Source organism: Thalassophryne amazonica, chromosome 15, assembly GCF_902500255.1.
Source record: "Thalassophryne amazonica chromosome 15, fThaAma1.1, whole genome shotgun sequence".
Classification (NCBI taxonomy): Eukaryota; Metazoa; Chordata; class Actinopteri; order Batrachoidiformes; family Batrachoididae; genus Thalassophryne; species Thalassophryne amazonica.
Window position 1 is genome coordinate 58,548,513 of NC_047117.1, and position 72,089 is coordinate 58,620,601.

At 43.0% G+C, this 72,089-nt stretch overlaps 1 protein-coding gene across 1 annotated transcript; it reads left to right on the forward strand.

Annotated features, from left to right (window-relative positions):
• The first annotated feature begins 14,446 nt into the window (after positions 1-14,446).
• On the forward strand, positions 14,447-53,999 carry LOC117526891 (hepatic lectin-like). Its single transcript, XM_034188972.1, has 6 exons — positions 14,447-14,662; positions 14,966-15,073; positions 18,248-18,475; positions 18,657-18,805; positions 38,015-38,118; positions 53,659-53,999. Exons 1-6 carry the CDS (start codon positions 14,530-14,532, stop codon positions 53,792-53,794), a joined length of 858 nt encoding a protein of 285 aa, XP_034044863.1. The 5' UTR covers positions 14,447-14,529; the 3' UTR covers positions 53,795-53,999.
• The last annotated feature ends 18,090 nt before the right edge of the window (positions 54,000-72,089 follow it).

A 72,089-nucleotide genomic window follows, 5' to 3' on the forward strand; every position in this document is an offset into this window, starting at 1 on the left:
TTAAAATATGATGTTTCTCAATGAATTTGTCCAACCTTGTCACAAAAACCTTTTCCATAATTTTAGAAAACTGTGGAAGCAATGACACTGGCCTGTAATTTGAAAAATTGTGTCTGTCTCCATTTTTATGTAATGGGACTACCTTGGCAATTTTCATTTCGTCTGGGAAAATTCCTGTTGACAGAGACAGATTACAAATGTAAGTGAATGGTTCAATAACAGTTTCTATTATACTTTTTACAGTCATCATGTCTAAATCTTCATAGTCAGTTGATCTTTTGCTTACACAGTTTTTTACAATATTTCTTATTTCATCTTTTTCCACATTGTCAAGGAAAATACTATTGACCGTATTTACAAGTGTATTTAATTTATCTTCTACTATTAGTTTATTTCCCACCAGACTTGATCCCACATTTGAAAAATAATCATTAAACTCATTTGCAACTTCTTTTATGTCATATATCTCTTTATTTTCCTTGACAAAGTAATTTGGAAAAGTTGATTTCACTCCATCACTTTTAATCACATTATTTATAATTCCCCATGTTGCCTTTATATTATCTTTACTCTTATTTAATTGTTCACTATAATAATCTTTTTTTGTTTCCTAATTATTGTCAATAGTTTATTTTTATATTTTCTGTTTCCTTTGTTAGCATTTTTAAAAAGCACCTATATAAATAGTTTTTCTTTACACAAGCATTTTTTATTCCCTTATTCAGCCATGGTTTATTTACTCTTTTCTTACTAATTTTTATTAATTTACAGTTTTATTATATGATTTCATCAGTATTTTCATAAATGAATTATATGTTACGTTAATGTCGCCGACATAAACTTCTTCCCAATTTTGATTTTTAAGGTCATAATTTAATGCCTCTAAGGCTTTTACTGACTTATCTCTTTTAAAATTTACAACAGTTTTTTTCTTGTACCAATTTTTGTATTTAAATATTGAAAAAAACTGGTAAATGATCACTAAGATCTGTTATCAAGATCCCATTCTTAATAATTTCATCTGTTCTATTTGTGAATATATTGTCAATTATAGTTACACTTTGCGATGTAATTCTGGTTGGTTTTGTTATCAAGGGGAATAAACCCAAACTATACATTGAATTCACAAAATCACTTGTTCTTTGGCAACTGGAGCTTTCTATATTAATGTTAAAGTCTCCACACATAAAAAGTGTTTTGCTTTTGATTTGATGGAATAATTCTATTATTTTATCTGTAAATTTCACAACGCAAGAGTCAGGTGCTCTGTATACACAGCTGATTAGAATATTCTTAGATGTTTCATGTACAATTTCCACTGTTACAATTTCTATGACATCACCTATAATTGTCATTTCTTCTGCAATTGTACGTCAGATCTGTTTTTGTGTACAAAGCAATACCTCCGCCTTTTTCATCTCTTCTGTTAACAAAATACAGCTCATATCCCTCCATTTGAACATCAGCCATGAGGTCATCTTTAAGCCAAGATTCTGTGATTGCAATAATGCTGAATCTATTTTTAAACTGATTTAAATAATCTTTTATTTTTGACATTTTACAATACAAGCTTCGGCTGTTTATATGTATAAGTGACAGGGTATCTTCTGTATTTTTCACTATTTAACTGTTCTTCCATATAATACTCACAACCAATTGTTTTTAAGTCAAATATACTTTCATCAATGTAGGTGTCTATGTCATATATTTTATCATCTGTTTCCATTTTTGATCTGATTTTTGTTGGTCAAATTACCAAATGGCGTCATACTTAATTGTCTATTCAGGTCTGTATTTTGTAAGGTCATCCATGTTTTTGATATGTATACCATTTGTTCCTTCTTTCACTCTAATCCACACCCTACAGTTCCAGACCCATGTAGCAACAATGTGTTTCTGTTTTTTTAGTAGTCTTGCTTCCCTAGCAATATCTGCATTTTTTTTTTCGTTAGATGCTCATTTATAGACACTTGTTCCTTTCAGATTCTTTGCCTGTCTTAATAATTCATTTTTGTATTTTCTGCTTGTAAATCGTATAATAATGGTAGATAGTTTATTTTTACTATCTTTGGATGGAATAGTATGACAGTCTGATATAGTGTCTTGATGGATGACAATACCTTTCTGATATAAAAAATTTGTGACTTGTTTCAATGTTTGAAGTTCTTCAGGTGGTGCATCCTCCCCATTGGCTCCACTAGAATCCACTACCCTTGCATAAGACAGATGTTTTGTTTCTAAACGAGATATTATAACATTGTCTTTTCTAGAGTATTGTTCAAGTTCATCCACACGTTGTTCAAGCTTCTTAATAATCTTGTCTTTCTCTTTAACAAGATTTTTGAGCTCTTTAATCTCCTCCGTCAACTTGTCTAGATTAGACATGTCTTTTGATATATGGTTTAATAAGGTCTTTATCTCCTCTATATCTTCCTCAAGTTTATCCATTTTCTTAGGTGGTGCCACGTTGACTATTGTGATTTAATACTGGCCACTATTAATTGTGAAACAATTCTTACTTATAGTCTCTATCACCACAGGTTCGGTCGCCGCACACCGACCCACCCCGATGTTAACCTCGGATATAGCCGCCACCAGCCTCGGTCGTAGCCGCCGTTAGCCTCGGATGTAGCTGCCACCAGCCTCGGATGTAGCCGCCGCCAACCTCGGATATAGCCGCCGCCAACCTCGGATGCAGCCGCCGCCAGCCTCGGATGTAGCCGCTGCCAGCCTTGGTTGTAGCGGCCGTTAGCCTCGGATGTAGCCACTACTAGCCTCGGATGTAGCCACCGCCAGCCTCGGTTGTAGCGGACGCCAGCCTCGGATGTAGCCGCCGCTAGCCTTCGATGTAGCCGCCGCCAGCTTCGGATGTAGCTGCGGTTAGCCTTGGATGTAGCCGCCGCTAGCCTCGGTTGTAGCGGCCGTCGCTAGCCTTGGATATAGCCACCGTTAGCCTCTGTCAGCTTCTTCGGTATGACTGCTTGGATTTTTTTTTTGAATCATCGAATGTTCAGAATCTAGTCTGTCCCTCAAAACACATTGAGGTGATCACCAGATTCAAATTAATAACCGCAATCTAGACTATCTGAACCTAAAGAGGTGCTGTTTTTAGATTTCACTGATTTTGATTTTGATTTCACTGGCATGGGAACGCTAGTAACATTTCAGTTTTAGAACTTAAATTCAGTGACTGCGAAAAAGCCCTACTTGCAACAGTCTGGGCCGTGAAACATTTCGCCAACTATCTGGGTGGACAAAAAGTCATTGTAGAAGCCAATCATCAACCAGTGACATTCCTTAACAGTCAAAGAGTGTGAGAAGATGTAGTAAAAAACTCACGAGTTGCCTCTTGGTTGTTGGCACTGCAAAGTTTTGACATGGAGGTGCGGTATGCACAAGGCCGCAAAACTACCCTAGTCACAGGGTTAGCTGCTTGCCAGCACTGCACTGAAGACACACCGGCTGAAACCCATTTGAACGAAAACGTGTCACCACCTGACTCCCCTAATCACCATTTCTTTGACCACAATGCCTGCTGAGGCATGATTACTGCATACGTGGACGGCTGTTCATTTCACCATAAAACAGTCGTCCAGGCAGGAGTGGGGGTCACGTGGACTGACAACGCACCATATGAGCCACAAAAGTTTCAACTGGGACCACAGTCCTCTCAGTATGCAGAAATTGCTGGCATATTCATAGCATGCCAGTTTGCTGTGGCGCAAAATGTCAGAACATTTGTGCTATGCGCAGACTCGAACTATGCACGCCTTAGCTTTTTGTGCCATCTACCTGGCTGGAAATGCAATGGTTTTGTGACCTCCAACAGGAAATCGGTCAAACACAAAGAACTGTGCGGCTTGTGACCACCTCATAACTACACACGACCTCTGGAAATATACTGGAAAAAGGTCAGAGGTCACTCCGGTACACCAGGCTAGACAAAGAATTTAATGATTTGGTTGATACACTAGCCAAGCAAGGCACTCTGGATGGCATGCCGTGGGCCTTCGATGAGGCATTTTTGGATGTGAGGATGTGAGCGATTACATCAAAGGCTGCTTGGTCTGCTGCCAATTTCAACCTGTGAACCCGATTCACAGAGCTCCCTTACAGAAAAGACGTATTTCCTTCCTGTGGTCAGATCTACAAATTGAGTGGGTAGGACCCCTCACGAGTCTGCAAGAGGAAACAAATATTTCTTCACTGTCACATGTGACTTCACCAAATGGCTGGAATGTCTACCGGCTCCGAATGATACAGCCTTGATGACAGCCTATTTGTTGATGAATCACATCTTTTCACGATTTGGACTACCTATCCGCATAAACTCAGATAGAGGCACCCACTTCACCAGTGAAGTCATGCAACAACTCTGGCAAGTGCTGGGGTAAAGGTGAACTTCCACATCAGCCACCACCCTCAGTTGTCAGGACAGGTGGAAAGGGCCAACCAAACTGTGGTGACCATCCTGCGCAAGTACGTGGCAGACAACCACAGAGGCTGGGATGTGAAACTTCCCTTGGTCCTCATGACCATCCAGGCGACCCCTCACGAATTGAGGGGGTTCTCCCCTTTTCAAATGATGATAGGCTGCCGGATGATGCTTCCCCTCCACCTACTGTACCAGCCAGGGGAGGCAAACATTGCGACAGCGTACACGGCTCAACAATACATGATCGACCTGACTGACCATCTGAAAGCCACTTTTTCCTTTGCTCAAAAACACTTGAACAAAAGCGTAGAAGGTTGAAAAGCCTACTACGATCAGAAGGCGTCCCACCATGAGATACAAGTTTGGGACAAGGTGTGGTACTTCTCATTTGGACAACCCGGCCAGAAATCAACCAGGTTGACTCACAAGTTGCTACCCCATTGGACCGGACCGTATTTGGTGACTGACAAACTCTCCGCCATGGAATACCAAATCAAGGTCAGTGGGTACACCACAACCAAAGAAAACAGCACAAAAACGCCATGAGACTCGCCGGGTATGCCACAGTCGCCGATAGAACCTAAAACCACTCATTAGGTCAAGAGGATGCAAAGAAGGAATATCGACACCTGCCGCATCCCAAACAATTGAGTTGCACCAATCGAGACAAATTAAGAGAATAATTTTACCCTTCCAACACGACCGTAGTGGGGGGTGAGCCACCACGTAACCTCAAAAGCTCTGTCCTTAACAACAAGAAAAGAAAAGAGGCGACAGCCTAACGCTCTAATTGAGAATCAATTCAGATAACTTAAACTCTGTGCTACAGTGAACCTGTACTCCTGGGCAGTTAGCCGGTGGACCAAGTCTGTCCTGAAGCATGCTGAGGCAGACATAGTCCACATGCTATGCCAGATGGAGAAGGTCATGGTAACCCAAGCAGAACTGATTGGACTTAACAAAAGAGAGAAGAGGTTCATTGGAGGTCTGCTAATGGCAGCCTCAGCTGTAGGATCCCTCTTCAGTTTTGGCTTATCTGCAGTTAATACCATCACAATAACAGCAGTAAAGAGACACGTTAGTGAGCTTCAAGAGGTAATCCCTGAAATACAGGCTCAGCTTAACTCACAGAGAGAAGGTCTCGAGACCATTGGACAAACCGTACGAGACACCGTGGTAATCCTTAACGCCCATACCAACGTGCTCAAAAGGACCATGGGCATACTTGACCAACTAACAACAGTGTTGCAGGAAGACTATGCACACTCACAGATGTTTAGTATGCTCATGGCGGACATGAAAAGGGACGTCGGATCTTCAATTGACAGCCTCGCCGTTGGTAGGATTCCACCCTACATTATCCCTTTAACCCTGGCCCACCAACTTCTAGAGTCCGCAATCCATAGCATAGTCACGCTGCTACAAGCTCACCTCGCGTACGCGTTGGGAAGCTCAATTCCAATCTATGTACATCCAGAGGATCTGGAAATGGCATTTCTAATTAACTTGCCTATTGTCACTACCGAAAACATCTACAGACTTAAGAGTGTCGTGAACGTAGGTCTCCAGCAAGGAGACAATCACCTCAAAATCCACACACCACCCGTGGTGGCTTTCAACGACGCTAATCCTGATCTGTACTTAGTGCCGAATCTCAACATGTGCACCGTCACTAAGGATATCCATTATCTGTGTCTCAGCAAACATTCAAGACAACACAGCCGGCATCTGCAGCCTCAAAACCCTCACATTCCGCCAGGTCACGGACACTCAGGTAGAGATAGTGGGACAACGCTGGCTAGTTAAAACCCCTGAGAAATCAGCCCTATTAGTGTACGACTGTCATGACACATCAACTCGTATCGCGCTCCCTCGCAAGACCTTGTGGGTCACAGTACCCGAAAATGCCCTGCTCCGCATTGGTGAGGTATCCCTCTACCACCTGCATCTTGACCAATACGAAGGAGCCACTGAAGGTTCTGACTTTTATAACCAAACCGCTATCAAACTAGACCAACAAACACTACAGAAAATCCCGTATGAAGGCTCCCAGGTCATCGATGTGGCCCCAATAGATAAAGTTTGAAAGAGATTCAAAATCAAGATTTCAGACCATACCAAGCCCTATCATATGCTTGGTCCACCCCTGACACCCTGCTGTTCGTAGCCACAATCGCCGGTTACCTAACTACTCTCGGCTTAGGTCTGTGGGCACGCAGATATGCCAATATCCTTCAAGACGGTATAACCAGGTGTTCGCAAGCCCTCGCCAGGCTAGCCTGAAGAAAAAGACGCGTGGCCGAACAGTCCGAAGATATAGAAGTAACCCAAATTCAAACCGAGAGCTCGAACCTGACAAGACATCCGAGTTACTGGATTTGGCTTAGCCAAACCGGCAACAAGTCAATGTAAATAAACAGGCAAATACGTGTTGTGGTATCATAGTCGAACCACTTTAGTTATGTAGTAATCTTGCCAAGCCGCTCTGCTAGTCTGACACTAACCCTCCACAGCCTTCCTGCCAGTAGAAGACATCACCCATCAGCCTTCGCAGCCTTCCTCGTCTTAGCGATTCAACATTGGAAACCCAAAGTCAAATCGAGTGAGGGAATGTAGCGAGAAGCCTGCATCCACCATTCAACCTCCTAAGTTTGCATTAAGCAGAAGTCATAAAAAGCATTCTTCAAAGAGAAACCCATTCCACCCAAGACATGGGAAATATCAAGTTGTCAAAAGGCATTCCTGACCATAGCACAGGATGGTCAACTGTCATCAACCCCCACCATTAACAGGATTTAAGATTCTCTAAAGTGCATTCCTCACGAAGCTGTGAATCCCCTTATGAGCCCCGAAACCAGATGTTGCCAACTTCCTTCTCATCTAAAAAACACAGACCCCAGAAAGACCTACTAAAAACTATGTCTTTACAACAAGATTCCAGTAAAATCATACCACAGATGAACTGCTATCAACTTGGGAATTACACTGTAGTTTGTATGGTTCAAATCGATGCAGGATTAACGGACTTAATGCTTTAGGATGAAATCCAAAACCCAGTCCCTTCCAGTCCGTGAACCAAGAGTGACCCCTGTTGGACAAATTGGGGAAGGGCATGTAACTAACTTGTACAGTATTATAAAGTTTAACTACCTTTAAAAAGTTTTACTTTGCTGTTGTAACCAGAAAAAAAAGAGGAAAAGGAAAGAAAAAGAAACAAACGTGATTGTTTAACGTCACACATGAAATTGATATATCTGGTATTTTGTGCTCTGATCATAGATTGGAGAAAGTTTATCCAATGTGCTTTTTCATATATAATCGTGTGTGTGATAGTTCTAAGGAAATGGTGTTTACTAGAGTTTTGCAATACAGTACTTGCTTGGGTTTTGAGCGGTAAGTTAAGAAAGCAGATACTGATTTATTATAAAACTAGACAAAGAAACGCAGAGAAAAACTACAGTATCCAGAATTCTTGGGGGTGGAGCTTTTAATCCTTTAAAAAGCATGCGCCCCCAGGGAACGCTCTCTTTCTCTTCTCTCTTCTTCTCATCCGCCGACTCTTCGATTTCCTCTTGGGTCTCGAGACGCTGCCTAGCCGTCTAAATTTTTATGATCCTTTGTCTGCAACCATGTGTTGTGTAAACTTATTTCTTGTTTCTGCGCGCCAACAAGAAAATTATTTTTTAATTTTTTCTACAGATAACTTGCTCAACTTTTGTAAAGTTAAACGTGTAGGTGCATTTAACTTCGTTTTGCGATTTTTCAAATTAAAACCTTTTTCTTCTTGAAATCCAAATTCATCTCATGAACATTTTTGTTACAAAGTCAACTATTTTTGTATTGAGTTTTGATTTTATCCGGCTTCCAAAGATGACAACGAAAAACCAATTTTTGATTTTTGGTGAATAGAGAATAAAGACACTCAAACCTTTATTCTGACAATCCCAGACTACAAGCGCTGCAGAGATAAAAACATCCAGGTCAGCCAAGCTGCGACAGCAATCCGAAGCACTGCCACAAGTCGCAGCCTAACAACTGAAACAGCCCCTGGTACCTAACAAAACCGGGTGCAGTGACTGGCAGAGTCTCTCTGCCAAGGAACAGGAGACAGCTGTGCAGACGGATGGTTCATCAACTGAAAGCGAGACAGCTCCCTGCCTCTGACCTCACGGAAGACCATCTGCACAGCGCCTCCAAAGTAAGACCGGGCTATGGTGTCAGATAAAAACAGAGTGGCTTTATTAACTGTTCAACGTCACTAACCATCTCTCACGTTAAAAATACCAAAGTAAATTCCCTGATGATTAGGACAAAATTCATTCTTGAATTCCCACAACTAAACCAAATTATCTGAACGTCATATAATCATTGCTCATTGAACTTCGTCATCATCAAATTGCTTACTGTGATTTATCCTGTTATTTAACTCCTGACTGAGTAAAATAAATGTTTTAAACATGTGAAGTTGTCTGTGATTTTGTATGGTTTTACAGAGGGGGTCAGACTTGACCTGTGGAACTTACTACTGAAAATTAGAGACTGATTTTAATATTTGCTATTGACTGACCCTAAAATCAGCGATATTGTAACCTTGTTATAATATCATTCAGTCATAGGTGGTGCCCCCAGTATTCAAGGTAAAATTATCCACAAGTGATAATTTCAAATATCCTAAAACACATATTATATTCTTCCCACTACAGCAGCAACAGTGAAAATTGTTTTGTTGAATTCTTAAACAAAACGGGAATAATACCACACTCATTTTGCACTCATCATAAGGTTAGGATACTGTGCCTTCCAAAAGTATTGGAACACTTGGAATTTCACACATTTTAATTTGTTTATGCCATTTTGAATTCAAGAAATACAAAAAAAATAAAGAATAAAAATTTCTAAAATTATCTTCCTCAAACTATCTTCCTCAAGCCTTCAGCTTTCAGGCTCCTCTCCTGTGGAACCAGCTCCCAATTCAGATCAGGGAGACAGACACCCTCTCTACTTTTAAGATTAGGCTTAAAACTTTCCTTTTTGCTAAAGCTTATAGTTAGGGCTGGATCAGGTGACCCTGAACCATCCCTTAGTTATGCTGCTATAGACTTAGACTGCTGGGGGGTTCCCATAATGCACTGAGTGTTTCTTTCTCTTTTTGCTCTGTATGCACCACTCTGCATTTACAGAAACAGCATTAGTGAAGGTTACAAATGATCTTCTTATGGCCTCAGACAGTGGACTCATCTCTGTGCTTGTTCTGTTAGACCTCAGTGCTGCTTTTGATACTGTTGACCATAAAATTTTATTACAGAGATTAGAGCATGCCATAGGTATTAAAGGCACTGCGCTGCGGTGGTTTGAATCATATTTATCTAATAGATTACAATTTGTTCATGTAAATGGGGAATCTTCTTCACAGACTAAGGTTAATTATGGAGTTCCACAAGGTTCTGTGCTAGGACCAATTTTATTCACTTTATACATGCTTCCCTTAGGCAGTATTATTAGACGGCATTGCTTAAATTTTCATTGTTACGCAGATGATACCCAGCTTTATCTATCCATGAAGCCTGAGTACACACACCAATTAGCTAAACTGCAGGATTGTCTTACAGACATAAAGACATGGATGACCTCTAATTTCCTGCTTTTAAACTCAGATAAAACTGAAGTTATTGTACTTGGCCCCACAAATCTTAGAAACATGGTGTCTAACCAGATCCTTACTCTGGATGGCATTACCCTGACCTCTAGTAATACTGTGAGAAATCTTGGAGTCATTTTTGATCAGCATATGTCATTCAAAGCGCATATTAACCAAATATGTAGGACTACTTTTTTGCATTTACACAATATCTCTAAAATTAGAAAGGTCTTGTCTCAGAGTGATGCTGAAAAACTAATTCATGCATTTATTTCCTCTAGGCTGGACTATTGTAATTCATTATTATCAGGTTGTCCTAAAAGTTCCCTGAAAAGCCGTCAGTTAATTCAAAATGCTGCAGCTAGAGTACTAACGGGGACTAGAAGGAGAGAGCATATCTCACCCATATTGGCCTCTCTTCATTGGCTTCCTGTTAATTATAGAATAGAATTTAAAATTCTTCTTCTTACTTATAAGGTTTTGAATAATCAGGTCCCATCTTATCTTAGGGACCTCATAGTACCATATCACCCCAATAGAGCCCTTCGCTCTCAGACTGCAGGCTTACTTGTAGTTCCTAGGGTTTGTAAGAGTAGAATGGGAGGCAGAGCCTTCAGCTTTCAGGCTCCTCTCCTGTGGAACCAGCTCCCAATTCAGATCAGGGAGACAGACACCCTCTCTACTTTTAAGATTAGGCTTAAAACTTTCCTTTTTGCTAAAGCTTATAGTTAGGGCTGGATCAGGTGACCCTGAACCATCCCTTAGTTATGCTGCTTAGATTTAGACTGCTGGGGGGTTCCCATGATGCACTGAGTGTTTCTTTCTCTTTTTGCTCTGTATGCACCACTCTGCATTTAATCATTAGTGATTGATCTCTGCTCCCCTCCACAGCATGTCTTTTTCCTGGTTCTCTCCCTCAGCTCCAACCAGTCCCAGCAGAAGACTGCCCCTCCCTGAGCCTGGTTCTGCTGGAGGTTTCTTCCTATTAAAAGGGAGTTTTTCCTTCCCACTGTCGCCAAGTGCTTGCTCACAGGGGGTCGTTTTGACCGTTGTGGTTTTTACGTAATTATTGTATGGCCTTGCCTTACAATATAAAGCGCCTTGGGGCAACTGTTTGTTGTGATTTGGCGATATATAAATAAAATTGATTGATTGATTGATTGAAAACAGCACCTCTGCATGCACAAACATGCACGGATTGAAAAATGTGCTCAAAAATGTTTCCGCTGTGTAGGGAGTTTGTGTCGATCTGTGTTAATCTTCTGGGTTGAATTACATTAAACAACGTGTCACAGTACAGTAGTTACACACTGTGGTAACTAGTTTCTGTGGCACATAGTTTTTGTGTCTCGAGTGCTGTTTTATGAAAATGAACATTCAGGACGTATCTGACTTTACAAATGACAAAATTCTCCTGTCTTTTAAAATTTTGACCTTTTTTATTAGAGTCATGTTGAATGTCACTGTTACATCCTATAAAGTACAATGAAGTCAAATTTGATTTCTGCTGTTTTCAGTGTGATGATTTTAAAGACTGACCAAGGAATTGTTTCTCTGTAGGTACTGGAGGACAAAACAACCGGATAACTATGACAACAATGAAGACTGTGCTACTGTATCATCTAACTATCTGAAAAACTGGAATGATCTTAATTGTCAAGAATCCAGTAGATGGATCTGTGAAAAGGAAATAAATAAATAAATAAAATTAATATATTAAATCAGAGTTCCACATGGGTTCGGGTGAGATGAAGATGGATGATGAACTGCAGCAGCCCCCAAACAGGAGCAGCCAAAAGAAAAAAAAAGGGAGACTTTTGACTGTTTTTTGATTTTTCTTTCTCTGAAACTCTTACTACAAAATCCCGATATTTGTTCTCCAAAACTCCCCCCACCCCCCGACTGTATTCACACTGATAATAACACCTTCAGTCTGATGTGTTGGCAGTTAACCACCTCCTCTAGTGAGGAGCCTGTAAGAGCTTTGCTCAATGGCTCCTCAGTACCAGTAGAGTAAATGCTGTTTTCTCACCTTCACCTTTCCCCTGCTGGTGTGGGGACGATGCTGCATTTATTTATAGAGACATCAGTGGGATAACAGTGAGATGTAATATGCTGTTTGAGATCTTTAGAATTTTATTTTTATATTTTCTGAACCAGTGGAAACATTACAACAACATCAAAATTTGTAAAACTTCAACAGAGTAACAGTACGAGAAATCTAGAAGGGAACACTGAAAAATAAACAAACTTTAATCAACTCTTTTTTAATGGCTCTAATTTCTTGCATCTACATTTATCAGTCCATTTGTAGTTTGGATGAAACATCAAATTATAAATCTACATTGAGAGAAACTACTAAATTAGGGTGTGACAAATTAGAGTATATCTTTGTTCATTTGTTTTTATGTTGGTCCAAATTGAATTTGTTATTTTCTGTATTGATTATTGATCATTATTTCTTCCACTAAAGGAGGTAATGTGATCATGTGATGCCTCTGTTTGTGAGCACATTTTGAAATGTAATGAATTTTTTGAAAACTGTTTCTTTTGAGAAAAATATGACACTTGTTTATAAAAGTATTTCCATTTTTATTTAATAAGCATTATACTTATTCTTTTGTCTCTGATGTGACAAATATGCAATGACTTTTTTTTTTCCATTAGATCTGTCAGTTACTTTATTAAATATGGCATTTTGCTCCATTTGTAAAAGAACTTTTTCAGAACATACCATATCTCCATGATCAGTTTGCAAACTATGCTCAGACCTGGCACCAAAACATGTCAGGCCTTTATGCAAGGCCAGCAATTTTTTAACAAAATGCTGCTTGCTGCCTGCAGTGTAATATAATGTTAAGTTTCACACATACAATGCATCCAGAATGTATTCACGGTGCTTCACTTTTTCCACTTTTTCTTGTGTTACATCCTTATTCCAGAATGGAGTAAATTTTTTTTTCCCCCTTAAAATTCTACTCACAACACCCCATAAGGACAACATGAAAAGGTGCTTTTAATTTTTGCAAATTTATTTAAAATAATCACATGTACAAAGAATTCACATCCTTTGCGCAATACTTTCCTGATGCACTGTTGGCAGCAATTACAGCCTTAAATCTTCTTGAATATGATGTCACAAGCTTGGTGCACCTATCTTTGAGCCATTTTGCCCATTGCAGCACCTCTCAAGCTCCATCAGGTTGGATGGGGAGTGTCGGTGCACAGCCATTTTCAGGTCTCTGCAGAGATGTTCAGATTGATTTAAGTCTGGGTTCTGACTGGGCCACTCAAGAACATTCACAGAATTCTCCTGAAGCCGTCCCTTTGATATCTTGGCTGTGGCTATGTGTTGTTGTCTTTCTGAAAGATGAACGGTCGACCTAGTCTGATGTCAAGAGCCATCTGGAGCAGGTTTTCATCCTGGATGTCTCTGTACATTGCTGCATTTATCTTTCCCTCAATCCTGACTAGTCTCCCAGTTCCTGCTGCTGAAAAACATCCCCACTGCATGATGCTGCCACCACCATGCTTCTGTTTAGTGATGGTACCTGGTTTCCTCTAATCATGACACCACATATCCATACCAAAGAGTTCAATGTTTGTGTCAGACCAGAGAATTTTGTTTCTAATAGTCTGAGAGTCCTTCAAGTCCCTTTTGGTAAACACCAGGTGGACTGGAGCCAATCGGGTGGCAAATACGAGATAAAATGTTAAGCAGAACAGGAAAGTAACACCAGAAATAAACAAGAACATTCAGAGATTTCTGACATCTGCCAGTTGGGATCTGGATCATCCCCAAAATGCAGTGGAGTGTTCCATGTCCTAATATCTATCTGTGGTGCAAATTTGGTGAGAATCTGTGAAGTCATTTTTAAGTAATCCTTCAAAGCCTATATAAAGGGAAATCTTGATCTCTCGCATCATGCCTCTATGTAAACGCACCATAACTTCTGGCAAAGGAACATCACCAAGAAACATGTTGCACTGAAACAAATCCTTTGAACCTTCATTCCATCAGACATGGAGGAAAAGCTCACAGTGAGAGGACGTTCTTCGTTTGATGTTTGTGCAATGTGATATGAATGAATGAATGAATGAATGAATGAATGAATGAATGAGGAAACGAATAAGACATGGAGACCTTATTTAGCCATCAAGGTCTCCTTTTGTGAGTCAAATAGGGACCCCTGCCTGCGGCACCACCACCACTGGCCACCATCTCTCCATCTAATCCAATTTATTAACTGCTCTCTAAATTCAGATTCCCATAACAATTGTTTGCCTGTGACTTCCTCTCTTTGTGTCATTATTTCCCTATAACTCTGATAAGTCATACAGTGAACAGTTGTCTGCTTGTACAAACCAGATAAGAGAACATATGAGTTAAGTAGACTGACATAAGTAGATCAAACTTTACTGTAGGTTCATTAGTAATCTGTGCTGTTATACAGAAATGTGTGAGGAGTTCTATGCCAACACAAAAGATTGCTACATGGATGGATCTAATACGATGGATGGAGTGATGATTTATGAAAATTATAGGGTGCCAAAATTAGAAGACAAATCGACTGAGGACCAACAGGAAGGTACTGAACCCCTTTGTTTCATACGTCAGATATAAACTGTCTGTAGAGTTTAGCTGTTTCATTCCAGCGTAAAAGGGATTACATCTTTTTTGCCATAACAATATCAAATTATAACATTTTTAATATGTGCTACCTTTAAAATGTTTTACAGTTATTATTTCAAATAACAGTCAAGTATAATAACTGAGCATGTCTGATTTCAAAATACTCTGTAATTGTCTTGTATATGCCAACTCTAAGGACAAAGTGACAAATTTAATTACTCTAAAAGTAATTCTAATCACTGCTTATGTTTGCTTATAGCTGCTTCGGTAACTGTAGATTCACGAAAGAAGAATCTTTTCATTGCTGCTGGAGTGTTTCTGGGTGTGCTGTGTCTTCTCACTGCAATCGCTGTCCTGGTGATCCAGTGTGAGTTTTCTAACACTGAACGACTAAAACATTTTGCTCCCTGTGAAAACTGAAGTTACAACAATGTCAAGCTGAACACAAAATCATTTCAGAACTGCTGTATGATATAGGTCAGTTGTGTCCAAACTATTCCAGAAAGGGCCAAGAGGGTGCAGGTTTTCTTTGGACCACATCATGCACTGCTATTGAGAAACAAAAAATAGTCCAAACAAATGGACTATTATGTGTGAAAACACCCTCAGACAATGCTTGCTCAACAACTGAGGGCAGTGAGGGTTGCCACGTGATTGACATTTTATTTGTAGACTTAAGGTTATGTCGATAATCTGAGTCATTGTAACTTTTATACCCTGTCATACATAGCCAGAATCATGCAGAATGACATCAGAATGACGAATGAGAGCACATCCAAAACTTGTCGGGTTTCAGTTCCAAAACATTCTGACAGCCATCTGCGGGAGCCACTACAGTTTGATGTACAGTGTGATGCACATGTTCAAAACCCTCCGTGCAGCGTCGAGATGAGACACCTATTGGACCGTGGTCCATGTGCAGTCTGAGGACCATCTGACCACAATTTACATATTCTGATGCCCGCAAAACAGGATACGAAATGATTTGTGTGCATATGAGGGAACCTCAAGATAGATCTGGCACGGCAAAGCCTGCCAGTATGACCCGCACGTACTACATATAATAATGTCTGCTCCCCCCCTCCCCCCCCCACACACACACCACCCCAGAGCACGGAACTGTTGTAAAGTATGTGGCACATTTCATCATGATAATAATTCAGAAATATTATCATGTACAGTGAATATAAACAGCGGCTATCAAACTGAAAGCTCCATGCGCTACTGAGCGCATACCGCCACAAATCTGAACAGGCTGTTATATCCACAATAGACCTTACAGTACAGATATTTGTCCATTCCTTCCCATGGGAGACTTAAATAATGTGCACTATTGTCTCCATCATATCTCTATATACCACAGGCTGCTGTGCCTCTCTGTGGTGTACAGTAATGCATCATTGCACACGTCAGGCTCAGAGCTGAACGGATCTCACCGCTGTAATATATGATCACCTTCTAACTCTGTAGGAGATATGACATGGAACTGTTGTGCCAGGCCATGACAGCATTAATAAACATAAATCTCACCTCCAAACAACGGCCCATGAGTGTTTCACAGCGCAGGGTGGACATAGAGCCGACACCGCAGCCTGTGGTTAAAATCCTCTCACCCGGCTGCTGTGTGCTGGAATCAACCATGCAAAAATCAATCCCATGTGATAATCCAACCATCGTAGTGTTCAGAGTTGCGTTGAGTTGCTGAAATGAGCCAAAGCGCGCACACACACACAAAAAAAAGAAATTAAAGTTCCCTGGAAAGGCTACATCTGACCCATGGGACAGCATGGCCTACTGCTAGCAGTGTCCAGCAGCTTTCAACAGCATGCACACACGCTCCCCATGCACAAGTGCGCACACATAGCTGAGCATTAAGCCATTGTGAACACACACACACACACACACACACACACACACACACACACACACACACACACACACACACACACACACACACACACACACACACACACACACACAGTGATCACGTCATCAGTCCAGCACCTCTGCTCTTCGCACACACAAGTGGGGCCAGTAGTGCTGTGAAGGGAAGGACGAACGCAGATGTGATTAAATGAGTGAGTGAGTGACCACACCATGCAGGCTTTGACACATATGGTGTGAATCCGGTTCATATGTTGGTTGTACTTCGATGTTCAGTACCGGCAGGGACTGTGCAAAGGGAGGAAAACAGCGCTGCCTCCCACTCCGGTCCTGTGTTTGCCATCCAAACGTTTGGACAATCCAAACTTTGGACATCAGGCAGTCTTCAGCACCTTTTATGGCCATCTGACAGCAGACTGTGTCATCTACCTGTTGTCTACATACGCTTTGGATGTCAGCGTGCAGGTATGGATGAGGTAATCTGGATGCGTTCTGACACAGCTGACCACGCCTCTTTTCCTCCCGATTTATGGCAATATTGGCCATGTTGGGCTGGTTTCTGCACATTCTCGCAATGTGTGATGGGGGCTTTAATGGGGATTTTCTGATTGAACAACCCAAAATCAATAAAGTACAGTGGCCGTGCAAAGGGGGGGCTTGAGGGGGCTTAAGCCCCCCAATAATTCTGCCAATAATGTGAATAGCGACTGACATATTTGTGGATCTCAACTGCAGTTTTGCGCTGAGAATGTCTCAATATTGCGTAACTGAGCAAAGTGATTAATGTGTGTTCGGTGATCCGCCAATGCTGAATCACCGTTCACAAACAGAACATTCAGTTTTGCAAATGAACATTTATTTGTAAAAACCCACACAAAAGTTACAAATCAGAAATTTGTGATGTGGATCACAAAGCACGTGTACAAATCAAAGGATATTTGTAAATCACCCTCTGTGCATTTGCAAGTATTAATGAGACAAATTTAACTCCATACTCCAAAAATTTAGTTTTCCTAAAAATGTATTATGGCCACTCTTAAACTTCACTTATCTTTATAATTTTACTACTGGTAAATTTTAGAAGAATTTATTTAGATGAGATATACTTATTGTCTCACAGGAATATATCACAATTATCTGGGAACTACTTTTTGTGCAGGAATTCATCAAGCACGTCGGCCACAGTTGCGCACTAACACAGAATATACAGAATATATCGTTGTTCGGCCAAAACCTCAGTGTTAAATTAGCAATAAATCTTTGATATAGCCAATTTGTGTAAGGTTGATTCCATGCATTGTCTTGAGCAACATTTCAATTAATTCAGTTTGTATACCTATGTGCAAGTTTACTGAACTTGCAATCATTCTAAGTGATGTGTGTGCATTGATACTACATTTTAGAGGAGCACGGGTGACTAAAATATATACCTTGGTATTTATAAAGGAATTTACTATATATTGTTCATTTCAACGGCATTTTGTGGAGCCCCTCCAACTTTTACTCCCCAGCTCCCCCAACAAAAATTTCCTGGCGCCGCCACTGATAAAGTACACCCATAACCATTCAGGAAGCAAAATCTTTTTTGTCCATTTCTATTTACTGCCCCAAGCTGTAATTAATGCTTCATCCATCCACATTCTTTCTTGGTTGACAGTCAATGAAGACAAAAGAAACTGGAACATAGAGAGGAGTCAGTTTGAGATGAACAACTACAACCTGACCAAGGAAAGAGACAACCTTCAGACCAATAACAACAGACTAGAAAGACTCAGCTTCAACCTGACCCAAAACATGAGCCAGTTAAATATTGAGAAAGACAACTTGAAGGCCATTAACAGGAACCTCAGCCAAGAAAAAAAGCAACTACACTCACAGCTTTCAAGTAAGTGAAATAGTTTGATTTGAACACAAGCACAAGAGGACAAACTTTAATGTATATTCTTTGAAAGTTGACCATCAGTATTTATTTATTTATTTATTGTTCTTTGATAAGCTTCATCATTATTTTGCTGTGGTTTTTTTTGCGAGTTAAGATTCACTGGTGTTTTTTTTCCCGCGAACAGAGGCATTGGCAGAGGCGTGTGCTTATGGGAACAGTTTTGGTGGCAGCTGTTATTTGTTCTCCATCACACAAAAAACCTGGGCCGACAGCAAAGCAGAATGTGAAAAACTTGCTGCACACCTGGTGACTATATCTAGTGAAGATGAACAGGTGAGTCAGATGTTGAATTGAACAATTAGAAAGTTTGATTTAATCATATTTCATGCCCTTAGAATCATGTTTATACAGCTCAGGCAGGTGCAGGTTCTTACAACCCCAATTCCAATGAAGTTGGGACGTTGTGTAAAATGTAAAATTTGTGCAAATATTTGCTCATTTTGAAATGGATGCCTGCAACACATTTCAAAAATGCTGGGACAGTGGTATGTTGTCCACTGTGTTACATCACCTTTGTTTCTCTCTACACTCAATAAGCATTTGGGAACTGAGGGCACTAATTGTGAGCGTCATGGTTGGGTATAAAAGGAGCATCCCCAAAAGGCTCAGCCGTTCACAAGCAAAGATGGGGCGAGGATCACCACTTTGTGAACAACCGTGTAAAAAAAATAGTCAAACAGTTTAAGAATAAAGTTTCTGAACGTTCAATTGCAAGGAATTTAGTGATTCCATCATCGACAGTCCATAATATAATCAGAAGATTCAGAGAATCTGGAGAACTTTCTACACGTAAGCGGCAAGGATGAAAACCAACATTGAATGCCCGTGACATTCGATCCCTCATGCGGCACTGCATTAAAACCAACATCATTGTGTAAAGGATCTTATCGCATGGGCTGAGGAACACTTCAGAAAACCATTGTCAGTCAACACAGTTCATCGCTGCATCTACAAGTGCAAGTTAAAACTCTACCATGCAAAGCGAAAGCCATACAGCAACAACATCCAGAAACACCTTTTCTGGGCCTGAGCTCATTTGAAATGGACAGATGCAAAGTGGAAAAGTGTGCTGTGGTCTGATGAGTCCACATTTCAAATTGTTTTTGGAAATCATGTATGTCGTGTCCTCTGGACAAAAGAAGAAAAAGACCATCCAGATTGTTACCAGCGCAAAGTTCAAAAGCCAGCATCTGTGATGGTATGGGGGTGTGTTAGTGCCCATGGCATGGGCAACTTACACATCTGTGATGGCACCATCAATGATAAAAGGTACATTCAGGTTTTGGAGCAACACATGCTGCCATCCAAGAAACATCTTTTTCAGGGACGTCCCTGCTTATTTCAGCAAGACAATGCTAAGCCACATTCTGCACGTGTTACAACAGTGTGGCTTCGTAGTAAAAGAGTGCGGGTACTAGACTGGCCTGCCTGCTTTCCAGACCTGTTGCCCATTGAAAATGTGTTGTGCATTATGAAGTGGAAAATACGACAACGGAGACCCCGGACTGTTGAACAACTGAAGTTGTACATCTAGCAAGAATGGGAAAGAAGGAAACGTGATGTAACAGTGATAAACATACCACTGTCCCAACTTTTTTGAAACGTGTTGCAGGAATGCATTTCAAAATGGGCAAATATTTGCACAAAAACAATAAAGTTTATCAGTTTGAACATTAAATATCTTGTCTTTGTGGTGTATTCAATTGAATGTAGGTTGAAGGGCATTTGAAAATCATTGTATTCTGTTCTTATTTCCATTTTATACAATGTCCCAACTTCATTGGAATTGGGGATGCATTTATTTAAACAACTGTTGCTGTTTGTTAACCCTTTTTTCCCCACAACAAAAGTTTGAGGTTCGACTTCATCATCCATGGTTTGGTGGCAATTATGGGCTGTTCAGGGATATTAGAAAGAGGACTTTTACCTGACCTGACCTGACCATATTATTGATTATCAGGTTCAATTCAAGGACTGTAGAATTATTTGGACTAAAAAGTTGATGTGTCATGAAAAATACTGAAGTCCAGCTGTCTTTGACTAAATTTCTAGATACTGTTGAAAACAATTCATGAGGTGACTTTAGTTGAGGTGGTCATTAGGGTGTCTATTAAATGATGGACTGTTGGGTTAAATCCATGATTGCTGCTGAGTGTCTGTGTGTTCTTGTTCAAAACATTGGTCACTAAAACTGCTGAACTTTGGGATGGTGCCCCTCCACAGATGGACCCCCAATAATGTGGGGAAAAGTTTTTGAGAGCATAAAACACGAGACACATCATGTGCTTGTCGCTGTGCTCTGCCAAGTTAATAAGTTAGCAATAGATGAGAGAAACATGATGCCAACAGGGTTGGAAAATATGTTAACATCGAGCAGAACAGGAAAGAAAACCACAGTTGAATGTGGATGGGGATGGTGGTCATTTTTAACCCTCAAGTGACCAAACTATTTAATAACAGAGTGGAGTCATTTATGACCCGGTTATATTTTATTCTTTTTTTAATGGCTTTATTTGTGTTTATCATGCTATAGCATATTTAAATAAACAGAATACTTCATCCATCAAATCCATTTTCTTCCGCTTCATCCGAGGTCGGGTCATGGGGGCAGCAGCTCAAGCAAACCCGCCCAGACCTCCTGATCCACACACACCTCCCCCAGCTCCTCCGGTGGAATCCCGAGGCATTCCCAATCCAGCCACAAGACCCTCCAGCGTGTCCTGGGTCTTCCCCGGGGCCTCCTCCCAATGGAACGTGCCCAGAACACCTCTCCAGCGAGGCGTCCAGGGGCACCCAAGAAAGATCTCGAGCCACCTCAGCTGGCTCCTTGCGACATAGAGGAGCAGCGGCTCAACTCCGAGCTCCTCCCGAGTGACCGAGCTCCTCACCCTATCTCTAAGGGAGCGCCGAGCCACCCTGCTGAGGAAACTCATCTCAGCCGCTTGTACTCGCGATCTTGTTCTTTCGGTCATGAGCCAAATCTCATGACCATAGGTGAGGGTCAGAACGTAGATCGATCGGTAAATCGAGAGCTTTGCTCCCCTGCTCAGCTCTCTCTTCACCATGACGGTCCGATACAGCGACCGCATCACTGCAGATGCTGCACCGATCTGTCTGTCGACCTCACGCTCCATCCGTCTTTCTCTCGTGAACAAGACCCCGAGATACTTAAACTCCTCCACTTGAGGCAAGGACACTCCACTGACCTGAAGAGGGCAAAGCACCTTTTTCCGGTCGAGAACCATGGCCTCGGATTTGGAGGTGCTGATTTTCATCCCGGACGCTTCACACTTGGCTGCAAACCACTCCAGTGCATGCTGAAGATCCTGATTTGAGGAAGCCAACAGAACCACATCATCTGCAAACAGCAGAGATGAGATTCTGTGGTTCCCAAAATGGACCCCCCTACACCCTGACTGCACCTAGAAATTCTGTCCATAAAGGTAATGAACACAACCGCTGACAAAGGGCAGCCCTGGTGGAGGCCAACGTGCACTGGAAACAGGCTTGACTTAATGCGAATCAAGCTCCTGCTGCGGTCGTACAGGGACTGGATATCCCTTAACAAAGGACCCCGGACCCCGTACTCCCGGAGCAACCCCCCACAGGGCGCCTCAAGAGACACGGTTGAATGCCTTCTCCAAATCCACAAAACTCATGTGGCTTGGGTGGGCAAAGTCCCACTAGCCCTTGAGCACCCGATGGAGGGTGTAGAGCTGGTCCAGTGTGCCATGACCAGGACGAAAACCACACTGCTCCTCCTGAATCCAAGGTTCAACTATCGGTCGAATTCTCCTCTCCAGTACTCTGGAATAGTCCTTACTGGGGAGGCTGAGGAGTGTGATCCTCCTATAATTGGAACACATCCTCCGGTCCGCCTTCTTAAACAGAGGGACCATCACCCCGGTCTGCCAATCCAAAGGCACTGTCCCCGACCGCCACATGATGTTGCAGAGACGTGTCAACCAAGACAGTCCCACAACATCCAGAGACTTAAGGTACTCCGGACGGATTTCATCCACCCCAGGAGCCTTGCCACCGAGAAGCTTTCTGACCACTCCGGTGACTTTGGCCTGGGTGATGGATGAGTCTGCCTCTGAGTTCCCAGTCTCTGCTTCCTCCTCAAAAGACGTGATGATGGGATTGAGGAGATCCTCGAAGTATTCCTTCCACTGCCCGACAACATCCCAAGTCAGGGTCAACAGCTCCCCACCCGCACTATACACAGTGTTGGTGGAGAGCTGCTTCCACCTCCGGAGGCGTTGGATGGTTTGCCAGAATTTCTTCGAGGCCGACCAATAGTTCTCCTCCATGGCCTTCTTGAACTCCTCCCAGACCCAAGATTTTGCCTCTGTGACCGCACAGGCTGCAGCACACTTCCGGTACCTGTCAGCTGCCTCCAGAGTCCTACCTGCCAACAAAGACAAGTAGGATTCTTTCTTCAGCTTGACGGCATCCCTTACTTCCGGCGTCCACCACCGGGTTCGGAGATTGCCACCACAACAGACACCAGAGACCTTGCGACCACAGATATGAGCGGCCCCATCGACAATGGAGGTGGAGAACATGGTCAACTCGGACTCCATGTGTCCAACCTCCCCTGGGATCTGGGAGAAGCTCTCTCTGAGGTGGGAGTTGAAGACCTCGCTGACAGAGGGTTCCGCCAGTTGTTCCCAGCAGACCCTCACAATATGTTTGGGCCTGCCAGGTCTGACCGACTTCCTCTCCTCCCAGCGGATCCAACTCACCACCAGTTGGTGATCGGTTGACAGCTCAGCCCCTCTTTTCACCCGAGTGACCAAGACACGTGGCTGAAGGTCAGATGATAGTCGATCATCGACCTCAGTCTCAGGGTGTCCTGGTGCCACGTGCACTTATGGACACGTTTGTGCTCGAACATGGTGTTCGTGATGGACAAACTGTGGCTAGCACAGAAGTCCAACAACTGAACACCACTCGGGTTCAGATCAGGGAGGCCGTGCTTCCTGATTACCCCCCTCCAGGTCTCACTGTCGCTGCCCATGTGGGTGTTGAAGTCCCCCAGGAGAACAATGGAGTCCCCAGTCGGAGCACTATCTAGTACCCCCCCCCCCCCCCCATGGACTCCAAGATGGGCAGGTTCTCTGCACTGCTGCTCAGCCCGTAGCCAGAGACAATAGTGAGAGCCCCCTCCCCAACCCGAAGGCGTAGGGACATGACCCTCTCATTCACCAGGGTGAACTCCAACACAGGGCGACTGAGCTGGGGAGCAATGAACAATGCTACACCTGCCCGCCGCCTCTCCCGTGGGCAATCAATCAATCAATCAATCAACTCTTTTTTTATATAGCGCCAAATCACAACAAACAGTTGCCCCAAGGCGCTCCATATTGCAAGGCAAGGCCATACAACAATCATGAAAAACCCCAACGGTCAAAACGACCCCCTGTGAGCAAGCACCTGGCAACAGTGGGAAGGAAAAACTCCCTCCCAACAGGAAGAAACCTCCAGCAGAACCAGGCCCAGGGAGGGGCAGTCTTCCGCTGAGACTGGCTGGGGCTGAGGGAAAGAACCAGGAAAAAGACACGCTGCGGAGGGGGGCAGAGATCGATCACCAATGATTAAATGCGGAGTGATGCATACAGAGCAAAAAGAGAAAGAAACAGTGCATCATGGGAACCCCCCCACAGTCTACGTCTAAAGCAGCATAACCAAGGGATAGTCCAGGGTCACCCGATCCAGCCCTAACTATAAGCCTTAGCGAAAAGGAAAGTTTTAAGCCTAATCTTAAAAGTAGAGAGGGTATCTGTCTCCCTGATCTGAATTGGGAGCTGGTTCCACAGGAGAGGAGCCTGAAAGCTGAAGGCTCTGCCTCCCATTCTACTCTTACAAACCCTAGGAACTACAAGTAAGCCTGCAGTCTGAGAGCGAAGCGCTCTATTAGGGTGATATGGTACTACGAGGTCCCTGAGATAAGATGGGACCTGATTATTCAAAACCTTATAAGTAAGAAGAAGAATTTTAAATTCTATTCTAGAATTAACAGGAAGCCAATGAAGAGAGGCCAACACGGGTGAGATATGCTCTCTCCTGCTAGTCCCCGTCAGTACTCTAGCTGCAGCATTTTGAATTAACTGAAGGCTTTTTAGGGAACTTTTAGGACAACCTGATAATAAAGAATTACAATAGTCCAGCCTAGAGGAAATAAATGCATGAATTAGTTTTTCAGCATCACTCTGAGACAAGACCTTTCTGATTTTAGAGATATTGCGTAAATGCAAAAAGGCAGTCCTACATATTTGTTTAATATGCGCTTTGAATGACATATCCTGATCAAAAATGACTCCAAGATTTCTCACAGTATTACTAGAGGTCAGGGAAATGCCATCCAGAGTAAAGATCTGGTTAGACACCATGCTTCTAAGATTTGTGGGGCCAAGTACAATAACTTCAGTTTTATCTGAGTTTAAAAGCAGGAAATTAGAGGTCATCCATGTCTTTATGTCTGTAAGACAATCCTGCAGTTTAGCTAATTGGTGTGTATCCTCTGGCTTCATGGATAGATAAAGCTGGGTATCATCTGCGTAACAATGAAAATTTAAGCAATACCGTCTAATAATACTGCCTAAGGGAAGCATGTATAAGGGCAATGCCAGAAAAGTGGAGCGCCCAGCCCATCTCCAGGCATTGGGTACCAGAGCCCAAGCTGTGCGTGGAGGTGAGCCCGACTATCTCTAGTTGGTACCTCTCAACCTTCCTTACAAGCTCAGGCTTGTTCCCCCCAGCGAGGTGACATTCCACGTCCTGACAGCCAGAGGCTGTGAGCGCGGATCGGGCCGCCCTCAACCGCCACCCAGTCCTCTCTGCACCTGAACCCCATGGCGTGTGGGTGTGCCCACATCACTCCTTCGGGCTGGACCCGGCCAGGCCCCATGGGCTAAGACCCAACCACCAGGTGCTTGTGCAGGAATTTCAACCCCAGGCCTGGCTCCAGGGTGGAGCCCCGGCTCCGCCATACCGGGCGACGACTCCATCCTTGATTTCATACTGGTCATGGGAGCTTCTGAACTGCCCTTAGTCTGACCCTTCCCCTATGACCTGTTTGCCGTGGGAGACCCTACCAGGGGCACAAAGCCACCAACAACATAGCTCCTAGGATCATCCAGGTACGCAAACTCCCCCATCACGATAACGTGACAGTTCGAGGGGGACCAGAATACTTCCCCTTATGAGGAAATACCTCATAAGGGGCACCACCCAATACGAAAGTGGAAAAATAATATAAAAAATGATCAGTCTCAAATCTAAAAATCATAAATTCAGAATACAGTTGATTAAACATTTGTCCTCAGCTGGACACAAGACAAACAACTGGCTTAATTTTAACATTTATTTACATATTTACAGGAACAAACACGTGTGACTGAAATTTTGTGAGTTTGGATAATGATTCATAGTTTTATTATTGAAGTGACATGAGACGTGAGGCTGAGAAACAAAGGGAAATAATGAGGAACTAAATATAAAAGGAAATTAAAAAGAATAAACTTAATTGGAATTTAGCAGTAAATTTTGGGTTCACAAAATTATAGCTGTTGTTAAAAAAAATTAAACTAAGCCTGTTTGCATCACTGACAGCAAAGACCATCAGAACAGTTCTCTGAACCCGGGTTGGGCGACATCATAAGTTTCAGGAGTTTTGGTCTGGGAACATCCTTTCAGCAGATGCTGATGATTCAGCCTGAGATGATTTCCTTGCACCCGTGGATCAGAGTTAGCTGGAACCCTGACTTCTCGTATGACTTCAGGGCTTTAGCTGTCCTTCCTGTTTCCAGAAGTATTTAACACAGAGAGATTCAGTAATTCATTGAGCAGCGCAGTCTCATTTGAGGGCAGGCAGAAAAGGGGTAAAATATGACGCATATGGTGTAATTTCTCACTTCTGGGGACAGAAAAACTGCACTTTCTCTGAGTTTTTTTGGCAAATTACATGCAAACAAAGTGAAAATGCAAAGAAAAAGCGATGATGCGGTGGAAAGTGGACGTGTTGCGGTTTATTTATGACCTAGTGCTCAAACGTGTCGAGGTCATTGTGTAGGCAAGAGACTGCAACTACTCTGGTTAGCTGTGTAGGCTAACAATTACCGACATGACCTCTCCCGTTTGCCTTGTCTTCCCTCCTCCACTGGGAACTGAAAAAAACTGCACTTTTCACAACTGCTTCTGTGATTGCAGCCGAAAACAAAACAACACACCATTTTCCAGTGCGAAGTTATTGTGTGTATATATTGCGCAACGGGAGCAGCTGTCCTCATAAGTGGTCAAATCCCGCAATATCACGCAGGACCAAACAAGACTGCACTGCCCGATAAGCTGTTCACCTGGTTGGAAGGCTTTAACCACTGTTTGCTGTCAGAATAATCTTCCAGCGGCTTCTCAAACTTGTAAAGCTTTTAAAAGGGTCAATACTTGGCAACACGAATTGTAGAGAAAAAATTTAAGTTAACTTTAAGCATTTGTCATTAAGTGAAGAAGAATTTGGCAGCGACAGAATGGCGGCTTAGTGATTAGCACTGTTGCCTTCCAACAAGAATGTCATGGGAATGATTCCCACGTGTGGCCTTTTTGTGTGGAATGTGCATGTTCACCCTGTGCTTGCGTAGGTTCCCTCCGCATGCTCCGGCTTCCTCCTACATCCAAAGACATGCAGGTTAAGTGAGTTGGAAACTTGTAAGAAAGTAAAGTGCTTTTTATTGTCATAGTACATACATATATACAACTCTAATTCCAATGAAGTTGGGACGTTGTGTAAAATGTAAATAAAAACAGAATACAATGATTTGCCAATCCTCTTCAACTATATTCAATTGAATACACCACAAAGACAAGATATTTAATGTTCAAACTGATAAACTTTATTGTTTTTGTGCAAATATTTACTCATTTTGAAACACGTTTCAAAAAAGCTGGGACAGTGGTATGTTTACCACTGTGTTACATCACCTTTCCTTCTAACAACACTCAATAAGTGTTTGGGAATTTTGTATCGACAAAATGTTTCAGATTTTTGAGTTCAGCTCATGAAACATGGAAGCAAAAACAAGTGTTGCGGGTTTTTTTTAATGTTGTTCAGTGTGTGTGTGTGTGTGTGTGTGTGTGTGTCTGTTTGTGTGTGTGTCAGTGGCGGCGCTCCCCCCCCCCCCCCCCAGCCCCCCCAATACTTCTGCCAATAATGTGAATAGCGACTGACATATTTTTGGATCTCAACTGCAGTTTTGCACTGAGAATGTCTCAATACTGTGTAACTGAGCAAAGTGATGAATGTGTGTGTTCCTTCACAAACAGAATTTTCAGTTTCGCAAATGACTGTAAAAACCCACACACAAGTTACAAATCAGAAATTTGTGATGTGGATCACAAAGCATGTGTACAAATCAAAGGATATTTGTAAATCACCCTCTGTGCATTTGCAAGTATTAATGAGACAAATTTAACTCCATACTCAACTTTACCTTGTATGTGCTTTTTATATGTGTTCATGTACCGGGCCGGCTTATGTGTGTGTTATGTGTGTGTTGTCTGTCGTCATGAGGCCGGTCAAGGTTTGCTCAGCCCTGCTGTTGACCTAAGGCAGGATATACACTCAACAAAAATATAAACGCAACACTTTTGGTTTTGCTCCCATTTTGTATGAGATGAACTCAAAGATCTAAAACTTTTTCCACATACACAATATCACCATTTCCCTCAAATATTGTTCACAAACCAGTCTAAATCTGTGATAGTGAGCACTTCTCCTTTGCTGAGATAATCCATCCCACCTCACAGGTGTGCCATATCAAGATGCTGATTAGACACCATGATTAGTGCACAGGTGTGCCTTAGCCTGCCCACAATAACATGCACATGCAACAGGAACATGTTCCTTTGTGCATATGACAATAAAATTCTTTTGAATCCTTGAATACTCCAAAAATTTAGTTTTTGTTGTGTGGGCCGCCAGAAGAGGAGGTACTGCTGGCCCACCACCAGAGGGCGCCCTGCCTGAAGTGCGGGCTTCAGGCACGAGAGGGCGCAGCCGCCTCACAGGAGCAGCCAGGGTGACAGCTGTCACGCATCACCTGCAACAGCTGTTACCCATCATCTGATCAGCAGGGGAATATCAGCAGGACGACGCCTCCACCTCTTTGCCGAGATATCGTTCTACCTGGAAGGTAACGTGCTCAGCTGACTGGTTAACAGTGATCTTTTGTGACTTTTGTGAGTTGTTTAGCTGACTCCTTTTCCAACGAGTGGTGGAGGTAGTTTTCCTGCCGTGCGGATTCCTGGGTGCAGACGCACCCACATTTAATTGTCCTTTTGTTCCTCGCCAGCAGTACCAGGTCCGACACGCGAAGGCAGTGGCCACCTGGAAGTTCGGGACTTGGCGGCTCCAGTATTCCCGAGGTCTGGTGGCGGAGGAAATCGTGTGGTTCCGGTTCTGCTTTGGACAGACGTCTCCTATCTTCAAGCCTGCCCACACGACACCTTTTGTGATTTGGCTTTTGTCTATTGTTGTAATCTGATTGTAGTTGTTGTGCCCATTCACAACAGTAAAGTGTTGTTATTTGACCTCATCCATTGTCCGTTCATTTGTGCCCCCTGTTGTGGGTCCGTGTACCTACACTTTCCCAACAGGATATCTCGGCCAACGTCATGGACCCCGAGGGGCGTCAACCGGCTGTTGAACGGCCAATGGAAGAGCAGGGCGCACAGGCGTCTGCAGGAGGAATGGTCGGTGAGTTGCAGCGAATCCTCACCGCTTTTACTGCTCGGATGGATCTGATGACCGAGCAGAACGTCCTCCTTAACCGCAGGGTGGAGGCTCTCGCCGCGCAGGTGGAGGCGCGCCCTCAGGGCGCTGCTGCGGCTCCCCCTCCTGTCGATCCTGTGCGCAACAGTGACGTTCCACAGGTCGTTCAACGACCCCTCCCACCTTCCCCTGAAGCTTACATAAGCCCTCCAGAGCCGTACGGGGGTTGTGTGGAGACATGCGCGGACTTTCTTATGCAGTGTTCGCTCGTCTTTGCACAACGACCCGTCATGTACGCGACTGATGCTAGTAAGATAGCTTATGTGATTAATCTGCTTCGCGGCAAGGCACGCGCTTGGGCTACAGCGCTCTGGGAGCAAAATTCACGGCTCCTTCTGACATATGATGGGTTTGTGAGGGAGTTCAGAACAGTGTTCGATCACCCAAATAGAGGAGAGACCGCTTCAGCCGTGCTGCTGTCAATGAGACAGGGGCGCCGGAGCGCAGCTGCTTATGCAGTCGGCTTCCGCATCGCGGCTGCGAGGTCCCGCTGGAATAGCACTGCCCTCCGCGCCGCCTTCGTAAACGGACTATCGTTGGTCCTGAAGGAGCACCTGGTGGCTAAGGACGAACCGCGGGATTTGGACGGGCTTATTGATCTCGTTATACGATTAGACAATCGGTTAGAGGAACGCCGTCGGGAGCGAGGCGAAGGACGTGACCGGATACGCGCCGCCCCTCTCCCTTCCGGGTTCGAAAAGGGGCCGCCCTCCCCACGCTCCACAGCCGCAGCGCTTGGTGGGGCAACAGCTCCCCCTGTTGACGTTGTTAGGGAAACGCACAGGGCCAAAATGGGGAGGCTGATCCGTGGAGAGTGTTTTCTCTGCAGCTCAACAGAGCACACACAGAGAGACTGCCCCAAACGGCCAAAACGTCAACACTCGCCCTTAGAGACTGGGCTAAGGGGGGGGGTCAAGACATTCAAGTGAGACACACACAAATTGCCACATGACTCCCAGTCACAATCCTCAGCGGGGATTTAACCCTTCAAGCCCGAGCACTGGTGGACACGGGGTCAGAAGGGAATCTGCTAGACAGCAGATGGGCAAAGGAGGTAGGGCTCCCTCTGGTGGCGCTTCCTACGCCATTGCAGGTGCGGGCACTAGATGGCACCCTCCTCCCTTTACTCACACACAAGACACAACCAGTAACACTGGTGGTGTCTGGAAACCACTGGGAGGAGATTGAGTTTTTTGTAACTCCTTCTACCTCCCGCGTGATTTTGGGCATCCCATGGATGTTAAAGCACAATACCCGGATCGATTGGCCGTCTGGGGTGGTGGTTCAGTGGAGCGAAACCTGCCATCGGGTGTGTTTAGGATCCTCGGTTCCTCCCGGTTCCCAGGCTAAGGAGGAGGTCAAAGTCCCTCCCAATCTGACGGCAGTGCCGGTTGAGTACCACGATCTTGCTGACGTCTTCAGCAAGGATCTGGCACTCACCCTTCCCCCGCACCGTCCGTACGATTGTGCCATTGATTTGGTTCCAGGCGCTGAGTTCCCGTCCAGCAGGCTGTACAACCTCTCACGACCTGAGCGCGAATCAATGGAGACCTACATCCGGGACTCATTAGCTGCCGGGCTGATCCGGAACTCCACCTCCCCGATGGGGGCAGGTTTCTTTTTTGTGGGCAAGAAAGATGGCGGACTTCGTCCATGTATTGATTACAGGGGGCTGAATGAGATTACGGTTCGCAACCGATACCCGATGCCATTATTAGATTCCGTGTTCACCCCCCTGCATGGAGCCAAAATCTTTACTAAGCTGGATCTTAGAAATGCGTATCACCTGGTTCGGATCCGGAAGGGAGACGAATGGAAGACGGCATTCAACACCCCATTAGGTCACTTTGAGTACCTGGTCATGCCGTTCGGCCTCACAAACGCCCCCGCGACGTTCCAAGCATTAGTTAATGATGTCTTGCGGGATTTCCTGCACCGATTCGTCTTCGTATATCTAGACGATATACTCATCTTTTCTCCGGATCCTGAGACTCATGTCCGGCATGTACGTCAGGTCCTGCAGCGGTTGTTGGAGAACCGGCTGTTTGTGAAGGGCGAGAAGTGTGAGTTTCACCGCACATCTTTGTCCTTCCTGGGGTTTATCATCTCCCCCAACTCCGTCGCTCCTGATCCGGCCAAGGTTGCGGCGGTGAGAGACTGGCCCCAACCCACTAGCCGTAGGAAGCTGCAACAGTTCCTCGGCTTTGCAAATTTCTACAGGAGGTTCATTAAGGGCTACAGTCAGGTAGTTAGCCCCCTGACAGCCCTGACCTCACCAAAAGTCCCCTTCACCTGGTCGGATCGTTGCGATGCCGCGTTCAAGGAGTTGAAACGGCGCTTCTCGTCTGCACACCCGTTCTGGTGCAGCCCGATCCTAGTCGCCAGTTAGTGGTTGAAGTGGACGCCTCGGACTCAGGGATAGGAGCTGTGCTTTCCCAGAGCGGGAAGACCGATAAGGTCCTTCACCCGTGTGCCTATTTTTCCCGCAGGTTGACCCCGGCCGAACGGAACTATGACGTCGGCAATCGAGAACTCCTTGCGGTGAAAGAGGCTCTTGAAGAGTGGAGACATCTGTTGGAGGGAACGTCCGTGCCATTCACGGTTTTCACTGACCACCGGAACCTGGAGTATATCAGGACCGCCAAGCGGCTGAACCCCAGGCAAGCCCGCTGGTCACTGTTCTTCGGCCGTTTTGACTTCCGGATCACCTACCGTCCCGGGACCAAAAACCAGAGATCGGATGCCTTGTCCCGGGTACATGAAGATGAAGTCAAAGCGGAGTTGTCGGATCCACCGGAACCCATCATCCCGGAGTCCACTATCGTGGCCACCCTCACCTGGGACGTAGAGAGAACCGTCCGGGAGGCCCTGTTACGAAGCCCGGTCCCCGGAACTGGGCCGAAGAACAAACTATACGTCCCACCAGAAGCTAGGGCTGCAGTCCTGGACTTCTGTCACGGCTCCAAGCTCTCCTGTCATCCAGGGGTGCGAAGAACCATGGCAGTTGTCCGGCAGCGCTTCTGGTGGGCATCCCTAGAGGCCGACATCCGGGATTATATCCAGGCCTGCACCACCTGCGCCAGGGGCAAGGCTGACCATCGCAGGGCACCAGGCCTACTCCAGCCGCTGCCTGTGCCTCATCGCCCCTGGTCCCACATCGGCCTGGATTTTGTCACGGGCCTCCCACCGTCCCAGGGCAACACCACCATCCTCACGATAGTGGACCGGTTCTCCAAGGCGGCCCACTTCGTGGCCCTCCCGAAGCTCCCAACAGCCCAGGAGACAGCGGACCTCCTGGTCCACCACGTCGTCCGGCTGCATGGGATTCCAACAGACATCGTCTCAGATCGCGGTCCCCAGTTCTCCTCGCAAGTATGGAGGAGCTTCTGCCGGGAACTGGGGGCCACGGTGAGTCTCGTCCGGGTACCACCCTCAGACCAACGGGCAAGCAGAACGGGTAAACCAGGAGGTGGAACAGGCTTTGCGCTGCGTGACTGCCGCGCACCCGGCGGCCTGGAGTACCCATTTGGCCTGGATCGAGTATGCTCATAACAGCCAGGTGTCTTCAGCCACTGGCCTCTCCCCTTTTGAGGTATGTCTGGGGTATCAGCCCCCGTTGTTTCCGGTGGTTGAGGGAGAGGTCAGTGTGCCCTCAGTCCAGGCCCACCTACGGAAGTGCCGTCGGGTGTGGCGTGCCGCCCGTTCTGCTTTGGTAAAGGCCCGGACGAGGGCAAAAGCCCATGCAGACCGTCGGCGGGCCCCGGCCCCTGCGTATCGGCCAGGGCAGGAGGTGTGGTTATCCACAAAGGACATTCCCCTCAAGGTAGACTCCCCCAAGCTACAGGACCGTTACATCGGCCCATTTAAGATCCTTAAGGTCATCAGTCCAGTCGCGGTGAGGCTTCAGCTTCCGGCCTCACTGCGGATCCATCCCATGTTTCACGTGTCCCGGATAAAACCACATCACACCTCACCCCTCTGTACTCCGGGTCCGGCACCGCCTCCTGCCCGGATCATCGATGGCGAGCCGGCTTGGACTGTACGCCGGCTTTTGGATGTCCGTAGGATGGGCCGGGGCTTCCAGTATTTGGTGGACTGGGAGGGGTATGGCCCCCGAAGAACGCTCCTGGGTGAAGAGGAGCTTCATCCTGGACCCGGCCCTCCTGGCCGATTTCTACCGCCGCCACCCGGACAAGCCTGGTCGGGCGCCAGGAGGCGCCCATTGAGGGGGGGGGGTCCTGTTGTGTGGGCCGCCAGAAGAGGAGGTACTGCGGGCCCACCACCAGAGGGCGCCCTGCCTGAAGTGCGGGCTTCAGGCACGAGAGGGCGCAGCCGCCTCACAGGAGCAGCCAGGGTGACAGCTGTCACGCATCACCTGCAACAGCTGTTACCCATCATCTGATCAGCAGGGGAATATCAGCAGGACGACGCCTCCACCTCTTTGCCAAGATATCGTTCTACCTGGAAGGTAACGTGCTCAGCTGACTGGTTAACAGTGATCTTTTGTGACTTTTGTGAGTTGTTTAGCTGACTCCTTTTCCAACGAGTGGTGGAGGTAGTTTTCCTGCCGTGCGGATTCCTGGGTGCAGACGCACCCACATTTAATTGTTCTTTTGTTCCTCGCCAGCAGTACCAGGTCCGACACGCGAAGGCAGTGGCCACCTGGAAGTTCGGGACTTGGCGGCTCCAGTATTCCCGAGGTCTGGTGGCGGAGGAAATCGTGTGGTTCCGGTTCTGCTTTGGACAGACGTCTCCTATCTTCGAGCCTGCCCACACGACACCTTTTGTGATTTGGCTTTTGTCTATTGTTGTAATCTGATTGTAGTTGTTGTGCCCATTCACAACAGTAAAGTGTTGTTATTTGACCTCATCCATTGTCCGTTCATTTGCGCCCCCTGTTGTGGGCCCGTGTACCTACACTTTCCCAACAGTTTTCCTAAAAAATTTTTACGGCCACTCTTAAAACTTCACTTATCTTTATAATTTTATTACTGGCAAATTTTAGAAGAATTGATTTAGATGAGATATACTTATTATCTCACAGGAATATATCACAATTATCTGGGAACTACTTTTTGTGCAGGAATTCATCAAGCACGTCGGCCGCAGTTGCGCACTAACACAGAATATACAGAATATATCGTTGTTCGGATAAACCTCGGTGTTAAATTGGCAATAAATCTTTGATATAGACGATTTGTGTAAGGTTGATTCCATGCATTGTCTTGAGCACCATTTCAATGAATTCAGTTTGTATACCTATGTGCAAGTTTACTGAACTTGCAATCATTCTAAGTGATGTGTGTGCATTGATACCACATTTTAGAGGAGCAATTTACTATATATTGTTCATCTCAACGACATTTTGCGGAGCCCCTCAGCCACCCCCCTCAGCTCCCCCAACAAAAATTTCCTGGTGCCGCCACTGGTGTGTGTGTGTGTGTGTGTGTGTGTGTGTGTGTGTGTGTGTGTGTGTGTGTGTGTGTGTGTGTGTGTGTGTGTGTGTATACAATGGATGTCCATAAATTAAGTTATTTGCAATAATGTGAAATGACAAAGAAAATAATTTTTGAACACCTGAAGAAAGGGGGGTCCAAAAAGACATGAAAAGCCCCTTGTCAGTGCAATCAACTGACAGTGATAACTTTAGGATGTTTTTCCTTAAAAATATTATTCATTATATTCTTAAATGTTTAACTTAAATTTGCAATTTGTCACTAATGACTGGGAAATTCTCTTCTAAAATGATAATAGCTAAGGTGATACCTTTATTTAAATCTGCTGACAAGCATGTCTTTTCAAACTATAGGCTGATTTCTTTGTTATCACAGTTTTCTAAAATCCGGGAAAAAATATTTGTAAACAGGTTGAATGATTTTATATCCAAAGATCATATACTTAGTGAACAGCAGTATGGATTTAGAAAAAAGTCGCACCACTTCTCTGGCTACAATTGATTTTTGAACAAGTTCCAAATGCAGTAGAGATGAAGCAATACACTGTTGGGATTTTCTTTGATTTACAGAAAGCATTTGATACCATAGATCATACTTTATTATTGGACAAATTACAGAAGTACAACATTAGAGGATTAGCCCTGGATTGGTTAGCTATTTATTTATCTAATATGTATCAGTGTGTCCATTTTGGAGGGACAAATTCAGAATTATTGAGGATTACATGTGGGATGCCCCAAGGGTCAGTCCTTGGATGGTTGCTGTTTTTGTTGTATGTTAATGTTTGGTGTCAAAGTCTGTGCATTGTATTTTGTTTGCCAATGACACGACTGTGTTCGGTAGTGGGGACAATTTGGGACAACTTTTGGAAATGATGGAGAGGGAATTACTAAATTTTAAATATTGGTTTGATTCTCATAAATTGTCACTTCATTTTGGTAAGACAAAGTGTATTATATTTGGAAATAAGCCCAGGAATTTAAATAGAAACTTATCATTAAACGATGATGAAACTGAAATTGTATCTGAAACTAAATTTCTTGGCATTTTTATTGATGATAAATTAAGTTGGGAAACTCAAATTATGTTAAATCTAAAATTTCAAAAGTTATTTAAATTTTGCATAAAGCACAATATTTTCTCCTCCAACATTCACTGGTCATGCTGTCTCATTCATTACTTGTCCTATATATGACCTATTGTAATGAGGTTTGGAAACACATATAAAACAAAAACAATTTCAGTTTTTTTCTGTTACAAAAGAAAGCTATAAGAGTTATAAGTAAAAAAAACAAAAAAACATTACGAACAAATTTTGAAATTTCAAGATTTGGTGGATTATTTTATGATACGGACCATGTACAAAGTTAAAAATAAACTTCTGCCTCTACAAATTCAGGAGTTGTTTAAAATGAGGGAGTCCAATTATCATTTGTGAGGAACACTGATATTTGAGAGAAGAAAGATTTGAACTACTGTTAAAAGACATTGTATTTCTGTAAAAGGTGTTAGAATCTGGAATAACTGTTCTGATAGTATTAAATCATCTGGTACATTGGTAGGTGTCAAAAGACTTTATAAAAAGAATGTAATTTCTTACTGTAGTATGCTATATTAGGTTAAGTGTTTTTTGTGGTTCTTTTTTGTTTATTTGCACATTATATTACTGATTCAGTTATGTTATTTTTCTGATTGTTCCCTTGTTCTGAGTGTAACTGGTATAGGGGGTGGGCATTTATAAGCTTTTGCTTCAGCCCATGCCCTTTCGGCTGCACCAAATTTGGAAATCGTTTGAGTTATTGTTGTATTTTCTTCTGTTTTTTTATTTGTTTTGTTAGTAAGAGATTCTTATGTTGGTATTTTGTTTATGTGCGTGCTGAATGAAACTTATCCAGTCATTCATTCATTTCTCATTCATTCCAATTAATATCAGCTGGTTCAGTCCCAACTGATGGCTGATAAAAAGGTGTTATGTGTCGGACGCAGCCCGGAGAACCGACCAGCGTTTGAAGGACCCAGTATAAAATAAGCAGAGCACGGTACAAAGGATAACAGAGTTTAATGAACATAACAGTGCTGTGAAAAAAGTGCGCGGTCTGGCGTGGTGGTTTTGCGGTGCGCTCCCAGCAGCGCTAACGGTCCAGAGCCAGAACCAATTCGGACCCAAGGACCCCGCCGACACCCCCCAGGTGGCCGCGACAAACCGAGTCTGTGAAAGAAGGAATCATTATGTGAGTCCACACTCAACACACAGAGAGAACGCTCAAAGGTGCACAAACAGCAAACACTTCCTGGCTTAATTACTAATCAGCTTCCCACCCTGCAGGCATGGAACACCCAGTTCACAAAACTCCACTGCAGTGGAAGCTGATTACGCAACCAACATACAGCTCAATATAATAAGGTGTGAGGGACACCACATTTACTGACTGTATAAATGTTAGTCACAAAATCTAACGTACCTCAGGAAGTGTGCTGACGAGCGTGAGACCTCACCCCCTCCTCTTTCACAGACCATGCATCAAACCTGGACGTTCTCTGCATCCACTGATGATGAGATGGCTCCCAAGACGACGATCTCACCCGTCTGGTCACAAGGTCGAGTCTCTGGCAAATACACACTGTGTACTCCAGTCTTAAATGCCACCATGTTCCAATCCATGTAGATGCACCACAGCTGTGAGTCCTGACGAGCCGCAGGTGATCAGCCTCAGGTGATCAGGGTGAGGTCCTGATAAACTCAGCTACACAGCCACTCAGTCCCAAATGCAAGCCACCTGGAAGGAAAAACAAAAGACAGGACAAAAGACAGAAACAAAAAGGCAACCAGGCCCCCCCAGCCATACAACAAAAGGTGTCTCATTACCTGATTGGAATCTTTGTTCTTTTGTGCTAAAATATACATATCTGTTGTCAAACATTGACAATCGGAGGCCGACTTGACTTACTTAAGCTGTCCTTCTTAGGGCTCAAAGAAGACATCAAATCAACAAATGCAGTTAACACATGCAAACTCCACTTTTCAACAGTTCATTGAGAACTGAATTAATGAATTACTCTACCACAACATGACACAGGGAAACTGCAACAATTCTGATTCTGGATATTTTCCTGATTGTATTAATGTATTATTATTGCACTTGTATTTCTGATGTGCTTCCATCATCATTCATTTGATGTTTCTTTGAAAAATAGCAATTCATCACCGGCAAGATCAGTGAGGGACATTGGATTGGTTTGAGTGATGAAGAAGAAGAAGGTACTTGGAAATGGGTAAATGGAGAGCCACTGAACACAACGTAAGCCATATTCACGGTTTTCATTCATCATCTTATAGATATACGAGGTCTATTAGAAAAGGATCCGACCTTTTTATTATATGCAAAAAATATATGGATTTGATTCATATGTTTTTACGTCAGACAAGCTTGAACCCTTGTGCGCATGCGTGAGTTTTTCTACGCCTGTCGGTTGCGTCATTCACCTGTGAGCAGGCTTTGTGTGAGGAGTGGTCCAGCCCCCTCGGCGGATTTTCATTGTCAGGAAATGGCGGAATGATTTGGGCTTTTTTTCCATCAGAATTTTTTCAGAAACTGTTAGAGACTGGCAGCTGGAAACCATTCGAAAAATTTATCTGGCTTTCGGTGAAAATTTTACGGGCTTCACAGAGAATAAGGACTGTTACTACAGCTTTAAGGACGGCTTTAAGGACACTCGGCGCGCCGCGCTGTGTGCCACCATCAAGAGCGACAAACCACCGGATCATTTCTAAACAGATGTCTCTGTGGAGACGGGACCGTCGTGTGCACTTTCTCTGGTTATCACAAGAGCTGGACATCAACGATTTTCCGGCAGATTTCACTTTTAACAAGAGATTTTGTCATGGAAAGCTGAGCGGAGGCTTCGCGCATCATGACCGATTTGCTGATGGAGCGAGACAAAGGAACACCTCCGTTTTGGTCTCACAGGACGGCTTTGAGGTGGCGTTCAGACAGCTGTTGGTGGTTTTTCCATCGAGTGATTATCCAAGAAATTGTGGATGTGCCTGGACATGCCAGAACATGTCCTGTGGGGCTTCATCACGGCGTTGCTGTGCGCTATGGGGCACCGAAGCCTCCGCTCCTCTTTCCATGACAAACACTCCTGTAACAGTGGAATGTGCCCTTCATTTCCAAACTGGACACTGTGTTTTATCCGGGACGTCGTCTGACTAGCACAGGAATTGTGAAAAGACGTGGACATCAGCACTTTTTTGGCACATTGAGACAGACGTGCAGAGGAATTCTGCGCGTAGCGGTGGTGCCACATGGCGCACATCAACGCCATGATGAAGCCCCACGGGACATGTTCTGGCATGTCCAGGCACATCCACAATTTCTTGGATAATCACTCGATGGAAAAACCACCAACAGCTGTCTGAACGCCACCTCAAAGCCGTCCTGTGAGACCAAAACGGAGGTGTTCCTTTGTCTCGCTCCATCAGCAAATCGGTCGTGACGCGCGAAGCCTCCGCTCGGCTTTCCATGACAAAATCTCTTGTTAAAGGTGAAATCTGCCGGAAAATGGTTGATGTCCAGCTCTTGTGATAACCAGAGAAAGTGCACACGATGGTCCCAATTCCACAGAGCCATCCATTTAGAAATGATCCGGTGGTTTGTGGCTCTCGATGGCGGCACGCAGCGCGGCAAGCAGCGCGCCGAGCGTCCTTAAAGCCGTCCTTAAAGCTGTAGTAACAGTCCTTATTCTCTGTGAAGCCCGTAAAATTTTCACCCAAAGCCAGATAAATTTTTCGAATGGTTTCCAGCTGCCAGTCTCTAACAGTTTCTGAAAAAATTCTGATGGAAAAAAAGCCCAAATCATTCCGCCATTTCCTGACAATGAAAATCCGCTGAGGGGGCTGGACCACTCCTCACACAAAGCCTTCTCACAGGCGAATGACGCAACCGACAGGCGTGGAAAAACTCACGCATGCGCACGAGGGTTCAAGCTTGTCTGACGTAAAAACATATGAATCAAATCCATATATTTTTTGCATATAATAAAAAGGTAGGATACTTTTCAAATAGACCTCGTATAAGACCGTGGTCCCACATATGGAGAAATAGATGTGAACCACAGGTTCCTCTAAATCCAAAACATGTGGTTGCTTGTGTAATTTTGTCACGTGAACCGAGCATCAGATGATATTTTAGAATCTTTACATCCACACATGCAGTGTTTGTGATCAAGCTGTTTCCTTCTAAAATAACACTGCTTTAATCTGATTTGTATCTAGCTTGAAACCGTGAACCCCAGCCGAGGACAAAGTGTTTTTAGAAGAAATGGATAAAGGTTAACATCACACATCAAGGTCAAGAATTATTTCTAATGCTACTATAGAGAATATTTAGAATGGTCAGATGTCTGGTTACTGTGGAAAACAAAAGAGATGTGATTGTGGGTGACCTGAGAATATACAAAAAAATTATGTGCACAGAATCATTGGAAATGGTAACTATGCCTACAGTTCTGTAAACAAAAACAGTAAGCTTTAAACAATAATAAAAAAAAAAAATACAATTATGAGAGCTAAGCATTAATATTTTAACAATATAAAGGTCTCCTGTGATTACAGTTTATATTTAGAAATGAATTATTTTGGGTGAATTTTCCCAAAATAATTTTTAGGATGTTACTTGTCCTTTTATGGCTGTTCTCAAAACCAGTGGTGGGCACAGTCCCGCTAATCCACTAACCGCTAATTTGCGAAGCTAACTTTTTGTTCATGGATTAGTTTTTCAGCTAACTTCAGAAACCATTTGCGGACCAAATAGCTTCCAATAAATTTAGTTCCGATAACATAAGGTTTTTTTACATAGTAACGTTGGAAAACATTTAGAAACCCTGTTGGCTCCTGTCTGCTATGTATTTTGCAGCAGCGAGGTAGCTGAGCTCAACTCTACCACAACGGAAGGGACCGGGCCGCCAGGCTACCACAAAAAAAAAAAGTAATTTTCTTTGACAGCATACAGTGGTCCAGTGGTGAGGCAGACATCATGAAAAAGGAAAGCATGTATGACTTATGGTTTTGATTTATAAATCAAATTAATCCAGATAGAATAACTATATTAATGTCAACTCTGTAATTTGTACAAATGGAAAATATAACACATATCTTTTCATTTAAAGTAATGCATTAATTCTGAAGTTTTGAACATTTAGCACACACAGATGTCCAAAGGGATTAAGGGTAAACTGAGCTGTTTCCCATTGCCATCCAGTAGATGGGTCAAAATACATAGAACACTGTCATCTACTGACACCCAGTTATATCACACAGTTGTCAAATTACAACTTAACCAACTTTTTGGTTTTTGCAAATGCCTTTTTTTACAAATGAAAAAAATGACATATTTTACAAAAGCACATTTATTTGTAAACACCAACACACGTTGCATTAACTTGTGATGGTTTTTACATAAAATGAATGAGTCAACCACTCAGTGTGAGCGGAGGCTCAGTTTACCCATAATCCCTTTGGGCATCTGTGTGTTAATCTTCAAAACTTCAGAATTAGTGCATTTTTTAAAAATAACAGATATGTGTTATATATTCACATTGTACAGATTAATGTTATTCTATCTGGATTAATTTGATTTATAAATCAAAACCAGAAGTCAAACTTGCTTTCCTTTTTAAGATGTCTGCCTCACGGAGGGACTACTGTATGCTGTGTAGGCCAATGACACTTCTTTGCACTATAAGAGAATCAGGAAGAATATAATATGTGTTTTAGGTTATTTGAAATTATCACTGGCGGATAATTTTACATCAAATACTGGGGGCACCACCTATGACCGAATTAACTTATAACAAGGTTATAATATCGCTGATTTTAGGGTCAGTCAATAGGAAATATTAAAATCAGTCAAATCTTCAGTAGTAACTTCTGCAGGCCAGATCCGACACCCTCTGTAAACCATACAAAATCACAGAAAACTTCACACATTTAAGATGTTTATTTAACTCAAGCAGGAGTTAAAAAACAGAACATATCACAGTAAGCAGTTTGATGATGATGAAATAAAATGAGCAATGATTACATGACATTCAGATAATTTTGGTTTTGTAGGGGGAGTTTAGGATTTAAATTCATTCTAATCAGCAGGGAATTTACTTTGGTATTTATTAACATGAGAGAAGATTAATGATTTTGAATAGAATTAAATAAAGCCACTCTGTTTATCTCTGACATGCCCCGGTCTTACTTGTAGGCGCAGTGCAGTTGGTCTCCATGAGGTCCAATGCTGGAAGCCGTCTGGTTTTCAGTCAAGGAACCGTCTGTCTGCACAGCTGTCTCCGGTACCTTGGAAAAGGGACTTTTCCGGTCACCGCGCCCGGTTTACTGGGTTACCATGGGCGCTTTCCATTGTAATTGCTGTGACTTGCGACGGCAGTTCACTCTCTGTTGCGGCTTAGCTGACCTGGATGTTTTTATCTCTGCAGTGCTCATAGTCTGGGCTGTCAGAATAAAGGTTTGAGCATCTTTATTTTCTATCAAAAAATCAAAAATTCGTCTTTCATTATCATCAGTGAAAGCCGGGTCAAATCAAAAACTCAACACAAAAATAGTTGACTTTGTGAGAAAAATGTTCACGAGAGGAATTTGGAGTTTAAGAAGAAAAAGGTTTTAATATGAAAAATCAAAAAAGGAAATGCGCCTGCACATTTAACTTTGCAAAAGTTGAGCAAAAGTTATCTGTATAAAAAAGGAAAGAAATTTCTTGTTGGTGCACACCAAACAAGAAATAAGTTTTAAGCAGCACGTGGTTTCAAACAAAGAGTCATAAAATTGACAGCTGAAGCAGCATCTGGACACAAGAAGAAGAACACGTAAGAGGCAGGTGAAAGAGAAAAAGCGTAAGAGAGAAAGGCGTAAGAGAACGAGTTGCCGGGGGCACAGGCTTTTAAAGGGTTAAAAGCTCCACCTCCAAGAATTCTGGGTACTATAGTTTTTTTCTGAGTTTCTTTGTCTGGTTTTACGAGGTCTATTAGATAAGAAACCGACACTTTTATTTTATTTTTTTTAACTATATGGATTTGAATGACATGCGATTACACCAATCATGCTTGAACCCTCGTGCGCATGCGTGAGTTTTTTCACACGTCGGTGACGTCATTTCCCTATGGGCAGGCCTTGAGTGAGATGTGGTCCAGCCCTCTCAGCTGAATTCCTTTGTTTCACACGCTGCTCGAGATGGCGCGCGTTGCTTTATCAAAAATTTTTCTGGACCTGTGAGGAATATCCGAGTGGACACTTACAGACCAAAATCTCTCATCAGCCATTAAAAGTTTTACCGAAAACCAGCTGAATTTATCGAATTGTGTCCACTCAGTTGTGCCTTACAGTTTTGAAAAAATTTTGATCAAACAAAGCAACAGTCTCTGAGCCATTCCTAAACAATGAAAAAAAATCGATGAGAGGGTGGGCCACTCCTCACTCAAAGACTGCCCACAGGCAAATGACGGAACCGACAGGCGTGAAAAAACTCTTGCATGCCCATGAGGGTTCAAGCATGTCTGATGTAATCACACGTGATTCAAATCCATATGGTTTTTGAAAAAAATAATAAGGTCGGATACTTTTCAACACTTTTGTTTTTGCTCCCATGTTGTATGAGATGAACTCAAAGATCTAAAACTTTTTCCACATACACAATATCACCATTTCCCTCAAATATTGTTCACAAACCATTCTAAATCTGTGATAGTGAGCACTTCTCCTTTGCTGAGATAATCCATCCCACCTCACAGGTGTGCCATACCAAGATGCTGATTAGACACCATGATTAGTACACAGGTGTGCCTTAGACTGTCCACAATAAAAGGCCACTCTGAAAGGTGCAGTTTTGTTTTATTGAGGGGGGATACCAGTCAGTATCTGGTGTGACCACCATTTGCCTCATGCAGTGCAACACATCTCCTTGGCATCATCTGTGAAGAGAACACCTCTCCAACGTGCCAAACGCCAGTGAATGTGAGCATTTACCCACTCAAGCCGGTTATGGCGATGAACTGGAGTCAGGTCGAGACCCCGATGAGGACGACGAGCATGCAGATGAGCTTCCCTGAGACGGTTTCTGGCAGTTTGTGCAGAAATTCTTTGGTTATGCAAACCGATTGTTTCAGCAGCTGTCCGAGTGGCTGGTCTCAGACGATCTTGGAGGTGAACATGCTGGATGTGGAGGTCCTGGGCTGGTGTGGTTACACGTGGTCTGCGGTTGTGAGGCTGGTTGGATGTACTGCCAAATTCTCTGAAACGCCTTTGGAGACGGCTTATGGTAGAGAAATGAACATTCAATACACGAGCAACAGCTCTGGTTGACATTCCTGCTGTCAGCATGCCAATTGCACGCTCCCTCAAATCTTGTGACATCTATGGCATTGTGCTGTGTGATAAAACTGCACCTTTCAGAGTGGCCTTTTATTGTGGACAGTCTAAGGCACACCTGTGCACTAATCATGGTGTCTAATCAGCATCTTGATATGGCATACCTGTGAGGTGGGATGGATTATCTCAGCAAAGGAGAAGTGCTCACTATCACAGATTTAGACTGGTTTGTGAACAATATTTGAGGGAAATGGTGATATTGTGTATGTGGAAAAAGTTTTAGATCTTTGAGTTCATCTCATACAAAATAGGAGCAAAACCAAAAGTGTTGCATTTATATTTTTGTTGAGTATATATAAATCAGCGTCTGCTCCTAAATTCCCGCTTTAAAACCAAACAAGTCCTGTAGGATAACTCTTGTAAGTGGTTTTCCGTGGAAATGCACACACAACACAATTATATATGAAAAAGCACACTAGATAAACTTTCCACAATGAGCAGATTATAAAATACAATATATATCACTTTCATGCGTGACGTTAAATGGTCACATTGTTTTCTTTTTTTTTTTTCTGTTACAACAATACCACTTTTTAAAACGTGGTTACAATTATATATAAATCTGCACGAGTTGGTCACATGTCCTTCCCCAGTTCGTCCAACAGGGGTCACTCTTGCTCCATGGACTGGGTTTTGGATTTCATCAACAAAATGTGAACTAGGTCCATATTTGGGTGATTTTGATCAGAAAAAACTGGATTGTGATCAACAAGTTGATGGCAATTCTTCAGTGAGCTGTTTATTCTGGAATCTGGTTGTAAAAATATATTTCTAGGACTTTTGGGAAGAAAGTATGTTCTTTTGGTGTCTGTGGATTTTAGAAAGAGGTGCTAGCACATCTGTTTTGGGATCTTGACAAGGGAATCTGCAGCTCCGTGAGGAATGCACTTTGGGAAGTCTTAAATCCTGGAAAGGGTGGGGGTTTATGACACCGAGGCATCCTGTGTTGGCTCGGAGGGTCTCCCTTTGACACCTGGAGATATACCAGGCCATATACCAGGCCTTGCTGTGTTAAATTTCTCCTTTTAAAGAAATTTTATGAACTCTGCTTGATGGAAACTTAGGACGTTGAAGGTTGGTGCAGCTTTCTGCTACAGCAGTAGTAGTGTGCAGGGTGCACAAAGACAGAAGTACTGACTCACTGGCTGTGATTGGGTTTGTGATCACCTTTGATTCTATCAGAAGCATTGGCGGTATTTAAACTCAAAATCGGCTTGTTAGTAGTTGAGCGTGTACTGGAGTCAATACTGAAATTTATCAGGTAGCGGTTAGCTGTAGTTTCCGATAAAATTTTTTGGTGGTTTAGTGTTATAAAAGATAACTTTTCAGTTCGCTGATTAGCGGTTATCGAAGCTAACTTTTTGGTTAGCTGTGCCCACCTCTGCTCAAAACCATGAGCTGTTGTTGTTCTTGTTGTTGTAGTTGTGTTTAAACTTACTCAAATCTTGTAAATAATAAATAAATTTTGGAAGCTTTGCTAGGTGTGGCAAAACAAATATGTAATCATGAAACAGTGACTAAGGAGTGTAATTTTTGTTTTCTGGTCTAATATTCCAAATGAAACTTGAATTTCCCCATGAAAAATGGTAGAATTTTTAAAATCAAATACAATAAAAAAAAACACAAATAAAGTTCCTTTTGCAAAGATGTTGACCAAAATAAAGAAAGAAAGAAAGAAAATAAAGAAATGCATAAATAAATAAAAATCTGGATCACAGCCAGTACATTCTGTGTGTCCGTCATAATTCCAGACAACGGGTATGTTCAAGGACACTGTGAAAGTGGTGAGATGTGCAGTAGGAATGACAGGTGCATTCAAGGTTGAGTTGGGATTACACCTAGGATCAGCTCTGAGCCCCTTCTTGTTCACAGTGGTGATGGACAGGATGATGGATGAGGTCAGACAGAAGTCTCCATGGACTATGATGTTTGCTGATGACATTGTGAGCTGTACTGAGAGTAGAGAACAGGTTGAGTCTAGCCTGGAGATGTGGAGATATGCTCTGGAGAGAAAGGGAATGAAAGTCAGTCAAAGCAAGACTGAGTACAAGTACATGTGTGAATGCGAGGGAGCCTGGTGGAATACTGAAGTTGCAAGGAGTAGAGGTGGTGAAGGTAGATGAGTTTAAATACTTGGGTTCAATTGTCCAAAGTAATGGAGCAGCCCACTCATCCAGTCTTTTTTTTTTCATTCTCCCTTGACGAAATGAGTCAATTTTTTTTTACTCACTATTCCTAACCCTACTCCTACCCCCGACCCCAACCTTAATCATAACCTAATCTTACGCTTTCCCCCCACCCTAACCATAACCACCCTGACCCCCACTTCATTTTTAATTTCGTGCAGCCATCACAGAATGAATTAGAATGAATTTGTGCTGCTATGATGAAAATGGGGCACTTTTCGTCACAATATCACGAACCAATACATTAATGTATATTTCGTGCTGCTGAATCACGACTTGCCATCAGACCAGGTTGAATGGAGAGTGTGGTAGAGAGGTGAAGAAGAGAGTGCAGGCAGGGTGGAGAAAGGTGGCAGGAGTGATTTGTGACAGAAGGATATTTGCAAGAGGGAAAGGGAATGTTACAAGACAGTAGTGAGACCAGCTATGTTGTACGGCTCAGAGACGGTGGCACTAAAAAAAAGACAGGAGGTAGACCTGGAGGTGGCAGAGCTGGAGGTGGCAGAGCTGAAGATGCTGCGATGCTCCTTGGGAGTGACAAGGATGGACAGGATTAGGAATGAACATATCAGACGGACAGCTCAGGTGGGACAGTTTGGAGACGAAGTCAGGGAGGTGAAATTGAGATGGTTTCAACATGCGCAAATAGAGACCTAGGGTATACAGGGAGAAGGATGCAGAGGATGGAGCCACCAGGCAGGAGGAGAAGAGGGAAGCCAAAGAGGAGGTTTATGGATGTACTGAGGGAGGACATGCAGGTTGTTGGTGTGACAGAGGAGGACAGGGTAAGATGGAGATGGTTTCTGAAAGACGAGCCTACATTCAGTTTTACACAAATTTAACCAATTTCCCCTTTTTCCCCTTTTTCCCCAATTTTTTCCCCAATTTCCCCTTTTTGTTATTGTTTTTGTTGTTGTAGTAGTTGGGTTTTTTTTTTTCTGGAATAGACTCATTTTGCTGTATAATTGTAATGTTTGAGCAAACAGAGAAATACACACAGGGACAACACATACAGTACATTTTAATATAGTGAAAAAGATTTACCTGATGCCAACTGCTCCTTCAGAAAGTCTTGTTCATTAGTCAGCTCATCGATTTTGTCATTTTGCCAGCCTGCTTTCATCTCCAGCATTTTTTTTTCATCTGATCTGTTTTCATCCAACATTGCAGTTGGGGCCATCAAAACACCTGAGGCAGAGAGCACAGAGAAGTTTATTAAAAGAAAAGAAAACTAGAAAATTACACTGAATGGACACTTATCAAATTGCGCTGCTGAGACTTCTGGTTAGTGAGCCTCTCGCTCACGTGTTTGGCGTCATTAGAAACAACAGCTCGTTATGATGCCTTGCGGCTAACCCATTGGTTGTTATGGGCCAGTTATCATGTTTGTGAAGCATTGTGTCTTCTCCAAAAAAGCAAAACGTAAAAAGCAAAACACTCAGTCTGCGAGTCCGAGTAAAAAACAGAAGAGTGACTTCTGCTGTAAGTAGCTTCTTTCAGAGACTGTTAGTCAGTGTGGTCCCGGTGTGAGGGGAGTGCTAAACCCTTTACACCGGCCAGAGAGAGACAGCAGCCGGGTGAATAGCAAACTTTGACTGTGAGTACCCGGCCGCCGGGTCAATAGTCACTCCTGGTTGTTATGACACCTCACGGAGTGGCTCTCCGATCTGTTGTCATGACGCCTCACAGAGCAGCTAACTGATCCATTGTTATGATGCCTCACGGAGCGGCTAACCGACCCATTGTTATGATGCCTCACGGAGCGGCTAACTGATCCATTGTTATGATGCCTCACGGAGCGGCTAACTGATCCATTGTTATGATGCCTCACGGAGCGGCTAACCGATCCATTGTTATGATGCCTCACGGAGCGGCTAACTGATCCATTGTTATGATGCCTCATGGAGCGGCTAACTGATCCATTGTTATGATGCCTCACGGAGCGGCTAACCGATCCATTGTTATGATGCCTCACGGAGCGGCTAACTGATCCATTGTTATGATGCCTCACGGAGCGGCTAACCGATCCATTGTTATGACGCTTCACCGAGTGGCTAACCAACCCATTGTTATGAGGCCTCATGGAGTGGTTAACCAATCGAAACTGGACACCGGTTAAACAATGTCCCTGAAAGCCAACACAAGTCCGGATTTCTTGTTTCATTTTGGCTTTGGTGTCCTTCATTAGTGATGTGTGACTGGGGGTTTACATTCGTTGCTAGGAAAGTTCAATTACCAAAATACCATCATTCTGGGCGCAATGAACAAGTTTTCATTATTATTTGATTTCTTTGTGCGACTGACATCGTTGTTCAAGCATTCAAAAGGCTATTCCTACCTCCACACAACTCCAAACAGTGACGAGAAAGATTCTTGACAGTTCTTTTTGTTGAACAAAACCACGCCTCCCTAACTGGATAGAGATGTGACGTCATGACGCATGCACGTAGGCGTTGGACGATTGCAACCTGAAAATCCCCCATTGTGTAAACACCGTTAGAAACAAAAATGTAAGTGCTTTGAGAAAACATTGAGACATTATAAAGAGCAATATAAATCTAATCCATTATTAATTATTATTATTATTATTATTTAAACAATGCAGAAATACTTAAAGTGAAAAGTAGTCTTGAATCAAAAGGCATAACAGACAGGATGAAAAAATTCAAGCAAATCATACATGTACATATATTTTTTTCATAATTGTTTGAAAAATAAATATGTATATTAATGCACTCTGTGTTGAGCCTTGCGAGTGACACCAGGGTTGCAGTCACTGATCTGTATGTAAAAATATCCGGATATCTCATTGGCCCATAATCGCCGTACAAACCGCTGAAGCAAACGAGTGGCCACGTTACCACTCGCAAGCTTTGTGCACCGCATGTTGACGGCTTGTTAGAATGACAACAATTTTGAGTAATAACTGAGCTGAGTCTCATTTCCTTCCTTTTGTTTTTCAGTTAATGTAACCTTCATCCGTCCTAATCTATGTATGCCATGATTAGCTATTTAATTTATTTCCTTTCTTTATTTTAGTACTTTGACACTTTCTTCCCCTTCTCTTCTCAGTTACTCATATTTCACTGGGACAAATACTCAGTTCTCCTCAGTACTGCCAGTGAGTGTCATGTATCACATATACCAATATTGAATTCAGAAATGTAATAATTTGTTTTCTTATACTTCTAATGTCATTGTCACATGGGATGCAATGGTTACAGTTTTAAGAATATTTAGTCAGACTCTTTTGTCATTTAAACTGTAATGACATGTCCATGATAAATGCAATGAAATTTGAATTTCGACTGTATTTCTACTTGCTTTTAAATTCCCCTTATCTTTCTACATTAAGTCTCCTTGACTCTGTTCACCTTACACACAATATTCCTGTACATTCATTGCTATAATTTTCATTCACCTGCTCAGTTTTTTATACAGTTTAGTTAAACTTTTTTCTTCAAACATAAAATACAGCATGCATGTCATTTTCAGGCTTATTCCCTCACGCTTACATAAATTATGACAGTTGGATTTTTTTAAAATTCTGATTTTTTTTTAATCAAAGTTTATACAAGTTTGGTGCAATTACCAGCAAGCTCATAACATTATGCTGCTTAAACAATGCACTACATTCCTTCCTCAAAATATGAAACATTCATGCACTCAATTGGAAAAGCATTTACCATTAATCACGGAATCTTATTGAATTGAATAACAGGAAAAAAAAAACACATTTTATCTGTATTGTTCTCCAAAAGATTTCACTACAAACTCTACATCCTTTGTCCACAGCCTTTGAACTGGCGATCTGTGCAGTTTACATCTGCACAAACAGGCACTTTATAACAAATTCACCAGGGAGTGGTTGAAGGGAGTGGTAATATGGCGGCCAGACTGCTTCAAATATACTACCCAGTGCTAATTAGCTTGTTAGCAATTCTCGAGTAAGCAAACAAAAATACACTTACTGCTTGTTTCACAACTTGCTGTATTTTACGCTGTCCCCCTCTCCTCACTGGTACTGGATGTGTTGTTCTGTACAGCATTTCAGCCATACTTTGGAATATTTAATGGCGTAACGCCCTCTGTTGATGACGTCATAAAAGCGAGACGGAGAGCATCTGAGCGCCGCCAGTGGTGGTCCCTGGGAAATAGTCTTCACTTCAGAAAAGTTCACAAAAAGATTTAACTAACTAATATAATGAACGCAAAGCCTTTGACCGAGCTGTGTTTTTCTCTATCAAAAAATATTGAAGTTGATTGATTGAAATACTGTAAAAATTGAAGATTAAATTGGGCAATATTATTTTAATAACTTCATTAAAAAAATTATGTTGACACAATGACAGATATTTATTCTCCTGACTTGTGACACTGACAACATGTATAGCATGTATTAAATTGCAATTATAAATATACTGAAATATATTTAATGACAATATCATAAAACAACATTTTAATGAAACTAGATACTTATGCTATGTACAATGTAGAAATATTCTTTACAGGACCTCTAATTATAAATAAGCAACAAATCAGAAACAGTTGACAGTAATTCTAAAATTCTAATTGTAAAATGTTCATTATAGTACCTGCCATTATGAATAAGCAACAAATTACTAACAGTTCATACTTTTTCTATATACAGTATATCATAGAAATTTGATTCTTTCTTCAAGATCTGTAATCAGTGTCACAACAATATATTATTTATGTCTAATTCACAAATTTGATGAGAAATGAGTAGTTACCACTGACCACTTTTTAAGAAGCTGATCCTCGGGGGTGGCCAAGTCCGGTCCTCGAGATCTACCTTCCTGACACTCTTAGTTGTCTCCCTGTTCCAACACACCTGAATCCAATGAAAGACTCATTAAAACCCCGCTAATGAGTCTTTCATTGGATTCAGGTGTGTTGGAACAGGGAGACAACTAAGAGTGTCAGGAAGGTAGATCTCGAGGACCGGACTTGGCCACCCCTGCATTAGATAGTAATCTATTCATGTGTCACATACATCTTCTCAATGTTGAAATATCCCAGGAATCCATCTGAAATTTCACTAACAGGGCTTTATATTTGACTTTCAGATTAAAAAACATTACTAACCTGAATGTAGGTCCAGAGTGTAGTTTCATTATTATTCTGTTGCCTTTTAATTAGTACACAAATGGCTCATTAATAGCCTGATAATTTTGCTACTTTGTTTACAAACTGTGGAAGTGGCTTGTCATAGAATGGGGCCTACATAGTACAAGTACTGACTTTAGAAATGTTTTAATAACATTTTATGTCCACAGTGTAATTCCTTTCAGCTCTTTAAGCTGTTATGTTGCTTTAAAAAACACTGTCTTGTTGGCATTGGCAGGGAGTTTGTATGCATTGATCTATTAACCAGAAGTGTTAGCTAGTTCACTGCACATGCGCACTGAGAAACTCAAAACTGGCTTATTAATTTTTCCAAACTACTTTGTTGACTGAAGCTATAGAGTTACAGCGATAATGCGGCTCACTCAGTGTATTCCTTCACCTGCCTTTACGCTCGTGTCTGGCGGGACGACGTAATGCCATTTCTATGCATTTCTGGGAAAAAGGTTCTACCATCATGCACCTCGGTCTCTCCCATCATTCTTCTTGTGTACTTCCTGTATGAACCTCCTGTTTGCGGTGACAAACGTGTACTTCCGGTTTGCGGTCATGGCAGAAATTGAGCTAGATGGACTGTGAGAACATGCTCACGCTCGTTTGTCATCATCCTCACTAAGCTCAGCGGCTCTGTTGCCTCTCGCTGCTCAGTATTAGCAACTGTGTGAATTACACATGCATTGCACAATTGGTAAATCATTTATTCAGACACTTCCTGATCATTAATACATGTCTTATTCAGGGTGTAATAATACACACATACGTGCACTTACAAATATTTGTTCGTGGTTTATTATGTACAGAAACAATTTAGTATACACATAATGCAGGAGAGTATTCATTGGAAGTAAAGCATTAATTAAATGCATTAGTTAATTACTTATTAAGTATGAGTCATTCTTAATTGATTATTTGTTACTAATTCATTAGCAACAAATTCATTTTACATGCTTAATTAAGGCTAAATAAGATGTAGTTATTATAAAGTGTCAAAGGCATTATCTAGTTATGTCACTTTGATTAATGTCAAGTTGCCATAATAAGGACATCACAAACAAATTTAATGTCAAGTTGTCATGACAAAGACAACTTCTGGTAATGTCACTTTGATTAATGTCAAGTTGTCATAATCAAGACAACCCAAAAAATGTCAACTTGTCATGACAAAAACCGAATGACACTTTATGACAGCTGTCATAAACATTTATGACATTGACATAATACTTATGACAGATTTATGACTGTGTCATGTCATGATTATGACGATACTTTCAAGTAAAGTGTTACCCCAAAATTGAACCACTTTATCCTTGACCGAGACAAAACACAACAAACATATTTTATCCACACTGGCTCCAAATGTAGCAGTTATGACCTTGACTTTTCAATGTCACCCAAAATCAAAACATTAAAAGCCAACCGAACATTGCTATATGCCTTGATATTCCTGGTTAATGGTAATCATAATGTATATGTTTCTTAGCCATTCTAAATATTCCCTATAAAGCACTGGGATACATTTTTGACCTTGGCCTGTGACCTTGACATTTAAAAGATTTTTGTCCAAATCAAATAATTTTGTCTTTGTTCACCCTCAAACGTTTCACCAAGTTTGGTATAAATCACATGAAACCTTCTGAGTGACTTTGTTCACACACAGATGGATGGATGGACACATAGGATGGAAAACAACACCTCTGCATGCACAACCATGCACGGATTGAAAAATGTGCTCAAAAATGTTTCTGCTGTGAAGGCAGTTTGTGTTGATCTGTGTTAATCTTCTGGGTTGAATTACATTAAACAACGTGTCACAGTACAGTAGTTACACACTGTGGTAACTCGTTTCTGTGGCACATAGTTTGTGTCTCGAGTGCTGTTTTATGAAAATTAACATTCAGGACGTATCTGACTTTACAAATTACAAAATTCTCCTGTCTTTTAAAAATTTGACCTTTTTTATTAGTTATGTTGAATGTCATTGTTGCATGCTAAAAAATACAAAGAAGTCAGTTTTGATTTCTGCTATTTTCAGTGTGATGATTTTAAAGATTGACCAAGGAATTGTTTCTCTGTAGGTACTGGCTGAGTGGGGAACCAAATAACACTGGCAATAATGAAGACTGTGCGGTTGTTCTCCCATCTAAGTCTCTGATAAACTGGAATGATCTTAATTGTCAGCAGTTTCTCCGTAGATGGATCTGTGAAAAGTGAATAAATAAATTAAATTAATATATGAAATAAGAGTTCCACATGGTTCGGTTGAGATGAAGATGTATGATGAACTGCTGCAGCCCCCAAACAGGAGCACCCAAAAGAAAAAAGGGTGATTCTTGTGATTGTTTCTTGAATTTTCTTTCTCTGAAACTCTTATTACAAAATCACGGTGGCTTAGTGGTTAGCACTGTTGCCTCACAGCGAGAAGGTCATAAGTTCAATTCCCACCTGTGGCCTTTCTGTGTGGAGTTTTACGTGTTCTCCCCGTGTTTGCGTGGGTTTCCTCTGGGTGCTCCGGTTTCCTCCCACATCCAAAGACATGCAGATAAGGTAGATTGGAATCTTTAAATTGTCCGTGGGTGTGCAAGTGGGTGTGAATGTGTTTGTTTGTCTGTTTGTGGTCCTGTGACAGACTGGCGTCCTGTCCTGGGTGTACCCCGCCTCGCTTTCTATGACTGCTGGGATAGGCTCCAGCCCCCTGCGACCCTTAATTGGATTAAGCGCTTGAAGATGAGTGTGTTTGTGTTCTCCAAAACTCCCCCCCGACTGTATTCACACTGATATAAACACCTTCAGTCTAATGTGTTGGCAGTTAACCACCTCCTCCAGTGAGGAGCCTGTAAGAGCTTTGCTCAAAAGCTCCTCAGTACCAGTGGAGTAAATGCTGTTTTCTCACCTTCACCTTTCTCCTGCTGGTGTGGGGACGATGCTGCATTTATTTATAGACACATCAGTGGAATTATAGTGAGATGTAACATGCTGTCTGAAATCTTTATAATGTTATTTTTATATTTTCTGAACCTGTGGAAACATTACAGCAACATCAAAATTGGTAAAACATGACTTCAACAGACAAACGTTAATCAACTCCATCCATCCATCTTCTACCGCTTAGTCCAATTAAGGGTCGCAGGGGGCTGGAGCCTATTCCAGCAATTATAGAGCGTGAGGCGGGGTACACCCAGGACAGGACGCTAGTCTGTCGCAGGGCCACAAACAGACAAACACAGAAACACCCACACACACACCTACGGACAATTTAAAGACTCTAATCCACCTAACCCGCATGTCTTTGGATGTGGGTGGAAACCGGAGCACCCGGAGGAAACCCACGCAAACACGGGGAGAACATACAAACTCCACACAGAAAGGCCACGGGAAATGAACCCATGACCTTCTCACTGTGAGGCAACAGTGCTAACCACTAAGCCATCGTGCTGCCCACGTTAATCAACTCTTTTTTGTTTTAAATGCTCTAATTTTTTACATCTACATTTAACAGTTGAGTTGTAGTTTGGATGAAACATCAAATTAGAAATCTGCATTGAGTACGTCTTTGTTAATTTGTTTTTATGTTGGTCCAAATTTAATTTGTTTTTTCAGTATTGATTATTGATATTTATTTCTTCCACTAAGGAGGTAATGTGACCATGTGATGCATCTGTTTGTGAGCACATTTTGAAATGTTGTGAATTTTTTGGCATAAGAACATTTTATGAAGAGGAGACAAAAACAGTGGATATTTGTAGGTGTGATTATCTATATAGAGAGTTTTTGTTAATTAGTACAAAGTGAAACTCATCATTTGTGAAACTTGTAGAGGACTGCTTTATGACATTTATATGGCAAGAAATTTAAATGTTATTCAATAAACATTTTATTCAAACTGGAATGGGTCTCCCTATGATGAAGGTTGATGCAAAACGTTTGCTTTTTAATTCATATGAAGACATAAATTTTCAATTTAAAAACAATTTTAAGAAAATAATAATACCAAGGATATATAATACCAAGGATATGTAAATGTAACACCTGCAAACAAAACAACAAAAAAGTCTATAAACTATAATAATTTCCAAATATAATAACAGTAATGGAGCATTTCTGTGTATCCGGTGTGTTCAAGAAAAATATGACACTTGTTTATAAAAGTATTTCCATTTTTATTTCAGAAGCATTAGACTTATTCTTTTGTCTCTGATGTGACAAATATGCAATGACTTGTTTTTCATTAGATCTGTCAGTCACTTTATTAAATATAACATTTTGCTACATTTGTAAAACAACTTTTTCAGAACATACGATGTCTCCGAGATCAGTTTTCAAACCGTGCTCAGACCTGGCAACAAAACAAGTCAGGCCTTTATTCAAGGCCAGCGATTTTTAACAAAATGCTGCTTGCTGCCTGCACTGTCATATAGTGTTAAGTTTTACACATACAATGCATCTGGAACATATTCACGGCGCTTCACTTTTTCCACTTTTTCTTATGTTACAGCCTTATTCCAGAATGGAGTAAATTCATTTTTTCCCCTTAAAATTCTACTCACAACACCCCATAATGACAACATAAAAAGTGTTTTTAATTTTTTCAAATTTATTAAAAATAAACTAAGAAATCACATGTACAAAGAATTCACATCTTTTGCTCAATACTTTCCTGATGCACCGTTGGCAACAATTACAGCCTTAAATCTTCTTGAATATGATGTCACAAGCTTGGTGCACCTATCTTTCATCCATTTTGCCCATTGCAGTACCTCTCAAGCTCCATCAGGTTGGATGGGGAGTGTCGATGCATAGCCATTTTCAGGTCTCTGCAGAGATGTTCAGTTGGATTCAGGTCTGGGCTCTGGCTGGGCCACTCAAGGACATTCACAGAGTTGCCCTGAAGCCACTCCTTTGATATCTTGGCTGTGGCTGGGTGTTGTTGTCATTCTGAAAGATGAACGGTCAACCCAGTCTGATGTCAAGAGCCCTCTGAAGCAAGTTTTTATCTGCGATGTCTCTGTACATTGCTGCATTCATCTTTCCCTCAATTCTGACTAGTCTCCCAGAAAAACATCCCCACTGCATGATGCTGCCCCCACCATGCTTCACTTTAGTGATGGTGCCTGGTTTCCTCCAAACAGGACACCTGGTATTCACACAAAAGAATTCAATGTTTGTGTCAGACCAGAGAATTTTGTTTCTCATAGTCTGAGAGTCCTTCAGGTCCCTTTTGGCAAACTCCAGGTGGACTGCCATGTGCCTTTTAGCAAAGGTGGGGAGAAACATAATGCCCACTCGGGTGGCAAATACGAGATAAAATATCAATCAGAACAGGAAAGTAACACCAGAAATAAACAAGAACATTCAGAGAATTCTGTCATCCGCCAGTCGGGATCTGGATCATTCCTAAAATGCAGTGGAGTCTTCCATGCCCTAATATCTATCTGTGGTGCAAATTTAATGAGAATCTGTGAAGTTGTTTTTAAGTAAACCTTCAAAGCCTATATAAAGGGAAATCTTGATCCAGAGTCTGGATCTAGATCCGTATCACCTCCAAAATTCTGTGGAGTCTTCCATGCCCCAATATCTATTTGTAGTGCAAATTTGGTGAGAATCCATGAATTAGTTTTGTCATAATTCTTCAAAGCCTACAGTGGGGGGAAAAAGTATTTAGTCAGTCTCTGATTGTGCAGGTTCTCCTACTTAGAAAGATGAGAGAGGTCTGTAATTTTCATCATAGGTACACTTCAACTGTGAGAGACAAAATGAGAAAAGAAAATCCAGGAAATCACATTGTAGGATTTATAAAGAATTTATTTGTAAATTATGGTGGAAAATAATAACAATAACAAAACAGTCAATTAAAAAAAAAGTCAATAACAAAAGTTCAGCTTAATACTTTGTAACATAATCCTTGTTGGCAATGACAGAGGTCAAACGTTTCCTGTAAGTCTTCACCAGGTTTGCACACACTGTAGCTGATATTTTGGCCCATTCCTCCATGCAGATCTCCTCTAGAGCAGTGATTTTTTGGGGGGCTGTCGCTGGGCAACATGGACTTTCAACTCCCTCCACAAATTTTCTATGGGGTTGAGGTCTGGAGACTTGCTAGGCCACTCCAGGATCTTGAAATGCTTTTTACGGAGCCACTCCTTCGTTGCCCGAGCAGTGTGTTTGGGATCATTGTCATGCTGGAAAACCCAGCCATGTTGCATCTTCAGTGCTCTCACTGATGGAAGGAAGTTTTGGCTTAAAATCTCATGATACATGGCCCCGTTCATTCTTCCCTTATCAGTCGTCCTGTCTCCTTTGCAGAAAAACAGCCCCAAAGCATGATGTTTCCACCTCCATGCTTCACAGTAGATACTGTGTTCTTGGAATGCAACTCAACATTCTTCTTCCTCCAAACATGATGAGTTTTTACCAAAAAGTTCTATTTTGGTTTCATCTGACCACATGATATTCTCCCAATCCTCTTCTGGATCATCCATGTGCTCTCTGGCAAAGTTCAGATGGGCCTGGACATGTACTGGCTTAAGCAGGGGGACACGCCTGGCACTGCAGGAATTGAGTCCCTCTCTGCATAGTGTGTAGCCTTTGTTACTTTGGTCCCAGCTCTCTGCAGGTCATTCATCAGGTCCCTCCGTGTAGTTCTGGGATTTTTGTTCACCATTCTCATGATCATTTTGACCCCACGGGATGACATCTCGCATGGAGCCCCAGATCGAGGGAGATTATCAGTGGTCTTGTATGTCTTCCATTTTCTTACAATTGCTCCCACAGTTGATTTATTCACACCAACCTGCTTGACTATTGTAGACTCACTCTTCCCAGCCTGGTGCACATCTACGATTTTCTTCCTGGTGTCCTTTAACAGCTCTTTGGTCTTGGCCATGGTTGAGTTTGGAGTCTGACTGTTTGAGGCTGTGCGACAGATGCCAAAATGAGCGTAATATGATCAAACTTTCTGCTTTGTCTGGCAGCATCAAGTCTGGCAGCATCATTTTGAAGACCCCTAGTGCTGGACTGTGGTAAACCAGAAAATAAAGCATTGCAGTAGTCTAATCTAGAGGAGATATTGTAAATGCATGTGTCAAAGTCTCAGCATCAGTCATAGACAGGATGGGATGAATTCTTATATTTCACAGATGGAAGAAAGCAGTCCTCATAATGTCTCTAATGTTGAGGTCAAAGGACAACATAGGATCAACAATTACCCCAAGATTCCTCACTTTGTGCATATGATGGATAACACACAAAGCTAAGCTAAGTGCTAGCTGGTCAAATTGATGCCGATGCCTCGCTGGACCAAGAACCATCATTTCAGTCTCATCAGAGTTTAGAAGTAGGAAGTTACTAGACATTCATCTTCTCACTAATGCATAACAATCATCAAGATTTTATGTGAATGAGATTGGCAGCAGTTATCGGCATGTACAATTGAGTATAATCAGCATAGCAATGAAAGGCAATCCCAAAATGCCGCAGTATTTTCCCAAGGGGTGCTACATAAAAGGAAAAAAGCAGACGATCCAAAACGGACCCCTGTGGAACCCAGAGGTAGTGCTATTGTATAAAACACAATAAGAACGACTGGACAAGTAAGACGTCAACCACGTAAGGGCACTTCCACTAATCCCAAAATGATTCTTCAGCCTACCGAGTAAAAAATGATGATCCATGGTGTCAAAAGCAGCACTAATATCTAACAGCACCAACACCGTAGTGGTGTCTGAGTCCATTGCTCGCAGAAGGTAATTCACTACTTTAGTGAGCGCTGTCTCTGTGGAGTGATATTTTCGAAAAGCAGACTGCAGTGGCTGAAAAAGATTACTCTCAGTAAGGTGATAGATGAGCTGCCGCGAAACCACTTTTTCCAAAATTTTAGAGCAAAATGATAGATCTGATATTGGCCTATAATTTTTTAAATACACCAGGGTCAAGATTAGATTCATAAGCAGTGGTTTAATCACTGCAGATTTGAAACATTTAGAAACAGATCCAGAAGGGACAAAAGAATTATTCCATCTCTCAGTGGAGCACATCAGTGAGAGGAATCTGGAGCTCCCGGAGCTTCTCTGGTGTAAGAAGACCAAGTTCAGGGGGTGGATCGGATTGTACAGGATTGTCCTGATCTTGGAGAGCATCTTCTGCTCCACCATCTCCTCCACAGAGTCCAGACACAGCCAACCCACTGAGCTCGCCACCTTCATGAGCCAAATCAGCCTCAGAATGTCCTTTTTCTTCACACTGCTCCCCCAACACAGCAGACTGATAAAACTTTTAAAACATTTTAATGAAGGACGGAGGATGTAGGCACGCACAGAGCGTTAGTGGAGGGATTAGATTGTTGAGCTTTGAGCCACTTTGAGCTCTTTTCTTGAACGTATTTTTGCCTTATTTCTTCTACCCATGTTTTTTACCTGTCTGCCCGTTTTTGACTCTGTCTCATGCATTGGTTACTGTTGTTCATCTCGGCCTGCCTTTCTGTGTATTGAACCAAGCCTGACTCTCATTAAACCCTGTTACTCCGTCATCTGAATCCCGCATTTGTGTCCAGCCACTTTGTGCCAGTAAGCCTTACGCAACTAAAACATTCTCAAGGCCATTGATGCAGGTTCAAGAATGGTGAAGTCCACTTCAACCACTTCCAGCAGACACGTTGCTAAAAACGCAGTGCAGGGTGAATCTTTGGCTTAGGCATTTTAGTGAGAATACAGCGCTGGGCTTTTTACCCAGGTCCCAATGTCTTTGTGCATTCCTACACAAAATGCCCTCTGTCTCAATAAGTGGGATGTCCTCTCTGGTCCCTGATGTCCAGTGGAATAATGGACACTCTGCATGACACATTGTTGCAAACAACTGGGAACAATCAACTGAAAACATTCCCCAAAATGCTTATCATTAACCACCCCATCAGGCAACTAAATGCACTACCATTGCTTCAATAATGGCTTGACTGCTGCCAGAGATTTTTCCTGTCCTGTGATTTTAGCGGCATGTTTTGACCCCAAAACTGTTGGAGGACACTTATGACTGGGTCTAGACTTTGAAATGCTTGCAACTCTTCCTGGGAGTAGCCTGGGAGAGTTGGTGTTGCCTCTTGTGGCTTCTACAGCCCGAACCTGATGTAACTGACAACATTTGACTCCCTCAGCAACCAGTTCAGGCAGAATTGCAGTCCCTCTACAGATCAAGTTACATATTGCAAAACAGTCAATATCCACATCATCTCCATGTGGCGCAGGCTCCCCTGCTAACGGGTGCCATGACAATGCATCTGCAGCTGGATTACAGCGGCCTGGTCTATTACACATCAAAATCAAAGGCAGCTAACTGGGCTACCCATCTCTGTTCATCAGCTCCAAGTTAAGCACTTTTCAAATGACAAGAGGTTATTATTAGTCATAACCGTAAAATTTGATCCCAGTAAGTAACCTCGAAGCTTTTCAACTCTTGCCCATTTTAATGCAATTAGCTCAAATTGCATACTGCTATAGTTTGTCATTTCTCTTGAGGCTAGGGGAAACTAGTGACTTAGGTGTCTTTGTTGGCCTAACCTTGATTTTGTAGCCAATGCTCTGATCTTTGTGGAATCAGTGCTTCATGCGAGAAACTTAAGTGAGAATTCAGTGTCTGGGTATGCAGTTGTCCTTGATCGATGCTAATATCCACGTTTTCAATGACTTTCTAGACTTGGTCACCAGAAATGTATGCTGTGAACACATTGAATCTGTAGGTGTTCAGTTATCTCACCAATAATGTTCATGTTTCTCAGCCCTCTGTGTTTGAGCTAGAAAGAAATTTGGGAAGCACTCATAGAGTCATATGATCACTGCACCAGTACCTTTGCAGGAAAATGAAGGTCCAAGTCTTCAGGATCCTTCTGCTTCCTGTCTTATCATATGGCTGTGAGACCTGAATTCCAACCAGTGACCAAAGGTGGCAACTGGAAGTCTTTGGAGGATCTTGAGGTGTAATGACTTTGTGCCAAAGAAATGGTTACTTTTGGAAATTCAGTTGGGAAGTATCACTTGTGTCGTGAAAGAGTGTTCAGTACAACATGTTGGTTATGTGACACATTTCTCTGGCTGTGATCCAGCATAAAAGTGCCCCAGTTTTGGTGACACCAGCAACTGGAAAAGGCCAAGGGTATGCTCACGTATTACCTGGCTGTGGTAGATAAATGTATTCTCCCAAGTGGTGGTGATAGACCAGTTTTCTAACTGCGTGGTTCCCGTCCTGCAGAACATCCTTCTCCATATCTCCAAGTCCTCTCCATAATTCTTCTGTTACACCAACCATCTCCTCTTTGGTCTTTTCCTGCTGCCTGTCTGCTCCATCCTCATCATCCTTTTCCTGATATAACCTGATCAGACCAGTTGCAAATGACACAGCCTATAATGTTGGCTTATAGTAGTGAAATGAACGTTCAATTCACTGGCAGTATCTTTGTGCTTATCTGCATTTCCACAGTCAGTATGCAAGATGCACACTCGCTCAAAACTTTGCAGCATGGTGGCTTTGTGGTTAGTACTGTTGGCTCACAGCAAGAAGGTCATGGAATCGAATCCCACCTGTGACCTTTTTGTGTGGAGTTTGCACATTCTCCCTGCGTTTGCATGGGCTTTCCCAGGGTGCTCCGGTTTCCTCCCACAATTAAAGACATGCTGGTTAGGTTTAATGGAAACTTTCTAATTGTCCAGGTCTCCCTTACAATTGTCCAGGTCTCCCTTGTAGAGAGATTTCAAGCTCAATGGGACTAACCTGCTTAAATAAAAAAAATTAAATTGGTGTTGTGTGATAAAATGGCACATTTTAGAATGTGATTCTATTGTGGCCAATCCAAAGCACACCTGTTCAATAATCATGTTTATTCACGATCTTGATATGCCTTACTTTACAGGTGGATGGATTATCTTATCTTGGCAAAGGTGACATGCTCACAAACATGTATTTTAATAAATTGAGAAAATTTAACCAGAAATTGCCTTTTGTGTGCATAGCAAGAAAGCATTCACTGAAGACACGGTTTATCTTCTTCTTGGCATGTCTTGGTCATTTCATTTCACCTCCGTTGTGGTGGTGTCCAGAGGCAAAATCACAAATACTGATTTACTATCCAAATATTTATGGACCTGGCTGAAAGGAAGCAACATTTGATTGTGGTACATGGTCAAATAGCACACTTTGTGTCACTAAATGAGTAGGATCAACAAGGAGGGTTCTGCCAGTCATTCCCAGCAGACCCTCACTATACGTTTGGGCCTGCCAGGTCTGACCGGCTTCCTCCCCTCCCAGCGGATCCAACTCACCACCGGGTGGTGATCTGTCGGCAGCTCTGCCCCTCTCTTCACTCGAGTGTCCGAGACACGTGGCTGAAGGTCAGATGATACGACTACAAAGTCGATCATCGACCTCCGGCTCAGGGTGTCCTGGTGCCACGTGCACTTATGGACACCCTTGTGCTCGAACATGGTGTTTGTGATGCACAAACTGTGACTAGCACAGAAGTCCAACAACTGAACACCACTCGGGTTCAGATTGGGGAGGCTGTGCTTCCCGATCACCCCCCTCCAGGTCTCACTGTTGCCACCCACATGGGCGTTGAAATCCCCCAGGAGAACAATGTAGTCTCCAGTCGGAGTGCTATCTAGTACCCCTCCCAGGGACTCCAGGAAGGTCGGGTACTCTGCACTGCTGCTCAGCCCTTAGGCCGAGACAACAGTGAGAGACCTGTCCTCGACCCGAAGGCGTAAGGACGTGACCCTTTCGTTCACCGGAGTGAACTCCAACACATGGCGACTGAGCTGGGGAGCAATAAGCAATGCGACCCCAGCTCTCCGCCTCTCCCCGTGGGCAACACCACAAAAATGAAGCGTCCAGCCCCTCTCCAGGAGTTGGGTACCAGAGCCCAAGCTGTGCGTGGAGGTGAGCCTGACTATCTCTAGTCGGTATCTCTCAACTTCCCGCACAAGCTCAGGCTCCTTCCCCCCCAGCGAGGTCTTCAACTCCCACCTCCGGGAGAGCTTCTCCCAGATCCCGGGGGAGGTTGGAGACATGGAGTCCGAGTGGACCATGTTCTCCACCTGCACTGTCGATGCGGCTGCTCGTAGCTGTGGTCACAAGGTCTCTGGTGCCTGTCGCGGCGGCAATCCCCGAACCTGGTGGTGGACACTGGAAGTAAGGGATGCCATCAAGCTGAAGAAGGAGTCCTACTTATCTTTGTTGGTAGGTGGGACCCCAGAGGCAGCTGACAGGTACCAGCAGGTCAAGCGTGCCACAGCCCGTGCGGTCGCAGAGGCAAAAACTCGGGTCTGGGAGGAGTTCGGGGAGGCCATGGAGGAGGACTATCGGTCGGCCTCGAAGAGATTCTGGCAAACCGTCCAATGCCTCAGGAGGCGGAAGCAGCTCTCCACCAGCACTATTTACGGTGCAGGTGGGGAGCTGTTGACCCTGACTGGGGATGTTGTCGGGTGGTGGAAGGAGTACTTCGAGGATATCCTCAATCCCATCATCACGTCTTCCGAAGAGGAAGCAGAGACTGGGAACTCAGAGGCGGACTCATCCATTACCCGGGCCGAAGTCACCGAGGTGATTAGAAAGCTCCTCGGTGGCAAGGCTCCTGGGGTGGATGAAATCCGTCCTGAGTACCTTAAGTCTCTGGATGTTGTGGGACTGTTGGCTGACACGCCTCTGCAACATCGCATGGCGATCGGGGACAATGCCTCTGGATTGGCAGACCGGGGTGGTGGTCCCTCTGTTTAAGAAGGGGGCCCAGAGGGTGTGTTCCAACTATAGGGGGATCACACTCCTCAGCCTCCCCGGTAAGGTCTATTCCAGAGTACTGGAGAGGAGAATTAGACCAATGGTCGAACCTCGGATTCAGGAGGAGTAGTGTGGTTTTCATCCTGGTCGCGGCACACTGGACCAGCTCTACACGCTCCATCGGGTGCTTGAGGGTTCATGGGAGTTCGCCCAACCAGACCACATGTGTTTTGTAGATCTGGAGAAGGAGTTCGACCGTGTCCCTCGGGGAACTCTGTGGGGAGTGCTCCGGGAGTATGGGGTCCGGGGTCCTTTGCTAAGGGCTATCCGGTAATTGTACGACCGCAGCAGGAGCTTGGTTCGTATTGCCGGTAGTAAGTCAAACCTGTTTCCAGTGCACGTTGGCCTCCGCCAGGGCTGCCCTTTGTCACTGGTTTTGTTCATTATTTTTATGGACAGAATTTCTAGGCGCAGCCAGGGTGTAGAGGGGGTCTGGTTTGGGAACCACAGAATCTCGTCTCTGCTGTTTGCGGATGATGTGGTTCTGTTGGCTTCGTCAAATCAGGACCTTCAGCGTGCACTGGGGCAGTTTGCAGCCGAGTGTGAAGCGTCCGGGATGAAAATCAGCACCTCCAAATCCGAGGCCATGGTTCTCAACCGGAAAAAGGTGCTTTGCCCTCTTCAGGTCGGTGGAGTGTCCTTGCCTCAAGTGGAGGAGTTTAAGTATCTTGGGGTCTTGTTCACAAGTGAGGGACGGATGGAGCATGAGATCAATAGACAGATCGGTGCAGCATCTGCAGTGATGCAGTCGCTGTATCGGACCATCATGGTGAAGAGAGAGCTGAGTACGGGGGCAAAGCTCTTGATTTACCGATCGATCTACGTTCCGATCTCACCTATGGGCATGAGATTTGGCTCATGACCAAAAGAACAAGATCACGAGTACAAGCGGCCGAGATGAGTTTCCTCCGCAGGGTGGCTGTGCGCTCCCTTAGAGATAGGGTGAGGAGCTCGGTCACTCGGGAGGAGCTCAGAGTTGAGCCGCTGCTCCTCCATGTCGAAAGTAGTCAGTTGAGGTGGCTCGGGCATCTTTTCTGGACGCCCCCTGGACTCATCGCTGGAGAGATGTTCTGGGCACGTCCCATTGGGAGGAGGCCCCGGGGAAGACCCAGGACATGCTGGAGGGACTACATCTCTCGGCTGGCTTGGGAACGCCTTGGGGTTCCCCCGGAGGAGCTGGGGGAGGTGTGTGAATCGGGAGGTCTGGGCGGCTTTGCTTGAGCTGCTGCCCCCGCGACCTGACTCCAGATAAAGCAGAAGAAAATGGATGGATCAACAAGGAAATGTTGATGCAAAACAGATATTTCTTTTTAGAAAGGGGAGGAGTGGTCAATAATGTCTGCAAAGAAACTCTTTCCCATAGATATATGTAAATGCTTTGCAAAGGAGGCATGTTCGAGCCTGTGAATGGTGTGTTGATGGTCATTATGACATTGATATCTCTACATGTGTAACTTCATGAACAATGTACCAGTTGTACGTGCATCCTCCTCACATAACTGAAAATTGATGTTCATGTACACAATGTGACCCAGTGGACCTGGCTTGCACAATGATTTAAACCTTTACAAGGGGGTTTTGACCTCAATCTAAAATGGGTTGCATTTATCAAGCAATTTTCCATGTAAGTTAGAAGCTCAAAGCAGTTTATATTAATGTCTTGCATGCACACACCAATGTAAAAGTGCTTCCATGCAATGCCCTCAGCTGCACACTGGGAGCAAATGAGGGAATAAGGTCCTTGCGGAAGTAGCGCTTGTTCCTTTTATTTGCATGTGACCTTCACACTGTTGAGTTTCCTCTTCTGCTGCTGCCTCTGGACAAACAGTCACCTCTTCTTGTCACAGATGGTGCATGCCATTTGTTTACTTCAGGGGTAGTTCCTCTGAGTTTGTGGCATTGTTCTCAGAGGTGTAATTTTGTTATGGACTCACAGTGTTCTCTGCTGCTGTAATAATTTACTATAACTGACGCTGCTGTGTCTTTGGAGGTGAACTTTTGCAATGAACTCTGCTGCTGTAATTTTGAACTACTGTGGACTTTGTTTTCCTTTTTAGAGGAGATTTTTTATGGACTTTCCAGGGGTGGTGGAAAAGTGGTTAGTGCACTTTGTTTTAGTGTGAAAGGTTCCTGGTGCGAATCCCACCCCTGCCACATTTCTCCATATACAGTGAGGAAAATAAGTATTTGAACACCCTGCGGTTTTGCAAGTTCTCCCACTTAGAAATCATGGAGGGCTCTGAAATTTTCATCTTAGGTGCATGTCCATTATGAGAGACATATTCTAAAAAAAAAAAAAAAAAAAAAAAAAAAAAAAATCCAGAAATCACAATGTATGATTTTTTTTTTTTTTTTTTTTTTTTTAAAGAATTTATTTGTATGTTACTGCTGCAAATAAGTATTTGAACACCTACCAACCAGCAAGAATTCTGGCTCACACAGACCTGTTCATTTTTCTTTAAGAAGCCCTCTTATTCTGCACTTTTTATCTGTATTAATTGCACCTGTTTGAACTTGTTACCTGTATAAAAGACACCTGTTCACACACTCAATCAATCACACTCCAACATGTCCACCATAGCCAAGAACAAAGAGCTGTCTAAGGACACCAGGGACAAAACTGTTTGGAGCTAAAACTAACTCTGATCCAGATCTTGGCTCCATGGCTCCTTATCGTAGGGCTATGGTAAGGAACCTTGGTGTGCTGTTTGACGACTGTTTAAAATTTGAGAAACAAATTGACAGTGTGGTAAGAGCCAGTTTTTTCCAGCTGAGACTCCTGGCAAAAGTCAAACCCTTTCTAAGCCAAAAGGACCTTGAAAAGGCTATGCATGCTTTTATCAGCTCCCGGATTGACTATTGCAATGCACTTTATGTTGGTATCACTCAAGGCTCCCTAAAACGACTCCAACTGGTCCAGAATGCTGCTGCTCGCCTGTTGACCAACACCAGGAAGCACAGCCACATCACTCCTGTACTTTACTCCCTGCACTGGCTTCCAGTCTGTTTTAGAGTTGATTTTAAACTGTTAATGTTTGTTTTTAAAGCTGTAAATGGCATTGCACCTTCTTATTTATGTGACCTGTTAAAAACACACAACCCTGTCAGAGCACTTCGGTCTGCTGACCAAAACTTTCTGGAGGTTCCCAGGTCCAGGTCCAAACAATGGGGTGACCGTTCTTTTGCAGTAGCAGGTCCTAAGTTGTGGAATGCATTACCTCCTGAACTGAGGTCCATTAATAGCTTGCCTCTGTTTAAAGCTAAGTTAAAAACATACTTGTTCAGGGCAGCTTTTTGAACACAATTGCTTTGACACTTTTTTGTCTATTTTTATTCTATTTTGGATGCTCTTGTGTTTTATTGTGTTTTTCGTACTGTTCTTTTTATTTTATCTCTAGCTGGTGCTATTGGAAAGCACTTTGGTTCAGTGAAAACTGTTGTAAAGTGCTATAGAAATAAAACTTGACTGATTGATTGAAAACTGTAGACCTGCACAAGGCTGGGATGGACTACAGGACAACAGGCAAGCAGCTTGGTAGAAGACAACAACTGTTATGATTATTTATTAGAAAGTGGAAGAAACACAACATGACTGTCAATCTCCCTCGGCCTGGGATTCTGTGTTTAGAGGATGAGAACAACCCCAAGAAAACCATCCCAACCATGAAGCATGGTGGTGGAAACATCATACTCTGGGGGTGCTTTTCTGCAAAGGGGACAGGACGACTGCACTGTATTGAAGGGAGGATGGATGGGGTCATGTATTGTGAGATTTTGGTAAACAACCTCCTTCCCTCAGTAAGAACATTGAAGATGGGTCATGGCTGGGTCTTCCAGCATGACAATGACCCCAAACACACAGCCAGGGTAACTAAGGAGGGGCTCTGTAAGAAGCATTTCAAGGTCCTCGAGTGGCCTGGCCCTTCTCCAGACCTGAACTCAATAGAAAATCTTTGGAGGGAGCTGAAACTCCAAACCTGAAAGATTTGGAGAAGGTCTGTATGGAGGAGTGGACCAAAATCCCTGCTGCAGTGTGTGCAAACCTGGTGAAAAACTACAGGAAACGTTTGACCTCTGTAATTGCAAACAAAGGCTACTGTACCAAATATTAACATTGATTTTTACAGGTGTTCAACTTATTTGCAGCAGTAACATACAAATAAATTATTTAAAAAATCATACATTGTGATTTCCAGATTTTTTTTGTTTAGATTATGTCTCTCACAGTGGACATGCACCTAAGATGAAAATTTCAGACCCCTCCATGATTTCTAAGTGGGAGAACTTGCAAAATCGCAGGGTGTTCAAATACTTATTTTCCTCACTGTAATTTGGATCATCAAATCTGGAGGATCTTGAGATATTCACCAAAGAAGAATAGACTGGGATTCCTCAGGAAACATGTCTAAGACTTGTTAAAAACTACAACAATCAACTGCAGGCTGTTACCCAGCATAAAAAGACAACTGACTAGTAGCATCAGGGAGCTAATAACCTTTTTTGACCGTGGTAGTTTTAGTAAATTAATTTCTTTTCTGTGCACAAAGTAAAATAATGTAAGCAAACAAAATAAAACTAGGATGTTTAGAAATGACGTGCTGAAAATTCCTTTGTTAAAAATGCACTTGGAAAAATTTATGTGTGTTTAAAACAGTACTGACTGCAAAAAGCTGCACTAAAAAATATATAAAATCTATACAAATCATACTTAAATTTGAAATTTGTATTTTTACCTGAGGCCAAAATATGACCATCAGGTATTGTGAAGGCCTTGTGTCTGTCCATCTGTCCCTCTGTGCCTGTTACTGAATATCACTGAAAGAGCTCATTAGTCTAGTTGAAAGAATGAAACCTTCCTCCTGCCCACTCAATATGATCCTCACCTCATTATTTAATAAGGTTATCCTCACCACTGGCCTGTATATTTTGTCAATCAACAGGTCATTGATTTCTGGCTGTGTCCCTCAGTATTTTAAACAGGCTGCTATTCACCCTCTTTTTAAAAAGGGTAACACTGACCCCTCTCTTCCTCAGAATTTTGGACCATTTTCAAAGTTGCCTTTTATCTCCAAAACGTTTGAAAAGTGGTGGCCAAACAGCTTAATGAGTTTTTAGCTGACCGCAATATTCTTGACAAATTTCAATCTGGATTCCGTCACTTCTTAGACTTTGAAATGATATTTTAATGTGCAGACATGGAGGTTAGTATTCAATACTTGTACTTCTGGATCTGTCTGCAGCTTTTGACACCGTTGATCATGCTGTTTAATTGAGAGATTAAGGACATGGATGGACATTTCTGGGTCAGCCATAGATTTTTTTTTTTATCCTATCTCTCCAACAGGAGTTTCTCAGTTGCTGCAGATAAATATACATCCTCTTCTCCCTTTCTGTCCTGTGGTGTGCCCCAAGGTTCCGTTCTGGGACCTATTTAATTTGCATTGTACTTGCTCGCACTTGAACATATTTTGAGTTCCTTGAATGAGGTATTATGTCGTTGTTATGCAGATGACATACAGCTGTACATCTCATTTTCTCCACAAAATGTTTCTAGGGCATCTGTTCTTCAAAGCTGTATTAATGTCATAAAAACTGGATGGCTGCTAACTATTTTGACTTGATACAACAAAAACTGAAGCCCTTGTTTGTGCCCCAGAGGAGCATGTTCCCTCAGTGATTAAGAACCTTGGCTCTCTATCCTCTTTTGTTCACTCATCAGTCAGAAATTTGGGTGTTACATTTCCAGGCTCTCAAATTTGACACACACTTGACTGACACACATACCTATCTTATGCAGTCATGTTTCATTCATTTACGGAACATAGCCCACCTTAGAAACATTGTGTTTCTAGCTGAGCTGGAAGAGATCATTCATGCCTTTATTTCTTCACGTCTTGATTACTGTAATTTTCTGTTCCCTAACCTCAGTAAGTCTTCGCTGGACCACCTACAAATGGTCCAGAATCCAGCTGCAAGGCTCCTTACAAGGTCTTCTAAGTGGTCTCACCTAACACCCATTTTGTCCTCTTTGCATTGGCTCCCAAATTCATTTCAAACTGCAATTGAAAATACTGGTGATGACTTTTATAGCTCTGCACGGTTACAGTAAATGCGACTTTACATCAGTGAAATCTTGCACCCATATTTGACAAGCAGATCTCTGAGGTCCGCGGACCAAAACCTGTTGGTTGTACCAAGGTCAAGGCTGAAGACCAAAGGTTGTGGCATCCAAACTGTGGTATTTACTGCCACTACACCATAACACAATAACACTGTGAAATAAGCACATGCAATAATATGTTCACCAATCACATGCAATATTAATATGTCCACAAATCGTGTGCAATAACAACTCGTTTACAAATCCCAGCGCTAATGTCATCTTATCACATCTAAATTCCACTACAGATATTGTAAATAACATGTTCCTATCTTTTTTCAATTCCAATCATGTTTATATATGCATATGTACTCATATATGTGTGTGTGTGTGTGTGTGTGTATATGTATGAGGATATATATATATATATATATATATATATATATATATATATATATATATATATATATATATAGTGAGGAAAATAAGTATTTGAACACCCAGCGATTTTGCAAGTTCTCCCACTTAGAAAGCATGGAGGGGTCTGACATTTTCATCTTAGGTGCATGTCCACTGTGAGAAACATAATGTAAAAAAAAAAAAAAAATCCAGAAATCACAATGTATAATATTTTTAAATAATTTATTTGTATGTTACTGCTGCAAATAAGTATTTGAACACCTGTGAAAATCAATGTTAATATTTGGTACAGTAGCTTTTGTTTGCAATTACAGAGGTCAAACGTTTCCTGTAGTTTTTCACCAGGTTTGCACACACTGCAGTGGGGATTTTGGTCACCTCCTCCATACAGATCTTCTCCAAATCTTTCAGGTTTGGAGTTTCAGCTCCCTCCAAAGATTTTCTATTGAGTTCAGGTCTGGAGACTGGCCAGGCCACTCCAGGACCTTGAAATGCTTCTTATGGAGCTCCTCCTTACTTGCCGTGGCTGTGTGTTTGGGGTCATTATCATGCTGGAAGACCCAGCCATGACCCATCTTCAATGCTCTTACTGAGGGAAGGAGGTTATTTGCCAAAATCTCGCAATACATGACCCCATCCATCCTCCCTTCAATACGGTGCAGTCGTCCTGTCCCCTTTGCAGAAGAGCATCCTCAGAGTATGATGTTTCCACCCCCATGCTTCACGGTTGGGATGGTTTTCTTGGGGTTGCTCTCATCCTCTAAACATGGTAAGTGGAGTTGATTCCAAAAAGCTCTATTCTGGTCTCAGCTGACCACATGACCTTCTCCCATGCCTCCTCTGGATCATCCAGATGGTCACTGGTGAACCTCAAATGGGTCTGGACATGTGCTGGCTTGAGCAGTGGGAGACCTTGCTGCCCTGCAGGATTTTAAACCATGACAGCATCATGTGTTACTAATGTAATCTTTGTGACTGTGGTCCCAGCTATCTTCAGGTCATTGACCAGGTCCTCCTGTGTAGTTCTGAGCGTTCTCAGAATCATCCTTACCCCACAAAGTGAGATCTTGCATGGAATCCCAGACCGAGGGAGACTAACAGTCATCTTGTGTTTCTTCCACTTTCTAATAAATAATCATAACAGTTGTTGTCTTCACCAAGCTGCTTGCCTGT

Bases quoted from the DNA above. Each gene is read 5' to 3' on its own strand.
- LOC117526891 (XM_034188972.1), top strand. From the start codon at position 14,530: ATGTGTGAGGAGTTCTATGCCAACACAAAAGATTGCTACATGGATGGA. The intron at 18,806-38,014 runs GTGAGTCAGATG...TTTGAAAAATAG, and splicing joins TATCTAGTGAAGATGAACAG to CAATTCATCACCGGCAAGAT. The intron at 38,119-53,658 runs GTAAGCCATATT...GTTTCTCTGTAG, and splicing joins GGAGAGCCACTGAACACAAC to GTACTGGCTGAGTGGGGAAC.